The sequence below is a fragment of the Colius striatus genome, chromosome 1, assembly GCF_028858725.1.
Source record: "Colius striatus isolate bColStr4 chromosome 1, bColStr4.1.hap1, whole genome shotgun sequence".
Taxonomy (NCBI): Eukaryota; Metazoa; Chordata; class Aves; order Coliiformes; family Coliidae; genus Colius; species Colius striatus.
In genome coordinates, this window is record NC_084759.1 from 13,732,372 (window position 1) to 13,804,460 (window position 72,089).

A 72,089-nucleotide genomic window follows, 5' to 3' on the forward strand; every position below is an offset into this window, starting at 1 on the left:
GATTCTATTCAAGGGAGTCTAACAGAGATTAGAGTGAGGCTGCATTTAGTGTTTTATTTTTAATGTATCAGATGGGGAGGAGGGAAAAGCAGATATTTCTTCAGTCTCAGAAACTTGTCATATAGCTTTGTGCTCCATATCGCATTGTATGTCAGCACTGGAGCTGTGCTTTAACCCACTAGCGGCAAGCCTCAGAACTCCTTGGTATCATCATGCTTTTCAGGTCACAGCATCTGCACGTCGATGATTACACTGCCAACATTTGCAGAATATTCAACACAGCCAATTTCAAGTAAGAATTCTTGATGTGGTAGTTTAAATAATTGCATGTTAATTGCATTAGTGATCCTTAAATAACTGGGAAAGTGTTGCATGCACCCAACTAAAATTGAGGGTCTAGATGTGAATCGGTTTCCTGCTTGCAGCTCGGAGTACTGTGCAATGCACATGAACAGGGTGTGTATTTTGCAGTGAAGTATCCACACAATGTACTGTTATTTTTTTCATAAATATGTCCCCTAACAGAGATCTTTAATAAAACCAAAATATTTTTTTCATGTTAGTGAAACATGACTGATTATAAAGTTTGAAGTACATGTCAGGATTTACAGTAAAAAATAAAAGAAGTAATCGAAGTAGCTTACAGGATCTTTTACTGCCTAAATAAGGATTTTCCAAGCAGAAAGCAAAATGCCTTTGGTTGTACTCTTTTTTATGTCTAATATACTAAACCCTGCACTGCCACATCATGAGTACTCAGGCTGTAGAAACAGTGTTATCATTTACTTGCATTACTGTAGCATCATAAACTGGGTCAAATTATTTGAGTTCACCAAGCTGAGATTCACAAATTGAAAACATACTGTTGGAAAAAGAGAACAAAAGAAAGAAATGCAGTTTCATAACATCAGAGATTACATGCCCTTTAAAGACAACTTCTCATAGTCTGGAGTATCATTCCTGGAATAGATATTAAGCGTAGTTTAACCAAGCTACTTTTTATTTGGAACACTCAGACAGTTTCTCTTAATAGGCTACACTCTACATGTTCCTTTTTATTTAGTTGAAATGAGTGGGCAATAATGGATTACTGGTCCTAAATAGATGGCCACAAAACTGTTATATATGGTGGCTGGGAACCATCAGCTGTAAATATAGAACATAGACCCTGGAATCAGTTTCATGTCCTTGTAAATTATCTGTGTTTACCTAAAGTTATTTGTTTACACAGACATTTTATTCTTAAAGAGGAAATGGAACGAACCTTTGAAGACAGTAGCCATATATCACGTGGAAAACATTCTATTGTCATTGATGTATTTCAGACTTGCACCAGGCAAGCTGCCAACTAATCTCTAGCACTCTGCTTTTCTAAGCATACACCAAATTTGAAAACTGAAACACACTATATCAATACTCACATTTCAGAACAGTCAAACAATGATAAAACTATGAGATTCCCATGCTCAAAAACTTTTCTTAGAAACCTAATTCAGATCTTCTTGGCTGCTGAGCTCCATGAAAGGAAATAAAATTGTTAAGTGATATTAATTACTATCCAATTACTTGTTTTAGTGCCACAGAAGAACTGACTATGACCACAACTAGGAGATAATATGGCAAATACGAAGGAGAAATACATAACAATATCTTTTTTTGTACATGGTTTCTAATCTTAAAAAGGAATAAAAGCATTGTCCTTTTTTTTTTTCCTTAAGAACACTATATTTAAAAATCATACCTGAAAGACTGGAAAGAGTTAAAAGCTGACTAGTATTTGCAATTTAGATTTCATTCTGTTTGCAGTTTACACTGCAGATCCAGCTCTCACAACACAACAGACACAAACCACGCCTGAGGCAAAATGAATTCATATTATCTATGAGGAACTCTAATCCACAGAAAACACTGTGTCTACCTGTGACCCTGCTAGTAAAGCAGTACTTCGTGGTATCAAAGTATGTAATGAGTTCAACACAGTCTCTGCTAAGTCTTGGAAATGCTTTTATCTTGTGAATATTTTTATCTTCCAAAGAAGAGCAAATATTCAAATGTCCCTCCCTCAAATATTGAGCTCAGCACCAGATTCCCTACTTAGACTCCTCCTTTCTGCACACAGGCTTGAACCTGGTTGTTAGAGCTGAGGGCCCACTATCAAAATCTGAGGCTTTCATCAAAGCCATTAATTGGCAAATGGGCTCAAGTTGTGCCAGGGCAGGTTCAGATTGGACATTAGGAAGAACTTTTTCACCAAGACGGTTATTAAGCATTGGAATGGGCTGCCCAGAGAGGTGACAGAGTTACCATCCCTGGAGATATTCAAAAGATGTGTAGACGAGGTGCTGAGGGATATGCTTTAGTTTAGTGATGCGCTTGGTAATGTGAGGTTAGTGCTTAGACTTCATGATTTTAAAGGTCTTTTCCAACTATAATGATCCTATGACTCTAATTTACTTGAAATTTAGTCACTGACATTCTCCAGCAGGATTGTTGTAATGCAGTCTGGGGACTGTTTCTCACAGAAGAGCTCTAACGCAGTGATAACATCCAGGCTTGCAGACAGAATTAACACTCTTTAAACAATCACATTCTCCTCTAATGCTTATTAACCTTAGTGCAGAAGCTCTTGTATTTTAGTGTCTACTTTTGTAGATCTGCTGGATCTATACTGCTGTTAGAAGGGACACAATTCAATTTAAAATATACAATTAGGACTCAAATTGGTTTTGTTCATTACCACGATTGTTCATAAAGTGAATACCAATAAGAATGAAGAACATCAGGCCCATATATCCAAAAATTTAAACTCCAAAGTTTATATATAATGTCATACATTTTCCTTGAAAAAGGGTTCATTTATAGCAAATGGTGAAACAGATGAAAATCTGATTATGAAACCAGTTGACTGTGAAAATGAAATACAAAGCAGTTCTTGCATATCAGTAGCTACCATACTTGGATAAAAATCAGGCCCTGAGAGGATACAGAACCTGATATGTGGGTTGAAATAAATCAGCGTTATCTTGCCTGAGAAGGGAATATAGAAAGAGCAGCTGATTTGGGAAAATTAATCTAAGGTGAAGAAAAGGCATTTTTCCAAAATATGATGGAAATGGCAAGTATATCACTTTTTAAAAGCAAATTTGCTGAAATTTCTTGGCAATTCAGATATGCAGAGCATAGGAAAAACACATTCAAAAATCAGCATTACAATTCTTTTCATAATTTTTCCACTGGCTCTAAGATTGCATCAGAAGTAGTTGAAAAAAAGCTGACAAACACTAAGCTTCATCCGTTTTCTGAAAACCCTGTCCTTCTTACTCAAGGACCTTCTTAGGACCTTCTTACTCAAGCGGGAACACTACAGATGCTCACATTTCATAATAAAAATGAGTAACTGCAGTATGGAAATATCTAATAAAGTTTTAAGACTCAGCTGTTCAAGTGAAAAGGAAAGGTATTTATGATGCAGTTATATATTATCCCACATAGCTGCAAGTAGAGATATATTTCTGTTTTCATAGGTTAATGGAAATATGGATTATAAGCTCTCCGGATTTTCATTGAAACTGATTTAATTTGGACTGGTTTATTGTTCATTGTCCATGTGTCCCAATGAATCCCAGTTGCAAGAAATCTACCTGTGTAGCGATGAACACCATTAAGATTTGCAAGGCCACACTGGTTGAACCACCATCCAGTGTTATCACTGAAGTTACTGCAGCTCTTTACAGGCTGTTCTTTAATAGTGCATGTTGGCCTGCATCCATCATTATCAACATCAAATGTGCTGAAAGGCATTGAATTCTGATTGTCTTCTTTCCTGTAGCCTCTAAATGCATCACCTAAGTACCATAGATAAAACATAAGGATAAAAGAGTTACTTATGGAGAAACATAGTATTTCTGACTCATTGCATACTTTGCAAACTATTCCTCTGAATTTATAGAGAAATGGATTTCTTCAAGAGCAGTTCAAGAGCACCAAATAATAAGCTGGCAATGTGTTTAAGTCATAGGAAAGAAAAAGTATAAAAGAGTGAGAAGTATGGAAGAAGTTGAAATTCGATGAAACATCTTAACATTGTTGTTTCTTTTAGTGACGCACACCAGCTGTGAAAGTAAAGGCTTCTCTCCTCAAAGACAGTGGAAGAAAAGGAAAAAGAAACAGAGTTGTCAACTTCAGATTTTCCAGTGATGTGCCCAAAGCCTCAGATGAATCATGAGATAAAGTTGAATTGTTAAAACAGAAAGGTCAGTGATCACTAGTTCTGTTGTCTTACTAAGGAAATCATGTTTCTTACACCAATACATTTGGAGAATAACTATTTCATCGGTAATAAGGTTCCTGCATATCAGTAAACATGAAAAAAAATAGAAAAAATCAATAAGACATGGTGCAGTAACTAACACAAATCTTTGCACACTTGGTATGGCTATAATATTAAGGGAAGCTTGAAACTGTAAATTAAATTGTGTCTATATATCAGCAAATAACTGTCACACACTGTTGAGCTAATTTGTTCCACTCCGTTTCTTTCTCTGTCCTTTGTACACCACTGTCTGGGCGGTTCTGAACTGACCAAAGCAACAACATGAAGAAGATTTCCACTAACATCAGCAAATTTGGGATGAGATAATAAACATCTAAACAATTGGATCATTAGACAGGCATACACAAACATGCATAAAATCCCTTATCAGTGATATAAATATTCCCTGGATTGAATCCATGAAAGTTCCTTTATTTTCTTTATTAATGATCTTTATTAAAGGAGTGTTTATTCAGTTATTTCACTAAAGATCTTGAAGCAATAGAATAAAATGATTTTTTTACTATGCAAAGATAGCCATTGGCATAACCAATCTCTACGTCATTAACCATTTATATCCACTAGTGTTCAGCATGGACCAAACAGAGAAACACAGATTAGAAAGAAACATTTTTAAAGTTATCTTACTTAATTATTGCTCTTTTGAATGCATTTTTTCACATCAAGAAGGGGAGCAGTTATCTGTAAATACTTCAAAGAAGTAGATTCTTACCAGCATTTCCTGAATAACGCCCCAAATGAATCTTAAAAGAACATGCTTCATCCTCTATCCAAAATCCATCATATGATGCATAGGCATGCTTGTCATTTTCTGATTCCAAATCCACATAAAGACTGAAACTAGTGGCTTTTTGATTCACTATGTGAAAAATCTTCCTCAGTCCAAGCCAAAATTCCCCTAAACCAGAAATAAAATACAGTTAGTAACTTCTAGAAATGGACAGTGTAAGAAAAAATAGATTCTTCTAGTTTTTATGCTTTCTTTCCTGAACTAAGTGCAACAGAAGTTGTATGACAGGCTTATATTCATTTGAACGAATTCCCATATGCTCATCATCTTTTTTCTTTCTGACATTTTTAGAAAATGCCCATATGGTAACTTCCAGGTGTTCATCTTAAGAGGACCTTAGAAGGTCATCTTATACCTTAGAAGACCACAAAAACTGGTTGTGCTAAAGATCCACTTGATTAAACAGAATTCAGTAGCATTCTTAAGGGCAATAGTGAGAAATGACAAATGGTGGCATTCTGTGAAATGCAACAAAACTCAAACTCTATTCACAAGTTTTGCTGCCTCTGTAAATTACACTTTTTCCCATGAAAGATTGCCCATATAGCTGCAATTTTTTATATTGTTGAAAAATTGTGTGCTTCCATTGCAATTGTAGATAACCTCCTGAAAAAGCAACTGGCTTTAGGCTTGCTGGATGAAAGGTGCCAGTAAAAAAGCAATGGCACAGTTGTGTGTTGGTGTTAACTACTGAAATATTTCTGTTCTGGTTTTAACTTTGTGCATCCTATGGTGAAACATTACTAATTTTTCTCTGCAATAAGGAAATATTTTGCAAATGTGATTAAAACCAACTAAGGATTTTCCTTTTTTTTAATCTGAAAAACAAAGAGGAAATACTATTTATACATTATTTTGGGAAGAAAATATCAAAACATTTTAAACACCTCTTGTGAAACTGAGGATGAGTGATGGCTAAAGACTCTAGTAAGGTGACCGCCATTATTGAGATGATCACACAATAAGTTTTATGGAAAAAAATCCTAAATGTAAATAAGACTTTTAAGAAACAAGAACTTTACTCTCTACAGTACTTAAAAATCACCAAAAAAAAATAGTCTCATGTAGCAGAAACATTAGGTCTAAAGCATTTTAGAATATTTTAATTTAATACCAGAAAGATCCCCAAATCCATCCAGATATTCAGACCATGTTCTCTGAAATGGAATGATTCCATCAGTTCTTTTCTGAACCACAGTCCATCCACCTCCTTGAAAATCCATGTCACACAAAACCTAAAATAAGTATAGATATAAGTACTCTTGAAGCAGCTGTTATGAAGAAAACATTCTAAGTAGATAAAGGTGGACTATTCAGAGCTTTTCCAAGCAACATACCTTTCAAATATCATAACAAAAAGGTCAAAGATTCTGATTCCCCAGAAGTCTGTGCTGCCCTTCAGTGAGATCTCAACTGGCTTGAGAGTGGGCAGAGAGGAACCTCATGAGGTTCAACAAGGGCAAGTGCAGCATCCTGGAGCTGGAGAGCAGCTCTGCAGAAAGAGACCTGGGAGTCCTGGTTGATTATAAACTAAACATGAGCCAGCAATGTGCCCTCATGACCAAGGCGGCCATTGGTATCCTGGGATGCATCAAGAAGAGTGTAGCCAGCAGGTCAAGGGAGGTTCTTCTCCCCCTCTACTCTGCCCTGGTGAGACCTCATCTGGAGTCTTTTGTCCAGTTCTGGGCTCCTCAGCTCAAGAGGTACAGGGAACTTCTAGAGAGAGCCCAGCACAGGGTCACCAAGATGATGAGGGGACTGGAGCAACTTACTTGTGAAAAAAGACTGTGAGATCTGGGACTGTTCAGCCTGGAGGAGACTTGAGGGGGAACCTCATTAATACTTAAAAGTATTTGAAAGGTGTATGTCAAGAGATTGGGGCAGCACTTTTTCTATAGTGTCCAGTGATAGGACTAGAAATAATGAACAAAAGCTGGAACACAAAAAGTTCCACTTAAACATAAGGAAAAACTTCTTTACTGAGGGGGAGGGAGCTCCGGCACAGGCTGCCCAAGGAGGGCTGTGGAATCTCCTCTGGAGGTTTTCAAATCCTGCCTGGATGTGTTCCTGAGTGATCCGATCTAGGTGAACCTGCTTTAGCAGGGAGGTTAGACTAGATGATCACTAGAGGTTCCTTCCAACCCCTACCATTCTGTGATTCAGTGAAAATGAAAAATGAAGCTGCAGTGTTTTCTTGTGTTCTTGTTGGATTGCTTGATTTGGATATTTCCTGAAACAGTAGAAACTGTTGTGTGCAAATGTCTGCTCATAACATAAAATAAATAAGCTTTGATAAATGTTACTGTGAATCAGTAATAGCATGAGGTGGAGGCAACATGCAATATCATGTATTAATAATGCAAATGTTACAGGCACTAACAATGAATATATCTTTAATTCAGCAAAGCAACTTATATGTTCTCCCTCACCATCGTACCTTCTTCCTCAGAAATAATGTGTTTTGATGCCTGGGAAATGCAAAGCCCTTAAGAAAGGTGAGGAAATGGAAAAAGTATAGCAATAACCAAGTATGTAATAATTTATGATGGAGCAGCAAAAAACTTTACATAAGAAGAGGTCTCACTCCAGGGAAGTCCCTATGTGAACATTTAACTGCAACTGAGCAGTCCCACTGAATACATGAGATTAACTCAAATTTATGAGCCTTCGCTAGAATTTCTGCCCAATAGCAATTCAAATGGCAGTGGTCCAGCTGCCCTCTGCTCTGCTATGGAACATCACATTATGTGCCACATTTTCTCCTCAGCCCATTTAACTTTAGACACATAAATGAGTTCCCCAAGTCAGGAATCTTCTTGTCCGTGTCTCCCGATATTCCCCCTTATGCAGAGAAAGGTACATTTGTAGCATGGCTCTGGGAAACCAAGATCTAAATCACCCTCTGCAGATGTTGGTCACCTTCACTGCCTACAGCAAGGGCTCCTAGACCCTTGGCTGCTCTCAAGGGACTTCAGTTCAGTGTCTAAAGCTAAGTGGAATGTTTCCAGGTCACTAGGTATTTTTCAGATGTGTGCCCAGTGCCAGAGCTTGACAGTTCTAACAAGGTTTAGAAAGTCTGGGCATCCTAATGTACAAAGGTGCATAGTCACTGCACCACCTAAGCTGTTCTAAGGGAAATTATGCTTATAAAAAAAAGGGCTCAGTTGTAAGTGTCTCCCAATGTGACTCATTAACCTGGAATTAACCAGAATTATCCTGGAATATGCTCGTATCTATGGAGTTATTAAGCTACTTGTTCAGAAAATAATATTGGCTTTCAGTAAATCATAACAGTAAGCAGATGTGCAAGTGATGGAGTAAAGCAGGAATTTTTTCTTCATGTTAGAGGGAATGTACACAATGAAACATTTCAAAACAGAGAGGTTTATAATCTCAGCCAGTTGCTAAAAGTAAAGTCTAGGTGGAAGTCAGTTTAGCCCTCAAAAAGACTGTGGCCTTCTGAGCTCATGTTGCACCCTCAACTCCTGTACCAGCCAGATATTTTTTATGAGACCAAAGACTTGTTCTTTGGCAGGAACACATCAACACTGTATTCAAAACCTCTGTGACTTTACAACATCTCCATGAATCACAAGAAAGCAACAGGACAGAGCTGTAATGTGATCTAATACGACCTGGGCATCTTGGATCTTCAAGGAAATCAATGCCATTGGATCTTCAAGGAAACCAATGCCATTGGATGTTTTGAGCAATCCTTGCAACACAAATGCTGAATAAATCCCAGCAAAGGTCATGTGCATGAAAGAAAATTATGGGCTACAGTCCCTGGAGAATCACATGCTTATTTCAGTCACTTAAGGAGGGTGGAATTAGAATAAAAAGAGATACATAGGATTCCAAAAGGAATATTTAGAAGCAAATACCTAAAACTCATTAAAAATAATCCCATTGCCTCATCTGCTGTCTTGAGGAGATGATTGCATACTTGGCTGCTCCTCTCACTATGAGTCAGAAATACAAAGAGGAGCCCACAACATCAATATTCAGTCCAATATAAATCAGTGGGAATGGTGATAATTCTCAGAATGAGATTTTGTTCTACATAAAAGGTCATCAGCCAATTAGATATGGCTCCAAAATACACACCAGATAACTGAAAATAAGAGATAAATACATAAAAAGCAGTAATTGCCAGGTTGTTTCTTATTTCCTTATATGCTGGAAATGATGCAGTTTGCTTTCTTAAAGCCTCATAATAGTTAATCCTCTTTATAGCTTGTTCTATATCTCACATAATGCAAGGTATGAGGGGTATGACTGCCGCGTACAATTTAAATCAAATAAGTAGAAGGATCCTTCTACTATTTCTTCCTTTTCTGTCTTTAGTGTGCATAAGAAGTGCATCTCAAAAGACTGTTTAGTCTATTTGACCCATCTTAGAAATTTAAATGATCTAAATTTACTTATTGAAAAACATATCAAAGTTATCATGATTTAGTTTTCCAGAGGTGAAATGCGTTTTAATTGCTTCATGTTTGAATGCTCAGACAAAAGCCCATTTGGAACTAATTTCGCAGATGATGAGAACCTGCCACTACCCCTGAAACTGGATATTCTTAAAGATCCTGGAATTCAGGTTTCTATTAGGCCAAATTAAGCAACAAAATCTATACTCACTTTTGAAAACATGAGGTTTCAAACATTATGTGAGAACAGGATCAAGTTGTCTAAATAGCCTTCTTCATTTATCTGGTATCTTTACGCAAATGTTTCTAAAGACATTTTAGTTTAACTTCAGTAACATTTAAAGGGCAGCTTATTGCTGAAAAGGTCATCACTGAATCATTGTTTCATGCTGGCTTTGTTTTCTGGTTTTTAATTTCTTACCAAGGTTTTTTGCCTCTGTATTTTTCTTATTCTCCTAGCCTGCAGAACTTCCAGAACTCTCGTCTTCTTAAAATGCATTACAACTTCTTGTTGATGTTTTAATGTCTTGGTATTTTTGTTCATCTATCATTTCTTTTATACCTTTTTTATGCTTCAACACATGGAAGAATTTGCATTAAAGAGTTTTCCTCAAAATAACATTCTTTATGGAACAAACATATTTTAGATATTTTTCTCTGAGAACTTCCTGGCACTCTTTGTAACATCTACCAGACAAGAAATGAGACACTTATTTCATGAATGCAGACATTTCTTCTCATTATTTATTGTTGCCTTGTGCTTTTAATCAAATTATTATGATTTGTCTTTTTTACTCTTGTTCTCCTTAAGGAACCTTTCCACTCATATAAATGGTTCTTAGATTCTGGCAGTAACTTTAAATGTGCGACAGTGTCAAAAGCACTTTTGAAGTGTGATTTTTTTATTATTTCAGATTTATTTGCCAAAAGCTGTAGGTGAAGTTAGAAATCACTCTTCTCACATAGATTAGTCATACTAATCTATGTAATCTGCATCAGTAATTTGGGTGAAGTATGAATGTGTCCGCAATAGAATCCCTCTCATTCCAGAAGAAGTTCTGAAACAGCTGCATTTTCTGCTATGGTTCATCCTGGGGTGAGACAGACAGCATTTTTTTCATCCTATAAATTATGGTTGTCCTGTGGACATTTCTACCTGTCTTTGCCTTTCTTTTACCTGGAAGGAACTTGAGGGTGAGTTATAGACCTTTTCCCTGAGCTTCCTGCACTGTGTAAAGACAATGACACATTCTTCTACCAGGAGTCTGCAAAATCAAGTTCATTTCTTCTTCTAAGATCCCAGCATTTCTGAAGCCTTTTCATAATCAGTTTGAGCTCTTTTTGGTTTTGCAGCATTTGTAGGGATCCAGTTGGCTTGAGATAAAGGGATTCATTCTTCCTTTGTTATATATGAAGGACGACTATAAAGTTTGACATTAAATTTTGTTGTTTATTAGCTGGCTTAAACTCCACATTTTTTCTCCAAAAACTAATGACCCCAGCATGGATTGCAAAATTAAATGTTTGAAAGTGCCATATCTGTTTTTCCACTACACATAAAGACTTCTCTAAGCAGAACAGCATGAAATGGAAATAAACAGATAAAACAGAGCATTTCTTGTGTTTGCATGGATCTGAATGTCCTGAGCCTGCAGAAATTAACTCAAAATTCTCTTCTCCTAGGTAAACACTGTAACTCCAAGCAATTACAGAAAATGCAAGTGGTGACAGGAAGCATGACTGCTGTTGTTTATGCTGAAATTCATCCTTTTTTCTTTGTTTTAAGAATGCATATTCTTCAAATGGGACATGAAAACTGAAAGTTTAGTCCCTTTCTGCCTTAAGACTGAGTTATGATGATGCTCAGACAAGAGCTAAACACCTACTCCTCAAACTAATGTACATCTACACTTATATTTAGATGCCTGTACAATATAGTGGGCCAAGCTATAGGTACCACTGAAGTTACTTCTCAAGAGAAGGCAACACTATAAATAAAGTCATCCAGGAGAATAATTCAAAAAGTCAAAGGTCTCATTTTAGAAGCCATATGGATCAGTCATTTGGCTTTTTCACCAGAAGGCTGTGCTGCCACTCAGCAAAATCTCAACCAGCTTGAGAGTTGGGCAGAGAGGAACCTCATGAGGTTCAACAAGGACAAGTGCAGAGTCCTGCACTTGGGGAGGAACAACCCCATGCTGGCTCCCCGGCTCAAGAGGGACAGGGAACTTCTAGAGAGTCCATCACAGGGCCACCAAGATGACCAGGGGGCTGGAGCATCTTTCTTATGAAGAAAAGCTGCAAGATCTGGGACTTTTTGGCCTGGAGAAGAGGGGATTGAGTGGAGACCTCATTAATAATTACACGTATTTAAAAGGTGTATTTCAAGGGGATAGGGCAACACTTTTTTCTGCAGTGTCCAGTGATAGGACTAGGTAATGGACAAAAGCTGGAACACAATAAGTTCCACTTAAAGAAAATGTTCTTTACTGCAAGGATGAGGGAGCCCTGACACACGCTGCCCAGGGAAGTTGTGGTCTCCTCCTCTGGAGGTTTACAAAACCTGCCTGGACATGTTCCATTGTGACCAGATCTAGGCAGACCTGCTCGAGCAGGGTGTTGTACTAGATTGTCTTTAGAGGTCCCTTCCAATCCCTACCATTCTGAGATTCTGTGATTCCTCAGTTTCCCATCTCTAAAACAGATAAGGTCAGCTCTTTTTAATGCCCAAAAGGGGTATTAGAAAATATCTTGGGTTTTCCTTTTTGACACATTTTTCATTGGAAGTGAAAATTGATGATGGAATCTTATGACAGAGATTAAATTTCACTGTAGAAAATGAGAAACTCAGCAAAATCATACTAATGGCAGACACATGGATGATTTAATACATTTCTTACTCATCTGTTGAGAAATTCTCAAGGAAAACACCTTAAGTCTACTAAATCTATTTTCTACATGCATATTCTCAAGCAAATTGTGATCAACCTGAGAGATAAATTTATTACCTCAAAAGGATAATTTGATCCTTCTGGATGAATAATGTACAGACCAGTCGGAGTTTTTGAAACTGAACCAATGGTATCTTTAATATCAGTGCAATCCAAGCCTAGAGAAGAAAGCATTTGATATAGTTCATTTTCCTGCAGATATTTGTATTTATACTTGTAAAAGCCTTTACATCATTATGTAGATATAAAAAACCCTTTGTCTTTAACAGTTAAGCCACATATGTGTTAAACATACTCAAATCAGTGGTTTCTATGGCCAGCAGGCTGCTTAGAGGTGATGTTTCCTTTAGTCAGGATGGAGACTAACTGTTCAGCATATAAGTGACTTCCATCCCATTTGAAGAAGGATTTTTTAAAAGTAGAGCACACTTTATTTCATTGGAAAGTGCCATTTAGCAACATCAGATTGTTTATGAACTCATGATTATACTTGGTATTTTGCACAAAAATCAACAAGATGCTAAGCAGGATGCCCAGACTTACCAATTGCAAATGATTTAAAGCAGTCTTTATGACAACATTCTTGAACAGTTCATAATTTTTCCAGATTTTGTATGTTACTAACTCAGAATAAATGCTGAAAATGTTATAATTGCTTTAAGGGAAGACATCCAGACTAAATGCAAAAATACTTACCATGAGATTGAACTGCTTTGTAAGGAAGTGTATCCAAATGCTTTCTCAAAACCTCTGCATTCAAAAGCACAAGTTTGTTCATGAGTTCATTTACCTGCAATTTCAAACAAAAGATATTTAATTAGATTTCAATAAGGAATTCTACATTCTAAATTGGGTTTTTTCCTACTAGTAAATATAATCTGAAGTTCATTTTTATGATATACTAGTGATTTGTACCTTCATTAAGTGAATTATTCTGATTTTTTTTTACTTTTTTCATCCAAAATCACTTTTAGGCACAATTCCCATTAATTCCCAAAAGTCCTTCAGTCTGAGTAAGGCTTTTTATCTGTACTGAGTGATGCACAATGTTTGGAAATTACTGTCAGAGTTAACAATAATACAACACTTCATCTGCACAAATATGACAGGACTAAAGATAGCAACCTGTGTGGAGGAAGAATCCTATACTTACCCTACTGCCACATATGCCACTAAGCTGTGGACAAGGTGATGCTTACACTCCTCACAGAAATGGAACTCGCTACCCAAGGTACAGAAGGTGGTGACAGAAACTACAATTCTACTGTTTTAATGGCAATATAAATGCTAAATTTACCTCAGTTAGATAATACCTGTAGTGATAAATAAAAATCTTTATGTTAAAGAACAAAGTACCTGATTAGAAAGGTAATCCAAAGAAGACTGTTGATCATCCATCATGTTTCTTACCATTTTTTTGGTACTTCTTGCATATTCAACAAGAGAGTTCTGCAAATTCCCTTTAAAAGAAATATATTCATGCACTTTGTTATCATAGATTTAGAAACATTCTTGACTAAGTGATGGCACACTTATTTATAATACCTAAGTGAATAATGAAGGTGCTTAACCTTAGGGTACCTAAAAGGAAAACCAAAGTCATAGAGCACAGATTAAAGACAAAGATGCTAAATTCTCAGCCTTGTTGGCTGCAGTGAAGACATCTTAAGAAGTGACAGCTCTTCTTAAGATTTGAAGAACTTCATTTTATCCTAAGGCAGCTTGGATGACCAGTTAATGGCTATCACAGAACTACAAATGCAAATGATGAAAGACAGCTATATAAGGTTTCCTGTCATCCTACATTTACTCATTCACTCTGCTACTCCTGTTTTTTTTTGCCCTGAGGCTAAAAACAAAACCCAAAAGTGAGTCTATCAGGTAATTATTAATACATATTTTTTAAAAAATATAAGAATTTTGGCTTTTTTTTTCTTGAGACTGATTACATCATTTGCTGTGTAGTTTATCACTAGTGTATAGAAAATGTCCTGTATATCTATAAAAGGCAAGCTGAAGTATCTTTCCACTTTAATTAACTAACTAACCAACTAATTAACTCCCACTTAACGCCCCCACTCCTAACTATGATGTTTAAATGAGAGACACACACCTTACTCTTCCTTTCTAATGGAGAGAAGTACTGGCATTCTGAGGGTAACAGGGACCTAGATGGGCTGAGCTGCTGCCTGTATGTATCCATCTTCACCAGTCATGGTGAGTCATGAGTGTGATTATAGTTTAATTTTGTCACACCAGCTGCACCCCAAAATCACAACACCTCAAATCTTCTGAACACTCAGCCTGGACAGCAGGGTCAAAAGCTGTCCCATGTGCTCAAGAAGATTAAACAACAAATTAGCACAGCATAGCGTAGCAGAGCAGAGGATTGCATAGCATGGCATTACGTAGCTTGTACAATGCTGACAGTGTTCCTTATAAATACATACTGCACATGTAATGTTTTTCCCCTCGTAAAATTTTAGCTTGAACATCACAAGGTACAAGGCATTGTTCTTTTTGTTTTGAAATATCTGCAGATTTATTTTTCTCTTCTGCCTTGAGTGCTTCTTCCACAGGTCCAACACTCCTTGTGCCCTGTTGTACCAGACAATGGAGGGGGAAATAAATTGATCATAAAGCACATAGAAAATAGCTTAGTTTGCCAAAATGAACTAGATCACTCCACAGGTCTTCCTTCAAAACATTTTTTAAATTTATTAAGCCATAATTGACAGAGCTAAGACCAAATCCTGCTTAGCAACATTTCACAAGAGAAAGAGTGTCAGAGGTAAAGAATAACCTCTATAAATCTAAAAAATACCACCAACATTTCTGGTAAAACATTCTACTTGTGAGCACTGTGAAGTGGAGACAAGAACTTGCAAATCTGGAATTTAAGTAGTTAACATTTTAGGAATCACAACACCCAACAGACACCTCAAATGGTAACTGAGTTATTTTAACTGAAAAGGAGCAAGATTTTGGATTTACCATATATTAAGAAAATACTTTAACTCTTGAAAGTCCTTGATTTAACTACTTAGACTCTGATCATAGAAATACTTGCACAAGTTATTAATCTATGGACACAAGCAGTCCCAAGCAGATTTGCAGACAAACTCATCATTAAAAAGATATTTTAATTGTTCTTAGAGAATACAGAATAAAGGGACAGAGGCTGACAATTATCTGAAATAGTAACAATAAAAGTAATGGTAAAAGTAGTTACATATATTAATGTTCTTTTAAAATAATATTTTCATACTTAATTTTCTTTTCTTCCATGGTGCATGTGACATAAAAGAAGGAAAGGCCTCTGACTCATCACTTAGAAATGCTAAAAGTAATTCCTGAAATGTGTGTCATTATCAAAACACCAAGAAACATATTTACATTTGAGTTTTTGTTTGTTGATTCCATAATCTCAGCAAAGCATTTAGTATGTTCACATACTGAATTTTCAAATGTAAGCAGGCTACTTAGAAACTTAGATATTTTAATGAAAAAGAAATCTTATTTAGATGTGAATATGTCTTTGACATAATTGCTCTTTCCTGCTTCAGGTTTCTTTTTTTCTGGTATTGGCAAAAACTTTTTTCTTATCCAGGCAAAGCACTCAACAGGTTTTTCCCAATTTCTGCTTTTAAAATGTGAAAGGAAAAAATATATGAAACTGTTATTAAGGAGATTTTACCAAAACAAACAAAAAAAAAGGTTACTGAATTACTAATGAAACTGCTTCTTGTGTCTGGAGATAAATACTAGAAAACTGAAAAAAAAGAATATGTTTCTTTAATTTTGAAGTAAACACAATATAAAGGAAGTAAAATTCTGCAAGAGTTTAAAATAGACTACTTGAAACTACTGTTTGTTCCAGGGTCTATCACAGCTACTCGCCAAAGGTTCAATAAATACCGTCAAGCAAATTTTTTAATCAGCATTCATTTTTAACAAAAGCCAAGATGAAACAGGTAATTAAATCTGACCTCACCACTTCAAGAAAAAACTGTGACTCTGCCAAAACCAATAGTTACTCTGCATTTACAGTCACACAGATGACAGTAAAAAATATGGCCTAAGAACTGAGCTGTCATGAGGAACACTAAGACACAAATGTTCTAATATATTGAATTCCTACTGTTTCAATGATGGTTTTTTCTCTCTCTGAAAATACCTGGTTCTCCTATACTTTTGTATCTATCCTGAACAAAGTAATCTACATTTTAAAACATCTGTCATTTTTCTGAGAAATAATTTGCTTACATTCATTATCTCATCTAAGCAAATAATTGAAATTGAATCTTACCTTAGATGAACAAGGCTTGGCATTACTTATGACAGTCTCTCCTAAACTGAACAAAACAATATTAAGACAAATCAGTGAAGTTACCCTAAAGCAGTTCATCTTTTACTTGAAGAAATGCAAACGGGTTTCAAGTTTCCGTGGAAAGGACTGTACGCTATGAAGTCCTGAGCTAACTACTTGGGAATGCCTAGAGCACAAAGAGCAGCCAGCACATCGCTCCTTTAATGCCTGCATTTAATAAACCACATCTCAAATGGCACAGTAGATTTTGTACACTACTGCTCATATCCTGAGAGCAATTGCTGCTTATCACCTCTACATGACATCTCAAACAAATATATATTTTAAATGTGATGAAACTGTGACAGATATTCTTATATGCTATTTTTGATCAGTGATACATATTTGCTATTAAGTAATCTGGGCTACTTTAGAGAAAAACTAGCATTAATCAATGTTTTCACCTTTTTAGAAAGGATTTTATCATTAAAATGAAAGTGTTTGTATTGGTGTGGTGCCAGGCTACAAGAGCAGGCTGTGGAAGCAATTTCAGAATATATCCTAAAAGCAAATTCAAAATAGAAACCTGAAAAACATTACTTTAAATATAGTTTAAATCCTTTGTATTACATAGAAAATTGTTAACCAGGAAGACAGTAAGTCTCTTGGTCTCACTGGTAGCCCTTCTGTAGGTACACAGATATTGAAAATGAAATATATTCAAATACAATGATTTTTATCCTTGAAGAATGTCAAAATACAAGAGAATGTCCTGAAAAAGAAGAAAATTAAATGTAGTCCACAAAAACTTGGTTAAAGTTCTGAGGCACTTACAGTTTTAACACACTCAATTTCACTATTTTTGCGTTTTGAAAACTGGATCTGATGTGTTAATCAAAAAGTAAATTATGTGGAAAGATTGTAAAGGTCCAACAGATTTTCAGCTCCTCATGCACATCAGAGAATTTAAATTGTGATCTGGCTGAATAAATGAAACCTTGGTTTCTAATGTACCACTGGGAGATACATTGTCTAGAGATAGTAATACACTGTAGAGCATTACTTTACACAGGCTGGTATAGACAGACAATGTTCCAAATGTGTCTTGATATTGGGGTTCATCTCTATCCCTCTCTGAAGTCGGAATATAGCTGGAAATAGCTTTTGCTACAAAGAGATTTGAAAGCAACTCGGAGAGGGGGATTAACACAATATCAAGTACATATTTTAATCAATTTTTTAATCCAATGTTTTCTTTCAAAATTGGTAGCTAAAAGGAGCTAAGCACCTGTACCTGGCCTCTCCCTGAGAAGAGCACCTGCCTAAGGAATTTTTAATAACTTTGCTTCTTCAGTTTCTCTCAAAGTTAAATTTTTAATTTATTCTAAAGTACTGCATGGCACATCATAGTTTCCTGATGTAAGAATTACTAGAATTTAACTAGTACATCAGTTGATGCTTTCTCAAGAAGATGCAGGTTGTGGTTCATCATTCAGTCTCAGGAAGGTGAAAAGATTTTCTTGGCTACTCATTTCTGACTGTCAAGGGGAAATTAACAGTTTTTATATCTCTTTCTATGCCCAGAAATAAGAAGATGCAACAAATTGCAGGAAGGAATGATTAAAATTGTCAGAACTGTTGACTGAACTTGCTCTCCCATCAAGTCACTTACGTAGTTAAACTGAAGCTTAGAGGAAAGATAAAGGGCAATAGCACATTAATCCCCCACTGGAACAAGAAAGAAAAATGTGTTTCTGCAGCAGCATAGCTATGCTCCAGCCTAAGAATAGGATTTGTAATAAATTCAGGATCTATCCCACAAATACTTAAGAGCTGATCTTTATCCTTCCCTGGAATATCAGTCTCTAGTCCACAGTAAAATTTGTGAAACTTCTTTCAAACCAGCTGCTAGAGTGGGAACTTCCATTTTGAAATCATGGGAGGTCAGGCTGCTGGCCATCCCACAGTAATCACACCATTCGGAAATGAAAGGTCCTCAGCTAGTCACCTTCTCATCCCACAGCCTGAAATATGTGAGGTTATTTGCTAGGAGGAATTACAACCATAAAGGAGGGCTATAAAGAAGAAAAAGGAGAAGGTGAAAAAAGACAAAAATATACATAAACACTATTCTTAATTCTAAATTTCAGAAGGTATCTAAGGTGAAGAAGCTCAAATTCTGTCAGTGTCAGTTAATCATGAACCTCAGCTTTCCTAGGTGTGACATGGGCTCAAATTCTGCAGCTGCTTCCCAGCTCTGCTTCAGTCTTCTTTGAGCAACCCAGTTCTCCATCCTGATAAAGCCTCCTACTGGATCTTAAATGATACACTGTATTTTATTAGGCAAACTGGGTTTTAAAAAGTGTATGTGGGTTGAAAAGCACATAGCTGTAAACTGATAGCCAGTCTTCCACCTGCAAAACAGAAGAGTTCCAACTGGGTAAGGAGGTGATGTATTTGGGGCTGGTATTCTGAACTAGAGGTGAAAGATTTCCATTCTAGGGTAATCTTCTCAACTGTGGTAACTTGGATATTATAACTATTAAATACACTTGGCAACCTGAGCATCAGTGACCTGGACTGTAAAAAGGTCAGAGGAACACCTACTTCACTAGCTGTGCTACAAATATGGGGCTGGGTCTGTGGAGAAAAGTATTTTATGAATGCCGAGTACTATTTTTATCCTCCTAGTCAAAGACATTGAACAGCTGCATACTGAAAAAGAGAAGAATTGGTTTAAGCTCAAATACAACAGCCAAGAAATGTCTCGCCAGGAAATCACCAAGGCATTTAGCCTTTTGCTGACAACTCATCCAAGGCATGGCAATATCCCAAGACAACACACCCTGTTTTGCCTGCAAAGAAAAAAACCCAAAGCTTTACAGTCTTAAGAACATTTTTTTTTAACTTTCTGTAACTTATTTTGAAAGATGCTTTTTTAATATTTCTCTATAAAATGATACATTGTTTATTTTATTGCATTGTGATTTCTCCACCCCCTGGTGAAAAGTTTATGCTGTTAACTCCAAGTCTTTACCGTCAACAGATTTAACAGATACCCACAGGGCTCTGCAAACCCACAAGCCGCAAACGGGCTCAGGGAGGTGTTTCGTTTGCTCTGCAAAACTAATGAGAAACGTATTTGTTCGGATACCGGTTGAGAGGGGGAAGGGATGGTGTGAGGAGGCCGGCAGCAGTGTGCGGACATGGAAGGTGCCCGGCGGCGGAGCGAGGTGCCCACTCCTGCCTTCCACCCTGGCCCTGGGCTCTCCGCGGCCAGGCCCGCCGCCCGCCGAGAACACTCCCCAACAACCCCGTGCTGTCCCTCGTGCCTGGTTTGAAATTCAGTACAGGCAGCGACACATGGAGCTCCTCCGCCCCTTCAGCCGCGCCCCGCCCTCCCCTCAGCCTCTCCCCTCAGCCGCGGCCCCGCCCCGTTGCGAAGGAAGCGGCGTCCCGGTTGCTACGACGGCGGCGGCGCGGGCCGAGCCGCGCTGCGCTGAGGGTCGGGCCGGCTCCCGACAGCGGCGGGGACACGCTCCGGCTGGGGGCGGCGGGCCCGGGGTACCGAATGGCGCCCAGTGGGAACAGCAGCGGGGCGACACGGGGGCAAAACCTCCCCGGCGGCCCCCAGAAGTGCTCGGGTGGGCGACGGGACGCTGCTGTGTATCCTTCCGCTTATCCTTCCGCGGGCTCTGCCAGCGGTGAGGCTGTGGGTCGGGTGTTCGGGGCGGGCACGGGCTCCCCGCCCTGGGCGTGGGCTTCCCACCTCGGCGCAGGGCCCGCGGGCGGCGGAGGCCCTTCTGCGCCCTGCGAAGGGGCGAAAGGAGCCTCTGGGCTGCGTGGGGCGGTGGCGGCGGGGTGGAGGCGGTGGTGCACAGGCCCCGCCCTGCCCCGCTTGAGGACTCGCCTCAGGGGCGGCTTGGGATGGAACTTGTGCCTTGGGGTTTTTCAACTGCTGTAAAAAAATTCACTTCGCAGGCAATTTTATTCTCCCTCTTCTAAGAGATACTGCCATCGGGAATAATATTTTCCATCGTAACTTGGGGATCCTTATTTTGTTGAATTTAAGTAATAAGAAATACAAGTTCTATGCTCTGCCAGTACAGTGCTACTTAAATATTGCTGATGTGAGGCAAGAGTTTTTATCCAGTGTTTTTACTATTGAAACATGTTGCCTGTGATACAGATATCCATATCTTACAGATTTACGTAACATCAGAAAGATGTCTTCAAATAAACATAACAAATGTGAGATTGTTCGTCTGCTGATACCATGAAAGATGAGTGCAAAGCCTCTGTTACAAACACTGTAAACAGTAAAATGCCATTTTTTTCTTTATGATTATATAATTATGACTATAACATACAATGATGGGATCAGCTGTTGTTGATGAAAAGGCATGTCAGCATTTTGTATCTCATGGATAGTGTTTGCCCTTTCCCCGCCAAATTATGTAACATTAATCAAACAGGCTATTATATCTCTTAATGAGCTGATTGATATAGTTTCCATTGTCCTTGACACAATACTAGAGACAGAGCTTTAATATTTCATTTTGAACGGGATTTAGAAGAAGAACGTCGGGCATTGAAAGAAAATCAACAAATATGTCGGAGTAGGGCACACAAATATTTGATAGAGACAAACAGAAGAAGAAAGTAAGTAACTAGGATTCCTTTGGTAGGACATTGTTAAAAAAAAAAGTCAAAACCTTCAGACCGCTCAACATATTTCTACTGTTTGCATGTTCACTTTGTTAAATAGCCTCACTGCTTCATTTTAGAGGAATCTAGGCTGAAAAGTTGCACCAATCCAGTTTCTTGGTATGGACAAAAGAAATATAAGAACATGTTTTAATCTACTCAGTAATTTACTCATTGTAGTCTCCTCTTATTGTATATTGGTAAGAAGCGCTTTCATCTTGTGTCTCAGAGCTTCATATCTAATATTCTGGGTTTTGTCCTCTTCAATGGATGTGTGAAAAATGTATTCAGATGTACAGTAGGAGTGAGCAGGCGGGCAGTTGTCGTTGCTTTCTGCTTTTCCTCCTGCATAGCACAACAGCTGCATGGCTACCCCTATACGATGGGGCTTTGTGCTCACACTTCCCAAGAACACAATGCAAAGTCTTTCTAGTACAGCATTGTATTTATAACAACATTCTGTATTAATATTTTAAACAGAGCTCTGAATATTCTGTCTTTCTGCATACATGAGAGTGCAAAGTCATGAAATATTCCGTGGCAAATGGATTAGGTAAATTGTACACTGAGATGTGAAGTGCTTAAGTAGTTTAAAAGGCAGAGGAGGCTTTTCCCTCACATCGAGTTCATGCTTATACATACAGGAGACTTGGCTGTGCATCCTGTAGAGGCAGATGAGTTTCTCTTTACAGGCTCCCAGCCTTGGACCATGTTAGTCTGCCCAGTGTTGACTTGTTAATGCTCATCCCCCATAGTTGCCATATCAGATGATTTCTGTCTTACAATGTTACTTACTGAAATATGCTGATAACTCATACGAGAGGCAGTAGATGTTTATACTGCCATTTTAGCTTGACAGTATGTGCTGATATGTTTTGAAATATAAAGAAAAATGGAAGAGGAAATATAACCACCTGGGAGTTATTAAAGACAGTGTAAAACTCACGACCTTTGCGGATAATAAACTGAGTCTCGGTTGAAAGATTAAAGATCTTTATTTTTCTGGAACAGTAATACTGTAACACTACACATCTCAGATGAACACTGTTTATTGTATTACTGGTCTTGAAATATTATACTCTGGTGTAAAAGCAAATACCAGACAGCCTGCATATTTTTGACAGACTGGTGTAGTTAAACTAATGCCAATTGATGCATAAATACATTACCATATGTATTACATTGCAGCCTTAAGAAACACAATATAAATCCAAGTTACTCAGCTGAGCCAGCTAGGTATGTTATTCATAAAATGAAATTGTTTCCATTGATGATAATTGAGAATGGCATAACTATAAGCATAATAAGCAGTTCAAATGGAACAAGAGAGTGGTGACAAGCCTTCCCCTAATAACTGAAAAATAGTTGTCTAATGTTAGAAAGGTAGCAAGAGCATACAGTATTACTAAACTGATAAATATAATTCAGAATTAACGATCATATGGAGGAAAGTAGTTTGGAAATAAAAAGTGTATTGGAACTGAATGGGGTTTTTTTTCTGACAGTTATGCCAGTAGGAAGTGATTGGTCAACCATCAGGTTATGTCTCCAATCTGTGTATGAGCCAAGGCCCATTAGCTTTGTAACACATGTAAAGGTTTTAGCTACAGTGGTGGTTTCTCAAGGGTAATTTGATTTCCCTGTGCTCTACATTCTCACCTGGCAGAACGCTAAATTCCCCCTGACAGGGCTTACAGGTGTATCTTAGAATTTATTCTTGGCACTGGTTTATAATTTCAAAACTGAAACTATTTCTTTAATTATTTTTTTATTTCAATGTATGGTGAGTAGACATGAGCACACTGTGAAATATTGTCAGTTCCTTTTCTACTTTGTAACCTTCACACAGGAGAGTTGAGGTGGGAAGGGACCTGTTGAAGTCATCTCGTCCAACCACCCTAGCAGAGCCACCTAGAGCCAGTTGCTCAGGACCAGCTTTTGAACATCTCCAAGACAGAAACTCCACACCCTCTCTCAGCAACCTGTGCCAGTTTTTCTGTCATCCTCATGATAAAAAACCCAAATGTTTCCTGATGCTCAGAGGGAACTTCCTGTGTTTAGGTTTGTGCACATTGCCTCTGGTCCTGATACTAGACGCTGCTGGAAGGAGCCTGGCTCTGTCTTTTTCACACCCTCCCTTCAGTTATCTGTAGACATGGACAAATCCTCACCAAGCCTTCTCTTCCCCAGGCTGAACAGTCACAAGTCTCCTGTGTTCCTGATAAGTGAGATGCTCCAGTCCCTTCATCATCTTCCTGGTCATCTGTTGGATTCTCTCTCTAGTCTTTCCATATCTTTCTTGTACTGGGCAGCCCAGCACTAGACTCAGTTCTTCAGCTGTGGCCTCATCAGTGCTGAGAGGAAGCATCACCTCCCTCTACCTGCTGATGGCTGTGAGTACCATTGGCCTTCTTTGCAGCAAGGGCTCATTGCTGCCTCAGGTTCAACTTAGTGTCCACCAGGACCCCCAGATCCTTTTCTGCAAATCTGCTTTCCAGCTGGGTGGTTCCCAACACATCTTGATGCCTATGATTGTTCCTGTCTAGGTGCAAGACTTTACACTTTCTCTTCTTCAACTTCATGAGGTTCCTCTCAGACCATTTTTCCAGACTGTTGAGGTCTTTCTGGATGCCATCACAAGTCTCTGGTGTATCATCAAGGCCAATATTATTCTGGCTTGTATCAGAAATAGTGTGGCCTACAGGAACAGGGAAATGATTGTCTCCCTCAGACTCCTCCAGGCTGAGCAGCCCCAAATCCCACAGCATTTCCTCATAAGGAAGATATTCCAGTCCCCTGATCCTCTTGGTGGCCCTGCATTGGACTCTCCAGAAATTCCCTGTCCTCCTTGAGCTAGGGAGCCCAAAACTGGACACAGGACTCCAGATGAGGCCTCACTAGGACAGACTAGAGGAAGAGGAGAACCTCCCTCAACTTGTTCTTGATCCACCTCACCATTTGCTCATCCAGCCCACACTGCCTGAGCTTTTCTATGAAGATGTAATGGGAGACAGTGTCCTCAGTCTTCTATCATTTAAGTTCATTTTCTTTGTGTTGCATTGTTTCTGTGGGTTTGTTTTCATGTTAAGAACCATCACTAGCCTACAAGGTTATATCAAGGCTGAGTCCAAGTCTGATAGCCCCTAGTGTCCAACACTTTTCAAGCTAATAAGAACTGCATATGCAGAGAGCTTGCAGACTGAGGTCTTCTGTTTTCAACTTTTTCTAAGTATACTTGTAGTGAAATTTTCCCTGACAGTGTTGTCTTGATCTGTTGTCAATACCTCTAAAATGCAGCAGCTTCAGCATTGTAAATACTACCCTTCTGACAAGATGTACTCAGTTAATGAATTTACTAGTAAAAGACAAAAACGTTACTTGCACAGAAAAGGGTAAGTATAGCTTTAGAAAGCAAAGTCTCACTGACTTAAGACAGATCTTTTTCTAAGTAAATACTTAGAGAAAGCCATACTCTTATCTGATGCCATCAGTTTCATTGCATCGCTTGTGCTGACCAAGCTCCTTGGGTTTGTGTTAACAGCAGTACTTCAATGCTGCAAAAAAACAGCCTACTAATTATCTTTAAACAAGTTGCCAGAGTATCAAGAAAGTAATGCCTTTATTGTATCACTGATCTGTGAAGTTCTATTTCAAGATCAGCTTAAGGATTTAATATGCTCTGGGGCAATCGCTGACAGATATTTTAACATTATTCTGTAAATAGGAGCTACTGACTAAGCACCCACTTGATGCAAATGAATAGGATATCACATTTTGTGTTTAGATACCACATTACTTTCTAAATACCAGCTGCCAACTTGCTGGGAACTGTAGCCTTCCTGCTGTTACAGCTCGATGCATAACGTGTATCCCCTTTTACTGCGGTGTTACTGGCTGCAGGTAATTGGTTCATCTTGGAAACACAATTGTCTATGTGCAAATAAACCTTAAGTCATCTATCTTGGTTCAGCATTTTGAATTACTTTGAAATCTGAATAGCTAACCCATCTGTTGTAACTGGGAAAGGAAATGCTATCCCAGTTTATATCAGTTTCCAATCTATTCCCATTACTATTGTCTTTTCAAAAACAATTAATTTTGAACAAATGCATAAGCTTTGTGCTCCATCTACTGGCTGCTAATCATTGATTATTTAATAAAAGCTCTTGAAAGTATTCATCATTGGCAATGCCAGAAATAGAAGAAAAATGTTAGTACCTGGTAAACAGCGAGCTCAGAGTGTAATCTTGGATTACTTTCTACATCAGAATGAAACTGTGAAAAGTAGTGGTCACTGCAACTGTGTAGACATGAAATGCAGTATTGCCATTTCTGGTAACAGGCTACAGGGTTGTGCTGAATTTCCAAGGCCTCAGGACAGATGCTGCCAAGCTTGCTCTCTCTGAACTTTTCTTGACCTACCTGCAGCTTTGTTTTTCTTGGTTCATCTGTAACAGCAATTTCTCTAATTGACCAGGTGTATAGATAGCAGTAACAAGCAGTTATTCTATCTAGAGAATGAGATATTTGTGACTCTTAACATGATGTAGTGTATGGAAATACAGTAGCATCATATGGCAAGAGAAGCCTTCAGAATGGGATGTGCAGGATGCAGCGTAGAGGAGTACAGGCACAGCTGAATAGGAGATGGTGCACTGGAGACCCCACAGCTATAAACAACTCACTGGTAGTCAGTAAAGAAATGCAGACCTGGATCTGACCAAACTGACTTTAGAAGTAACAAAGAGAACAAAAGAATAGTATGTGATATGTGTAAGAGGCATTGTGTATGGAATATTGGGAGGTACTGTGGAGCTGCAGATTCGTGAAGAAAGAGCAAAGGTGTAAAAGCATGTTAGTGAATATTAAAATGTCTCCAAGTTGATCCTGAGGTGAGGAAAAAGAAAGTATTAATATGAACAACATGTTGTTCCTAGTGAAGGGAATCCAGATGCTGACAGCTCTTCATAACATCCCAGCACCACCGGAATGAAACTACCAGCCTTGGGATGCAGGAGAGCGATGGAAACACGATCATCAGGAAAAGGGGCAGAAACTCAATGTGGGAATAACAGTTCAAACCATTATTGAGGCTTTCTCTGTATAGAAGTATTTTAACTACACTAGTATTTTTCGGTAACCATTGTATCTGGATTAATAATGATAAGACTCTTAAGATTTTAATTATGGCAAAAAAATATCTTGTTTCTGTATACAATGTGCTTACTTTTTGCCTATAAAGAAGATGTGGAGTGTAAGAACAAGTGGGCAGTCCACCTGTGAACCTTTGGGGCATTTTGGAGGACAGCCATCTGTGAGTCCTTACGGCATTGTAGGAGTCAATCCTTCTGAAGCCTTTAAAGCAATTTTGAGTTCTCCTTTCGTATTCAGCATAAGATAATAAAAAAAGATGAGGGAATAGAGTTAATATGTGTTCCTAGGATCCTGGTAAATATCTCACTTAAAGGGAAAAATCAGTTTATGGGCAATGTCCACAGATTTTTTAAGGATACAAGATGTGTTTCTTGTTTGCCCCTGAAGGAGATTTTAAATGTGACACCCCATTCTAGCCTTTTCTTGATCTTGCTGTAGTCTTTAAGTATAGAAATACCATCCTATCCCAATTTTAAAATTACTATGCACTATTTTGCAAATGTGATATGACAATGGATGAATAATATCAACTCAGTATCAAAAGGTTCATTTCATAACATTCTGTATTCACTGTATATATTCCTATTTTTGTTTATGTCCAAGGCAGTAGTAAACATTTAGTCCACTCAGGAATGTACCATCTGTCACTTCACTGTGAAGATAATTTAATAAAATTAACCAGGAAATAGTTCTACCATCTAGTCATACCATTTTTAACGTTAAAATACCTTCCACATAATATCTGTGCATGTGAAACTGCTAAATATTTTAAGTTTCATATTGTAAATTCACTATAAACAATTTGGCAGCCATTTAAAAAATTGCTGAACTGCTGTGTTGTTTATAGTAGACAGAAAAACTGGGTTAAAAAAACAGCAGTCAGGAAATTCTTCTGCTAACTCTCTATCTTAAAGCCATATTCTTTTGCCAGTGTTACATCTGTGATATGAACCTAAGCTGTTGGCTGAAGGAGAGTGGATGAACAAACATTTACTTTAACCGTTTTTCTGCAAGATGTCAATGGGCATTTGTAAAATTATTTATTTTACATAATGCACCTGGGTGGCACAATTTACACTCTGTGAGGTCAAGAAGTCAGTGATACAGGCTTCACTGGATCTCTTTAATGCACTTCCTTATATTGAAAATAAGACCCTTTTTCTCCCTCATGTCTTAATCCAAACCAAAGAGTGTTCATAATGAGCTGTGGTTGCATCAGCAGTTGGACTTGACCATTTGCTGCTATATGGAACAGCAGTCTTTCTTTTTATGTCAGTTAATAGGAATGTAGAAGAGTGCAGCTAAGTCTTATTCCAAAATTGTTGGGTTTTTTTTTTAACTAAAGACTCTGTCAGAATTTACTCTTTCCTTTTTGGACTTAGATGTTGGAATTAGTCCAGGTGCAAAGTTGTAGAATTTCCCACATGTCTGAATTTAACAACTGCAGTTCAGCTAGAGGCCTTCTTGAGCAGCTTCTAAAAGTATTAGGGGGATCAAGAAATATATGTTTAAACTACTTACTAGGATAAGTAAGTGTTTCCTCTGCTGTGATTTTCCTATTTCTTTAGTCAGGACAAAGATGTAAAATATTACAGATTTCTGTGTCAGATTTTCATGTGAGTGAAATACAGGAATACTGAAAGTTGACAATGAACTCTAGTTCTATTTTTTTAGTTCTAACTTTTGGGTTATATGAACAACTAAAGTTCCTGTGAAATGTTAACCAAATCGCTGTAAGACGTTTTATGTGGATGGGGTTCTCTGCAGATTATTTTCTGGTTTTGGATAACTACTTGTCTGTCTTCACCTCATGTCTCAAGTGAAGCCATTCCTGCTTGCTTACAAACTGAAGTTGGGAAATGAAACTTACAGTGTTTGGATCACATTTTAATGTCGTCGTTTCTTTTTGCATAAGTCAATCTCTGTCTTATTTGAAGCTGTAGAGTTTTATAACTTCATCTCTAGAAGAATTACCTTGAATTGTAGAAATTCACCTGGATTTTTGAAGGCGTAACTATTAAGTGTTATTTGCAATAAACAAGTGATTAAAATAAACCACAACCTACTGTCTGTATACATTACAGGATGTAGTCTCAGCAGTTCTTGTACTCCAAGAGAATTGTGCTACTTCTGGGAGATTTGGAGCTTTCTGAGAGGAATGTACTTCCAAAGTAGAAGCAGTTATTGCTTATGTTGTTCACTGGCATTTTGATTTCTGACCTTGGAGAACATTAATCCAGAGTGCTACATATATTAGCAAAATCCATGGATCCTTTTCTACATTTTGTCATTGGTTTTGACATTAATATACTTCACCACTGTCTTTCTGTACTGGATATGTAGTATTGAAGAAAGAAAGTTCAGATGTTACACAGCTTCCAGTTTCCCCTTGTGACATGGAGAGGAGTTATAAGGTGCACTCATCATGATAGCAGGAATGCCATTACCTGGTCTTCGTGATTTAAGGTTTGAATATCTGTATGGAATCTGTTTACAGTGTATTTCCACTTAAAAAAAAAAAAAAGAGTCTGTATTTTTTCTTTAGTTTCTATTAATGAAACGTACTAATTTGTCAAAACAATTGGGAAAGCTTAGTCATTAGTTCAAATATGTTCTCACAAGCATGCATGTATGAATTTTCAAAATAGTGAGATTCTTATGTCTCTCCCTGCTACACTTTGCCTTCCAAGTGGATTAAAGTGGATATTCCTGTAAAAATGTGTACTTGGGAATTAGTTGGCAGTTTTCCTGCTTTTTATTATTGTGCAACTCCAACCTTTAGACTTTCTAAAATTAAAAGCACCTATTTCATATTATCATTTGTTTTCACAACTGATCAGTCAGCATTTTGAAGGGAAATTAGGGAGGTTCAGGTTGAATACTTTTCAGGTTGATTATTTTTTTTCCCTGAAAAGCAAAGGGAATAATAACTAAAATAGCTTAAGTTAAGGAGTAGTCCTGTTAAGTAGCAGCTTTGCTCCACTGACCAGGATCTATGAAGCAATTGCATTTAAAGTTGTGCAAAGGTACCTTACCGGGATTAGAGAAACAAGAATGTATGGCTAAACATTACTAACCTTTCTTTCCACTAATGCTGGCTAGGAGTGGGACCCTACTTAGAGTACTCATGACCTGTGAAATAAAATTTCTAACACACAGAGAACTTTAAAGATGGGAAGCTCCCAGTTGTAGTGATCCTTGCATGGCAGTCTTTAGATGTTTAACTTGAAGTGTATTACTTTTACAGTATTACTATATTTAGAATAGAATGTTTCCAGGGCTGGGGCATCTACTGCCTCTCTGGGCAAACTGTTTCAGTGTTTCACCAGCCTCAGAGTAAAAAAATTCTTCCTCTTGGCTACTCTAAATCTACCCTGGTTTAGTATAAACCCATTATTTAAATATGACTTGATTACATAGACAGTGGGGCCAATAAATGTACTGGATGTATTTCACTCAAGGAACTAGTTGAAGTTTGTCAATAAAAATAAATTATTTTATCATCAGGAATAAAAATTTCACATAGCTTCATAAACTTGTGCCTACTAAAGGAAAGCTTTATGATTATGGTTGTTTTTGATTAGAGTGTGATTTGCTTTCCAGCCAGTAGGATACATTTAACATAATTGATATTAGCAACCGATTCTGTCAATCATAGTTTCACATTACTGTTTTATCTTTTTTGTGCTGTTAGTCTGATTGTCTTTCAAGAAGCTTCTCAACAACTATATGTTGATACTCTTATATATTTATAGATAAAAGCTGTAGTTCCTTTGTGTTGTTTCTGGATAAAACTTTTGAAAGGCACACACACAGAGTATTTGCAGTTCACCTTCCTTTTGGTCTGCCCACTGTCATACACTTACACCATAATGTGTGAAGTCCCATTAGTGACAAGAACTGGTTGATTCTGCATGTCAATTCACACATAAGAAAGAATCAAATATCTGGTTGAGGCTGAAAAATAAAAATGTTATGGGGTGTCTCTTCTTCATCACCCACTGTCCCATTTACTTTCAAGCAAACTGTAGCAATCCAGCTGCGCTGAAGTTTATAGCATTTATTTTATGGACAAGCAAGCTTTTGTACTGAAATTGCAAATTGATAAGCAAATAAATTGCTAATATTTTGGTAAATGTAATTAGAAAACATAGAGACCATCTACTTTTGCTTCTTAAATACAGAGCCTTTGAAGAAAGACAGAAGCAAGCAGAAGAAAAAGAACGAAGATTTAGAGAACGAGTTCTGCAGCAGAGGAAAATGAAACTCCAGGAAGCCACTGATAAGTTCCAGCGTGCTCATCTGCCTTTTTCTCAGCACAAGCAAATAGGTTTGTAAATTAAAATTTAACTATTACTCACAGTGAAGGTGTTTTGCTATTAATAAAATATAATCAAGGCAAACAGAACAGTTCACTCAATTTAATTCATATAAGCAAAGCAACAAGAAGCTTAGATCTGATACATGTAACAAAATTGTGCAGAGTTAATTGAGAAAAAAACAACATTTTTTAACCTTAAAATTGCATTGTGAAGTATTTCATTATATTCTGGTCACAGTAAGTAGTTTGCCACCTTGGGATATTGAGACTTCCTGTTTTTTCCCCACTTTTTTCACTGCAATATGCTTATTGCTTATTACAATACTGTGCTTTCACAGGTGGGTGTGAGGTGTTACAAGGCCACTGAAAGTTACTAGAATAGTGTAATGATCCACTATTTAAACCCTTCAATATGAATATTCAAGAATGTGCAATTTGTTTATCATTAAGTAAACGCAGTCCTAACATATATTAATATTACATAACTTCTGCTGAACTAGTCAACTTTTAAAGCTGTTCTCTCGCTGCTGGGAAGTAACAATCAGTCCAACTCAGTTCCTGCTTTCTTGGAATTGCTGCAGATTGGCAGAAGTTTTTAACCACATCAGCCAAGCCTGATTTCCAGTCAACTTTCCAATGTTGAAACTCTTAAGATATGGTATATTACTTAGGTATTCTTTAACGGATTTACTCTCCCAACTGCAAGTGGGCCAACTGTGAGGTAATGTCTCTGACTTCAAGATCAAATGTCAGATTGAAATAACAAAACAGAACAGTACTGATTTAGGGCTTCTTCGTAGCTCTACCAACAGCCCAGACTGTGTAGCAATATAATGAATCACTTTTTTTTTTCTTGCTTTTCCATTAGAGCAATTCTGCCTCTGCCACTTTCTACCCTACTTTTACTTAAAACAGGCAAAATGTACCTTTCTGGACTCTTTCTTTCTCCACTGATTCAATTAGGAAGTTACAATCTGTCTTCTATAAAATATTTGCAAGCCATAACTTTGGCTTAGTACATGAGCAAAATTATCATTATATAAAAACAAGGTTAGTGATGGATTTTTTTAAGCTTCTGCTTGGTCAACAATGCAGTCTGAAACAAATAACAAGACCCCTAATACATGTGTTACTGTAAACACTTAAATAGACTGGGATATTGTTTCAGAGGAACTAGAGATGCTCCAGCATGTCTAATGATGCTAAACCACTCAGTTTATTGTAACAGTCTGGGTTTAGGCTCCCAAACTTCAGAAATTTAACCAAACCTTTTTTGGTAAAATATTCCAATTTAATTTTTTTTCCCCATTATATTTCTCACTCTAATCCCTGTAGTTCAGACAAAAGCAGCTTTTCACTTAGAAGAAGCTCTTGAACAAATTAAAGGATCAGTTTTAACACCAGAACTGGGCTTGCCCGGCAGAAACAAAAACAACTTCAGGTAAGCATTTTCTCTGATGATCAAAGGAAGTAAATGGCTTAGTATAGTCAATAAACAGCACACAATTACTCTTTAAGAAATTGTAGGCCATTTCTCTTATGACAAAGAAAGCATTTCTGTGAACTGTTGTAATTAAACATTATGAAACATCCTTGTTTGTAATCTTTTGGTAAAACAGCAGAGAGGATGGCACAAACCTTTTCCCTTCAGCAGAATTCTGGGCTAACCTGGTCTCCATTCAGTTAGAGCCTGACTCAGTTTGCCATGGTTATCAAACCATCTGCTGTTCTATGGATTATAAAGTATTTTGTCTAGATGATTTCTTATTCTCATCCTGATTTTTTCCTTTTAACACTCATGGATAGTTTAGTTTATGTATTCATCCCATTACTTTAGCTTCTCTCCAGATGTAATTCCTTTACACTTCTCATCCTCTATACATATCTTGATCATCCTGATAATTTCACCTGCAATTTCATTTTATGTCACATACAATTTGAATTGTGTATTTTTCACTCTACTCAAGCACTTTTTCTAAGATATCTTGACCTATTGCACAAAGTTTCTTCATGCGTAGTTTAGCTATCTGCTGTATTTGATACACCTTCCTGTTTGTCCCCTTCCTATTCTCTCATTTCTTTAATGTTTCAGTTCAGGGTTTTATTTTACTTGTTGCTGCTTTTGTTATTACTGTTATAATTATTTTCTTCATGCTGTAAATTCTGCACATGTTCAGAACAGAGATAAATTCTGTTTAAAAGGGTTCTTCCTATTTTTGAGCTTCATTGTGATGTTAGTATTCATCTTTAGATCTATTTCTGATTAATATATGTTTGCAGATGATAAACTGAGGAATTGAGAAAATATTTTGTATCTCTTAAGAGCTAAATATTCATGCTATCTTCTGGCAACACTTGTGTAGTTCTGCAGCTACTACACTGGATTGACATAATGAAGCAGTATTGCAGCTGTAGAAGCGAACAGATACAAAAATCTACCTGCTAAATAGAAGTTGAAAGTATGGAAAAAGAATGTAGATTCTCCTGAACCCTGTCTCAAAATTTCTGATCATTTGCTTCATTTCACTCATAGGCTTGATTAAGGACAGCAGCTCAATGCCTCTTCTCCCTCATTTCTTATTTTATTTTTTATTTTTCTTCAAACTGCTCCTTGTGCCTCAGGGCCTCATGTTTTTCTCTTAAGACCTCTTCAAACCAATTCTTACAGTATAACATTGCTGTCACTATGTATTATATTTGTATATTTAAAAAATTCACTATCCTGTAATAAGGAGAGTTTGTTCTTGTCCTGATTTTCATTTTTACACCTGATTTCCTAAGGAAATTAAACTTCTTTATCCATATTCTTTTGCATTTTGCATTTTGCAAATGCAGTTTGCATTTCCCTAGTAGCCAAATTTGAGAGAAAACTAAGAGTGCCAAAAATCAGTATATTTTTACAAATCTGAAATTGGCAATTGGGCAAGGAAGAAGTGTCTGTACGTACATAAGATACATGGTAGCTATCTCCAGCTAGGAACAATACATGTTTGCTAATATTGGATCTCTGCTGGAAAGGCAATGCAGGAGGATGAGATCTGTGTATGTATTATGTAACTGTACTGTTAAAATTTGCTCAGTAGGAGTGCTAGCTTTCAAGGAAGATAGCTTTACATGGCATGAAAGAGTCATACCTTCTTATAAGCTCCTGTACTGAATATTGCCCATATATGAAAGGAACAATCGCCTTGGACTTGATGATCTTAAAGATCTTTTCCACCTGTAATGATTCTATGATCTTTGCCACCACTGTTCAGTGAAAATGAGGATGAGTAATGTGTGTGGTAGGTCAGCTTGTTAGGCCAGATTTTGCTTTTAAAAAAATGACAGATATATGTGGAAGTATGATTTTCATAGTTGCATACAGACTAGAAGTTCACTTTTTACACAAATTTAGCTAAACATCTTCACCCAGTTAAGCAATATTGAAGGGACTATGTTGATGCTACTAAGGAGCTATATATGAGAAAAACATCCTGGGATTTTCAGAAAGCATCTGCATATTGAATGGCCAATAAGGTTTGGTTTGTAACTTTGAGGAACATTTGGGTAACAAGCCAGTGACTGCTGAGACAAAGTATCATTTCAAATATTGGACCTGATCAATCTGGTACAATACAAAAGCTGGACATTCCCTTCTTGGTAAGCGTATACCCATTTAACAAACTACTTCACTGGAAATCTGTGCTAATAATCTGTCTATTCTTCATCTGCCTCCGTTTGTAATCATTGTGGAGTACCCCAAATACTTGATTCTAAAACAGTGAGATATAAGCTTGGCTTTCTAATCAATTTTAAGGGTTATGACTCTGCCAAACAGATGTGAGAACTCAAATCATTGATCTGGTGACAGATTTCTCTGAGTGACACTTCATATATGACAGACTAAGGCCATTCAGGATCCTTGAACCAGGTTGGAGCCAAAAGACAGGATGATTGTTCTTAGTAAACTTCCACCTGGGCAGTCAAGCATAGCTGGCAGCCTATTAATAGTTATACTTCCACAAGACTAAAGCTTGATCTACTTATGAGCTGGTGAGTTTTGGCATGTGTCTTGCTTTTGCTTTTTTTTAAGGCCTACATTTCTTATGGTTACATTACTTGTTTCTTCTTTTTGTTTGTTTGATTTTGTCTTCCTTGATATCTACCTTGTTCTTGTTTTCCAAAGCTTGATTTTTATTCCTAGTGATCTTAGCCAGCCGTGTTCCAATTCTATCTGCTTTTTATTCTTGAATATATCTTGTTACACACTCCCTTCCTTCTTTCTCTAGTTGAACATTTTCCCTGTCATTTCCTTGTCATTCACAGACTTCTTGGCTTCTTTGATTCCTGGGTGTCAACCAGCCCCAAGGGTTTTGATAATTCTCCTGTTGTTAATTTGGGCTGTGGCCACAGCAACACTAGTTACTCCAAAGATTTTTTTTTTCAGGTAGCAAACACAAATTCTTTCATTTACCCCATTACTGACATTACGTGTGATCAGTAGAGTTGGGCTCCCTAGATACTACAAAGCCTTCTTGCTGTTTGAAGTAAGGGAACATCTGACAGCATCAGGATATAGTTATACTCTATATAAGCCAACCTGGTGGAAAAATAATGGCCATTTTGCCTATTTTTAAAAGAAAAACCCCTTCGTGTTCCATTTCTGTAAATGACCACACTGTTGGCTGACATTTTCCAGATTCATTTAGCCTGAGGCAGTCACCCAACAACCCAATCAGAAAAGTCTATTTATAAGTAACAGAACAGAAGGTTTAAAATGGGAAGCATTGGGCAGTTTTAGATAGTACTAACAGCACCACCTGTAGTTACATATCGTACAGCTCTCCTTCACTTGCCAGGCATTTATGATGATCTATACCTTTTGAAAAGAACGTGTTTAAAAGTGTACAGCTAACGCATAGAAATAAACCAAAGTAATAAGTTATTTGCTTGCATCAAGAACCACAGATGACACTTCATCCTCATCAGCATCTAGAAATGGGTCTTTCCATCAGAAGCAGATTTCAGCAATGGTTGGCTGGGATAAAACAATACAAGAGAGCAATAGAACAAACATGGATAGTAATCAACTTCTCTTCCAGAAAAATCTGAAAGAAATGCAACAGCTCCTTGAAAAACAACATCTGAGGAACTCAGAGGTATGATATTGCCATGTGATTCATTACATGATGCTTCTTAATGTAATAGAAAGTGATGGAAATGAAAGGTCTGTTAAGCACACTTTAGCAAGTAGACAACACTTGAGAGCACACTGTACTTTGCCTTACCAATAGGTTATTTATAGAAAAATTATACATATTTTTCAGTAAGAAAATGTCTGTAAGAAAATTTTCACAAGTTATCCAAGGATATCTGTCTTGTTGTCTTTCTTTCTGTGAATGTCAGATTTGTGTGTCAGACTTCCTGTCTCTGAAGTAGGTAGCCATTAATCTATCATAGGAGTCTTGTGCCAGCTCTAGCCTTAAATTAGAGGCTTGCAGTTCACACTTAAGTTTCTGCTTTGCTAATTGCTTCAGCTCAGCACAAAATGCTATGGCAGTATAATTATGGTAGGTCAAATTTTGGAGGTTTGGTTTTGTTCTTGGAATTTTTTTCAAATGTGTAGTGATTTCCTAGGTATTGACTTCAAGTCTCTTGAGATCCTTTTTTTCCATCTTTCAGGTAGATGCAGGTGTTCAAGTAATTAGTCCATTAGCTTTCTGCCTAAACTTATTTTGGGGCCCAAAATCAATTTCAAAAGTCACCTTAGAAACCCAGTGAAAATCAAGAAGAACTGAAATATATATTTTGAAAATATTGTCTTCAATATTGATTTTTTTTTAAACAAGACAAAATTTTGGACTAATTCTTCTATTTCTATAATGTTATCTACTGGTATCTGTATTCGTGGTGTCTGAAATTACCTTGATTCTATGAAGCACTATCCCATTGTATTGGTGATGGCTAGAGGCATGGGATCATTGGTGACAAAAAAGCGAGGCCTTTTTCTTTTACTAGATGTGTAGAGAAAACTTTTGAAAGACTATATACAGTTCAGATACAGTTTGAGTTGTTTGGTATTGATGCTTTCAGGTATATTTATCTCTGTACCTACTCTGTTCTGGTGGATATTCATGAGAATCTTAAGCAGGTGATGGCTATCACAGAAAATCTCACTCAACTGGAGTAAATTTCAAAAACATTGAGAAGTACAGTTTGTACCAGCAAGTTTGTTGGTTAGTGTTTCTTCTTATTTCAAAGCATAAAAGAAGGAAGAGGAAATGGCAATGTATAGAAGAGAGTTAATAAAACTAAATTCTAGATAACCACTTTCAAATGAGATACATGCATTTCCTTGCCATAGTGTTTGCAAATCCCTCCGTAACCAGTGATGATGAATTTGGCAGTAGCTGAGTTTGGACATCTTAGAATTAGGAAAAAAAAATCTGTTTGAGGAAAATGTATAAACTGATTCTTCTTCATTTATTGTAGGACAACTATACTGTAGCGGATTTTATAAACACAGTTATCACATTCTAGTGGAATTCTAGGGCAAAACTGCCATGAGTCATGCATGATTTTGTACTTATAGATTTTTTTTCTAACTGTTACCATCAGCTTTGGTCACTTTGTGTACTATAGGAATTTGTGTTTACAAATTAACCTGTTTTGGAAGATGCTTTGGTCTTGTAAAAAATTTTGTACTTTTCCAGAATGTATTTTTCTGCTACCACTAGGGGTTGCTCATCTTCTTCCCTCTCATAAATAGCTTCAAAATGTAAATATTTATACTCAAACATTTGAACTTTCTTTCCTGAAATGTCACGATTCTGGCTCTGATTAGAAAAAATAGTCAAGAAAGCTACTGTCATTGTTTGAAGGCACGGGATTTAGAAGTTTAATGCTTGGATTGTGCTGATGTGCATGCCTGTTGTGACTTCCTGTGTTGTCAAATAGTATTTATAATACTCTTAGTAATACAATTTATCATTTATAATACTCTTACTGACATGAATAGTCTTCAGTAGTCCTCAATAGTCTTGTTACTATCTGTTGTCCAAATTCACTTCAACATTCCCTGACTTTCTGAAACTAATGTCGAAGTATTTCACTGTGCACATGCTTTGCAGCCTAACCATTCATTGAGATCCTTTGACCTCTCTTTGTTTCTGTTTTTACAAGCCCATCAGGATTATAAAGATTCCTAAAATTCTTTTCTTTCCTGCAGGGCAATAAAGTTCTATGTAGACCCTTACCAGTAGATTTGATGTGTTCCTTGCTTCCCATCCCTAAAAATTTGTATCGCTTCATCAGTATGCCAAGGTTTTCTGTGACCCTTCCACAATTCTCTGAAGTTACGTTCCTTAAAATATGAGTACAGTAGACTTTATTTTGTGCAACTGTTAAGTATCAGCCACTATATCGAATTATTATTTGGTTTATGTCCTTAAGTATGTTCCATTTTGAAGAAAATTATATTTTTAATTTAACTCACAATAAAAGGTTCCATTGCACAGTCCTTTTCTGGTTTTGTTGCAGACATAAATAAAATCTTTCAGCTGGAAATGGTAGCGTGGTCTTTATCTAAAGGTGCTTTTTCTATTTCTGGCACCTGCCTGGAACTGAATAGGTTTAGAAATTTCTATTAAAATGGCTCAGCTGTGACAAGAAGTAGTGTTATTCAGGTATCTTTTGCCATTTTCTTTTCATAAACTCTTTAATTTGGTAGGCAAACAAGATTTTTTTGGTCAGTACAATATTTTTATGCTCTTCCAGAAGTGCACATTATATTTGAATGAAACATTGTTTAACAATATGTGTTAATTATGTTTCATGTTTAAACAAATAGTTGGAAGTAGGTGCTCATTCACATACAAAATGGGTATCAATTACAACACAGAGACTGTATTATCCTCTTCCCTTCTCTGTCTGACCATAATTATGTTATTCAAGTGATATCTGTGAAATCAAAATTCAAATCCCTTTCTGATTGATTTGAAGCGGGAATTTTACCTTTTTTTTCCAAGCATGTTGTGCAGCCATCGAAGAACTTGGTATCAGTCTTTCTATGGGTATTGTCCCCTTGGCATAAAATACTTTATTTACAATATTTATTGAAATAGGGACTGGAACACAGGTACCATTTCTCAGAAATTGCAACCAAACCATGAGGTCAGAGATTTATTCTTATATTATCTCTAATACAATAAAATTTTGTATCCTGTTATACTGTGTGTGTATTTTTATACACTACCTAGAGAATTAAATAAGTCTCTGAGAAATAGTGAAGAATATTTTCTATAGTAGTGTTCTACTGAATAAAAGCAGCAGATGCTGCAAACACATAGGCATAGATATGGCCTTACTTGCATGAGTGAGCTGACCTGTGTGACTGTTAGCTGTTTATGTTACTCCACTTCTGAGGCTGGATTGTATCTATGAAATAGAGATGTTTCAGATAACCGATGGAAAAACTGAGTTAGTTTTCAACTACATTTGTAGTATGACTGGAATGAGTTAAAGAAGGGTTCCTTCTGCAAGGTTATTGTATCAGTCTCACTCTTCAGAAGCACAGACAAGACCAGCATGGAAAAAAAGGAGTGCCTATGTACAGAGCCTTCCTCGAGTGTGAAGAACTTGTAGAATGCACAGGGCTACTTAGTGGAAAAACTGACTCTTAAGGGGAGGGTTAGGATAAAATGATATTGGAACTGAAGTCAGACTTGATCTTGAAGGGACCATTCAAAGACTTGAAATAGATTTTTATAGGGTTTTTTAAAATCTAGAAACATTGGTGGTTTTTCACTTACAACTGTGAATGTTAACATATTTGATGTTGATCACTTTAATTATATGACAAACCAGTGATTTCCCTACTCATTTTCCTTTTGGCAAAATCAGAGGGTACGTTTTTTATCGGCTTTCAGCCAATATTGCTGCATGCCACTATCTTCACATTTACTATAAAGACAAGATGAAATGTATCTTCAGACTAAATTATTTTATTCAAATACTTGAACTTGTTTTGATTATATATTCCTCAAGAGTAGGATTCTTTTTTACATAAAACGGTGGTGTATTCCAAGCCTCTGCTACATAAAATCACATTACCGATGTTCAGTCATTTGAAGAGTGTTTTGCCTCAATTCAAAGCCATACTTGAACAGGTGAAAATGTAGAAATGAAGCTAAAACAGCATTTTCTGTACGAGAGTTTGTTTCAAAAGTAGATTAGTACATGAGTAAGACTGCTTGTGGATGTTAGAGTTGCCATGTATACAACATAACTCATAAACCACAGAAACAGGGAAATCAAGAACTGCTCCACCTTTACAGTAATTTACTTTTTTCATAAGAATTGCCATATATGTTAGCATGACCCCATTTTTGGATTTAATATCCATATGAACACATTTTCACCTATGAAGTATTTATATATACAAATGAAATCTTTATATATAGCTGTGGACTAAATGATTTCTACCATATTTCCAGTATTTTGAAGTGATTAGCTTTACTGCAGCAGAGCAAAATGTTCATAAATGTAGCTAAAGGAGAAGAAAAGAGTCAAAAGTAGTGATCTTTATTTTACTGCAGTTGTGGTAATACAATGTTTACTTGCAGGAAGGGAGCGAAAGATATAGAACGTTTGTGCATACTGGTCTGCCAGGATGCTATATTTTATTATGATAACTTGGTATTGTCAGAGATAGTATATACTAATGTCTCAAGGAGGTGTTGGAAAATCTATTTCTTAATTTCAAGATTCAGTATCATGAGAGTCTAGAGTAATTCTGTCTCAAGTAATTCTACCCCTTTGAAGATGGCCAAGCTGTGGTTTGGGTTTTTTTTCAAGAGATAAATCCTTTGTTGGGTGGAAAGCAAAATACCTACTTCTTTTTTTCCAGTATTCTGCTTCTGTCCTAGTAGGCTCATGGTGTCTTGGGTACACAAAACTTCATAATTTTTTAAATTTTTTTGTTAATATAATTTTAAACCCACAGTAGCACTTCTGTGATATTTAGTAGCTTGAGTTTTTCTGTGCAGTTTATGTCTGATATCGGCATATCTACATAAGGAAATATGGCTCACTAGTTGGGAAATAAAGCATCAAACCAAATACCCGTAATTCTGAAGACAAGAATAAGCAAAGAGTAACTGGGACCCAGTTACAATGGAACAGGCTGCCCAGATGGGTTGTTGAATCTCCTTCTCTGGAGACATTCAAAACCCACCTGGACGAGTTCCTGTGTGACCTACCCTAGGTGATCTTGCTCTGGCAGAGAGATTGGACCAGATGATCTTTCAAGGTCCCTTCCAACCCTTAAGATTCTGTGATTCTTTGATCTGATAACAAACAACTTAAAGAATCCTGCTGTTTCAAGCAGCAGCAAGAACAGAACATATGTGTCAGCCTTAAAATTCAGTAGACTGGTTAAGGGAAGGGAGATGCTGGACTCTTGTACATGTTCTTATAAATCATGTCTGTAAACTTCTTGTGAAGAAGATGTCTTGAAAAATATCTGACTGACATAATAGAGTTTGTAAAACAGGTAACATGTAACAGTCACTACATTGTTTTTTAAAAATAAGTCATCATATTAATGAAGTATGGCGTGAATGCTGGAAACTCTAAACTTAGTTTTAATAAGATATATAAATATATAATATTACAAAGTGTTCTTAGATATATGTTTTAACTTTTAGGTTGTCCTATGTGGAGTCAGGCTCTGGACTCAGTGATCCTTGTGGGTCTCTTCCAACTCAGGATATTCTGTGATTCTGAAAGTATTTCTGTATGTGACCTATAGGATTTCCTAATAGAAATCCACTTTCTGCCTTGGTTGCTGCTGCACAGTGTACAAGGTGTGCTGGACATATGTTAAAGACTGTTCCATCTTTGAGATGTTTTTACATTGCTGAAAGAACAAGTCATGCTTTTATTGATCGCAAAAACATCCACTAATTTTTTTAGCAAGTCGGAGAGATCTGGTAGGATCTCTCAACTGTACTAGGGTTATTTTAAAAATTCTCTTCATGCACTGTATGGTTGTGGGTCTTTCCGGAGGTGTGAACTAATCAAAGAGCTTTGGGGTTTTTTTTCCTGGGGCTCTAGTTCATTCAAATCTGTCAACCCTAATGTTTTGCTTCATTTGTGTATATATGAGTAAGAATAAGCAGGAAGACAGATTCTGAATTTTCTAGAAGACAAAAAAAACACTTTTCTATGTCAGTTATTCTTCACTTCTTTCCCCATAAATCAGACTTTGATGGAAAGCTTTTCTGAAAAGGATAATTTCAGGGTTTTGAGTCTCACCATTAAGACCTTCACCATCAATGAAAGAGAGGATTGTTTCTTTCCTTTAAAGTAGAAAAAAAAATCTCTGAGAATTTTTTCCTTCCATTTCTATCTCTAATTTATTGTCTAGAGATAGCTTCATCTATGAAATATTATTTAAAATGTCATTTCTCCTACAACCTACAAAGTCCAAAGAAGTGAAAATGGAAAACATTTAAGTGATCTCCACTCTTCTTTTTTGGGATCACGAAAATGACATCGAATAAAACATGGATTCTATATAACTATGAATCTGTTCATTAAGTTATATCATTCTATTATATATAATATTAAAATTATTATTAGCTAAGCAGTTAAGAACTTCTATAACTAGTCCTGCACATTCACAATGCATTTTTTCTCCATGTCTATTGGCCTTTTGACAGTTTTCAATTATGCAGTCCCATACTATTTTTACATGATCCCATCTCTTATATGATGTCTGCTCAAAATAAATTTATTAATGAGTTAGAAACAAACGAGAGTCTAATGCATTGTGGTGCTCTGTGCCTCAATCATTTAATCATTTTAATGGGATTTAAAAACTAGCATTATGAACTCCACTTCTAGAGCTAAATGGCTAGGTTAGTCTGTAAGGTTTAGGCATCTGGAACAGGGATGTGAGAAAAAGCACTCTGTGTATTGAGATGCTAAATTAATTAATGAAAAGCAACACAGAGACATTATTAGCTGAAAACCTGTTTCCTACACAGTTATGTACATTTACCTTGGGGCCTCATTACAACTGGAAGTCAGAACTTGAAATGCTGACATTCGGTGTTCAGATCACTTTTTAAAAATGCTTTGCTACAGTGGCTTACTGAAGAGCCTCAGTGCCTACGAAATTGGAAACCTGAGTTCTTTTTATCCAAAGAAGTTTGAACCCATATTTCTGGCATCATATGATGATTATTCAAACAGGCAAATCAAGTTCTTATAAATACTCGGGTACACAGATAGCTAGTTTCTGTATCCTAGATAGCTTAGGGGCAAATTAGGAACTGAGGAATTAGCCTAGGAAAGATAGGGGTGTTGATGGAAAGCTTTTCTCTGGTCATCCTACACCTCCATCACTTCTTTGGTAGGTTTGGCACACTATAATGGATCTCTTGTGTAACCTAAGCACCAAAATCCTTTCTCAGTGACATTTGCTTTCTGGGGTCTGCCCAAATTTCTGTGAAATCAGCATTGTGCAGTGTCATGTACATTATGTTTTCCAAACTTGCATAGAAAAGAGATTATCCATTTTCTAATGGGCTTTCCATAGTTGGTAAACTCAAAACCAGTAAAAATGTTTCTGAATGACTATTGATGTCTTTTAATGCACAATGAATATGAAGTATAACATTATATATGCACACATATAACACACAAATAACTCCTGTGAATAAAGCAGTCAAAATTATCAAAAATATCACAAAGTGTGAGAGATGAGACAGGTTTCCAGAGCAGGTAGCATTTTTCCAGCACTTATCTTCAGAAGAGTGTTCTCATGAGTGTTCTCATTCATATTTTAGAATTGTGAACAGTCAGCACTTCTTTTGCAGAAAATGTCAAATATTCATACAGCAGCTCTTTAATGTAATAGGGTTCTGACAGAGTCCTTTGGCAGAAAGTTCATTTGTCAAGTTCCCTTAAAATTTTACTTGTTGCGATGTTATTCTTTCATTGGCCTCATGAAAGATTTCTTAGGCTCATGTTTTCTCTTTGCTTTACTGCTCTACTGAAATTAAATTGCTTGTCACAGCTGTTCTAAGTCTTAAAAGACATACAGGTGACCTCTCTAACTCCTCTTAAGTGTTCCCTTTCATAGAATACCAAGTACGTGGACAGGCTGAGTTTAGATTTCATGCGTTAGGACATAAGATAATGAAGGCAACAGGCAACACATTGTACAATAAATTGCAGTTGCATAATAGAAACAATATGCAAATCCAGAAAATAAAAAACTAGTAAGGTCTATGACCATTTTTCTGTCCCTATCATCCTATAATGTTCTCACAGATGAAATAAAATGAAATCATTGAGATTTCAAGGTTTATTTCCCTATAGCTACTGAGCAACGTAAAAGAATAACAGTTAAATGCTATTTTAGGTCCACAGAAGTAATTCCAGTTATACATTTTTACAAGAAAAAGTGACATTTATTTTCATTACAGAGTAGGCTAGAAGGGAAGATAAAATATATAAATATTTTCATGAGATGATAAGCATTTTTAATGTGTGAAATTATTAAACTGTATGATGCAACAAAGTAAATGTTTAATAAGTAAATTTGTGGGAACTAAGTAAAAGTGAGTATGTGTTTAAATGAGGAATCTTATCTTTGTATATTCTTTAGTTCCAAATTTATTTCTGGTGGTTGCTTCAACTAAGATTTTGTGTTTCCATGAGATTTTGTTTTACAAGGAGTGTAAAATTATAGGTATTGCAGGATCAAGTCTATTTTCAACCTCTGGAGGTAGAACTGGGTGGATTTTTTTTACTCTCAGTTTTTAAAAAGTTGCAACTTTCCTTGCACCCTCCAAATTTATCACTTTAAGCTAACCTGCTATCAAAACAGGTGTTTTTAAATCAATCCGCACAACATTTTTCTTCTGTTTAACTTACTCATTTTAGAAACACGTCTAGCTATACAGGCGCATTTTCCAAATTAGACAAGAATCAAGCTTGACATCTATAATTTCTTTTTACTGTTTTTTCCCATCTGAAAATTTCAAAGTTAGTTGTTAAATTTAGCCTGGTACAGAAAACTCTGAGCATATGCCTTTTCCTTTTTTTGGTGAGGTTCAAGCAGAGTTTAACAATAAAATTTAACCAAATATAAAGGTTAATAAATAACTATCAAAGCAGTTTTTATTACTTTCTATGAGAAGGACACTGATTCTTATAACTTTAGTTTGAAAATGTTCCCTAAAGGGATTTTTCCTTACACTTGGTTCTTTGTTCTTCTATTTAGTTTTTTTATCTCAGATCATAACTATAATGGAAGATTGCACCAACTTCTGAGCATCTACTACAAGATAAGATTTAATTCAATCATAAAGTCTTTCAGGACTAACTAAGCTTTTTATTCTGCAATTTAAAATATTTGTACAGCTACAAACTATGCAATATTACGATATAATAATTTTATTAGAATAAAAAAAAGACATTTACTACAAAAATATGTTCTTCCCTAATGAATTTTATGTATTCTTTGGTAAGTTTTCAAAATGTTAGTTCTGTTGTCTTGCCAGAGGATACATGATTGCTTGTGTAGGTTACAAGATTTTGCTAATTGAAACATTTTCTGTTTAAAGTCACAAATGTAAAGAAAAAGCACAATATTGCCTATCTAATATAGCTTCTCTTAGTTTTTCACACCATTTTTTTTCAACGTATAGTTTAAAATCACTTAGCTGCTGAGCTCTGTGGAAGTGAACTTCCACAAGAGAGAGTGTGCGAGCCTGTGAGAATAGTAAATATGCTTGGTTTCCTGTATGTTTATGTGTACTTTGCAATCTTGCACTTAAAAAAGTATGTGTTTTCAGCCATGGCAGGCATCTCAGTGTTTGGGTGGAGAAGTAATAGTGAAGAAAATACATATATAAAGTTGTCCCAATGGTGCTGGCAGTTGCTTGTATTCATCACTACACTAAAGCTTGATGGAGAAGTTGGGGGAGTGGATGGGACTCCCACATGCTTTTTAGACCTGATCTGTCCTTGTAGGTCAGATGACATTTTCTTCTTTCTGAAAGATGAGAAGAGCAGGTTTCACTGGAGGGAGAAGGTAATCGCTGTGATTATGATAGCTGAGAAGGGGTTTTTTTGTCATGACAAGGCTTAAATTCTCATCACTTACAGGACTTTGTAGTAAAAGAAACATATTCAGTCCAGTATTATGGAAAAATTCCAGTTTAGGGAAGATCCACTAACAAATCTGCATTTTCATGGATTCACTTTCATTTTGTAATCTCACACATTGCAGTATATATAGTATATATGTTGTGTTATAGGGCAATCCAGAAATAGTAGTGCTTAGAAAAATCTTGTTCCTTTTTTGATATTGTAGAATTTATATAAAGTTTAGGATTAAATTTGCTAAACTGTGCAGCTCATCCCTCTGAATTTTATAGCCAAATTACATCATTTTCTTTTGCAACTGAACACTGTGACACCAAGTCAGAAAACCACCAGGCTCAACATTGATTAAGTTTTAATCTAAATTTTGAGTAAGGGAAAATTAGTATGAGGAAAAAAAAAATATGGTAACAGTCTGGTTTTGTGCCTCTGTTTCAGAATTTTCATCAAGAAGTCAAGAAAACATATGATTCAGAAAGCCTGTCAAGCCTTGACAGTCTTGAAGTTGGAGAACAAAATGGAAATTACACAACAGTGAGTGAATCATCTTTGACTACGCAGTGTGACTGTGCCCTGTACAATCCAGAAAAGTCACAGAGTGGGAATAATAGTTTGCTTTATACAGCTCTAAGTACTTCTAAAAATACGCATCTAAATAATTGTCTGAGAAATGTAGGATCGCAATACCACCACAACTTACCTATTCACGATCTTTTAGCTAAACATAACGTTCTGACTCCTGCTGAACATGTAAACAGTTCAGAAGAGGAATCATCTGCTTCTTATAGATCTGGAATAAAACCTACAGAGTTCTTGACCTCTGGTAAGGAAGAAAGCTCTCTAAGTAATGCATTTAGTTTTCTGCAAAATATAAACGAAGAAAGAAGCAAGGCATCTTCTGGAGCGGCTAGCACAAAAGCCACGGGTCATCCTGTTTTCAATCCTAGCAAAGCCTGGGCCAGCCCTGATTCTATTCCAGGAGAAAGAGTTCAGGATCTGATGCAAGATCAGAGTTTTAAAATGATCCCACAAAAAAGAACTATATCTGTACAAAACTCCAGTCAACCTATTGCAACATCTGTAATCTTATTTCCTAATCAGAGATGTTCCTCTGGCATTCCCAGCACAGCTGATACATTACCAAAGGACAAAAACATCAGCATGAACTTTTTGAAAAGCACCTCAGGAAAAATGACTGAAACAAAAGGTGAAAATATTAAATGTATTGATGGTGTTAATCCAGGATCCTCTTTATTTCAGGATGTACCAAATGCCTCAGTTCTGTGTCATGTTAAGCAACAGAATAACAAAGAGGAAGAAAACTCTGTATCTGATACAGAGTTCAATTCTGGCAGTCCTGCACAGCACAAAAGCATGAAAACCAGTATTCTTGAAAGAAAAAGAGTCAGGTTGTTCAGAAGTATCTTAAAGAAGGATTCTGATTACAAACCAGGTCATTTCAAATCTATGGTTATGAACCATGGGGTCAGTTTTGGAACCCGACCCTTGTCTTCTATCAGAGACAGTTTAGAGCTGGCAAAAATAAAACAGAAAAGTGCAGAAAATGAAAAATACAATAGGAAGCTAAGATGGTGTGATCAAATTAACCAGATAATAATAGAAAATAATGGAAAATGCTTTGAAAAAAACATCAGTGAATTATCTTCCACACAGCTGCAATGTGTTCAAACTACAAATAACACTCCCAAGAATAATTTAAGTATCATTGCTCAACCTTCAAACCCCACGTTCATAAAAAATCATCAGGAAAACTCTCATGTACCAAAACAAAATGTTAATACTGAAGAATCAAATAAAGAATGCACATCTCTGAATATGTTTATGTCTAGTGGATCCTTTTCTGCTAAAAATAGTTGGATGGCATCAAAAGATGAAGAGAGTAAGTCCGCAGTACATAGCAATAATTCTAAAATTAATGGAGGTAATCAACTCAAAAATAAGGCCTGGTCAAGTTTTGTGTCCAAGAAGAGAACAGGCATTAAAATCCAACCGCAGTCGGCCTCTGAGGCCAACAGAGCTCAAAGAGCTCCAGGGAAATTGCCAGCACCTCACCCACCATCCACACCTCTGGCAGGAAACAGAAGTGGCCAAAATGCAGCGAGCCCTGGGTGTCAGCCACTGCTGCCTTCAAGTCTTCAAGCTACTGCTACAAGCAGGAATGATTTAAAGGAAAGGCATGTCGTGTTGGCAGATGGGGTTTTAAATAGAAGCACTACAGAAGACAGTGAGAGTATTACTTGTCGTTCTGACTTGGCCACTGCGATACCTACACCTGGCTGCAGCACGGCCAAGCATGAACCTTGGGCAAAAAATACTTGTTCTGTAAACAGTGTTCAGACAAGCGCCTGTTGGGATCAGTCAGTAACCTGCACTGAAAGAAGACCTGTTAATGCACAAAGTGCGTTATATCTCCCTCGTACCCCAGCAGCTGGAAAAACAAGTACCTTCTGGCAAGGCGTGCGTACTGCCCCAGCTCCTAAAGGCTCTGCTACTGGTAAGAGTCATGTTTCTGGATTTGAGGTCGGGGGATGTTCACATGAAAGTCTTTTTCAATTACATCACAAGTTTGTTCTCAGTTAAAACATCCATCCTTTCATCCATTCACACACCGTACAGCCGGTTTGAACAAGTTTTCACCATTTGTCATTGTCATTTCTATTCTAGTGGTGCCCAGAGGCCTCTCAAACGTCAATCCTCATTTTTAATAGCTCTCTTCAATATTAAATGCAAAGGAAGTATTTTCCCTGAGATTATATTCCTGACTAATGAGCAGATGTGACAGGTGGTCTAAATAATGGTATAGGAGGAAGTGACTAAGTTTGTACGAACAAGTTTTACAAGGTAACTGAGAGTCGTAGCTTCTTGTCCAACAGTCACTGCCACCTGAGAGTGAAAGAAACTTACATCTACCATGTTTTTAAAATGCTGGCATTGTAAATGCCTAAAATTATTGTAATTTGTATGTTGTATGTGGATCTGCTTCCTATTGAAAGCTGCAGCTGGAGGCAGAGCTCCTAAAGCTGTAGATGCTGCTTCTAAAGCAGCACTCCAAAACACTTCTCTTACCGGGATCACTCTGAGGATCAGCTTTACATCTCAAAGATACTTTTTAAGAAAATAAGTAATTCCATAATTAAAAAAAAACCCCTAAATTTCTAGTTTTATCTGCAGTAATACAGAGTTTTAACTGTGGAGTGACTCAGAACAGCTCTGTTGTGTAAGAGCAGAGACCGGTGAATATTCTTGGCCTAAAGCAGGGGTGGGAAATGAGAAATGTTATCTTCATGTCCATTCCAGTTCAAAGTCAAACAGATGAGCTTAAGATATGTGTGGCTTAAGTTAACCTGTTTGATTTTACACTGGAAATGAATGAAGTCTTGCATTACCATTCCTTGCCTTCAGCAGAGATACTTGCTTCTTGATGTCCTTGTTTGCACATTAGAATCAGGAAATGTACTGGGTGGGAGCTGTGTGCACTAAGACTGTTTCACTGCAACTTTAGATGCTATCTCCTTTAGAGAAAGGGCTGAGTAACCTCTTTTCAAAATGTGGGTGGGTATCTGCCTAGATTTTGTGGGTTTAAAGTCCTGTTCTTTTTTTTTAAATACTGTAGATATCTCTTAATGACTTGCTATTATTTGTTCTATTGCCTGCAAATGCACACAGTTCTTCACAGTCGTTGTCCTAAAGTGATTGCTATAAGGACTGAATACTGCATTGTTCTTGAGTAAAATATCAGCTGTGGCACCTATTGCAGAGTTGGTGAGGTCTGTGAGGACACTGTAGAAGAGGTGATCTATTGCAATGCTCAGCCAAATGTATAGAAAGAGTGAGAACACAATAAATAAATAAAATTGTTGTCCATGAGGATCTTCCTTTAATTTGGCTTCCAGGTTTCAAGTGATATATCTTCTGGCTGACTTATATTATACTGTAGCTGGATATTAGAATTATTTTAAGTCCTTTGGTGTTCAGGCAGTAAAATGCTTTTAACATGTGTTTAACATTTAGCCTATGCAAATACGGAACTAATTCACATGATCTAGTGAAACAGGGGAGACAGCTCCAGTATCTCATGCCCTTAAAGATACTATTGCTTATTATGTTTTTGTCTGATATTTCTCCAAGGAGTCTTTCCTCAGTATGGATCTAGCACGTCTCTTAAACTAAGTCAGTGTTGATGCATATCAATAGAGCAACTTTGGATTTTATTTTTTCAGGAGACTATTATGTGGTTACTGATGCAACAAGGGTTTTCTTCTTTGCTTCTTTTTACATTTTCCCCATATTCAATATAACATGATCACACTTCCTTTTCTTTTCAGGTGCTATTCAGCACCATATTTCACATTCTGATAACTCATAACTAAATGGCAATATTTTAAAACTAATGTAACCCATGTTACTACTGAAGGCAGAAACCAGTTGACTGGTTTCAAATCTGCTTCTAGGATCAGTTACTTGATATATATGTGGGAAGATAAATTGCTTGTTTATTTACATAATAAATATTTACATTGTAACTGTATTTATAAATGAAGTCACAGTGTTTATGAATGAGAATATAATATCTCTTTGGATACCTAGATTCCCAGATTGCACATGAAAATGCTGATTTGCATCTCCAGGTTATATGCATGAAAGTTTCATTAAGAGCTTCATTTTAATTTTGAAACTTGATATTTTAATTTTGAAAATGTATTATTACATCATGTAAAGCTGTGATAAATTTGAGGTATGGTGTCTAGGTTAGGCCTCTCTAACCAAGGGAAAATACTGTACATCAGTACTGTCGTTAAAAAGCAGTACTGTCATTAAAATTAGTATACAGACATATAAGTTAGTAAGATTAACTATCAAATCCCAGGCTGTAGAACTCAGGCTTTAAATCACACCTGTGAGACCACACTTGGAGGATTGTGTTCAGTTCTGGACTGAGTACAAGACAGACATAGGCAGACTGGAAATAGTCAAATGAAGGGCCATGAAGATGATGAAGGGACTGAAGCATCTCTTCTAGGAGGAAAGGCTGAGAGAGCTGGGACTGTTCAGCCTGGAGAAGAGAAGGCCACGGGGAATCTTAACATCATCTGTAAGTTCCTGGAAAAAAGGCGCAAAACAGTCAGAGGCAGGCTTCTTTCTGTGGTGCACACTGAAAGGACTGGAGGCAGTACACACTAATTGAAACACCAGACTTTCCCTCTGAACATCAGGAAACACTTGATTTTTACTGTGAGGGTGATGGACCACTGGCACAAGTTGCTCAGAGACTTTGTAGAGTCTCCGTCCTTGAAGATACTCAGAAGCCATCAGGACACGGTCCTGGGCATGCAGCTGTAGGTAGCCCAGTTTGATCTGGGTGATTGGACTAGATGACCTTGAGAGGTCACTTCCCACCTCTACCATTCTGTGAATCTGTGAAACATTACATGTTTTCTGAACAGGGATATGTAATGTGAACAAATGATGAATGATTTTAGGTTTATCATCTAAATCCAACTTACTTTCTGAAACATTATTTTTTGGCCCAGTATTTGTTGTTTGTTGTATCATGATTCTCTCTCTCTCTTCATTCTCTTGCTTGGTAAGACCACCTCATAACTTTATACAGACTATCTTTATTGTCTGGGATTTAAAGTGGGGCTTCACTTAATCTGTTTATAAATGTCCACATACAATCCTCATTTGTATCTTATAGTCCTACGCTAACATGAAATTAAATGATGCCTTAGAAGTGCCTGTTTCTTTGCACTGGAAGAAAATACATTTAGTGAGATCATACACAATGTAAATATCTACATTTGGACAGGAACATTTGCTCAGCATTATTAGCTTTGGTACTACTGTCTTCATGGTTTTTACACATTTTTTGTTTATTTTTGTATGCATGTCAATTCAGATGTTGCTCCTGCTACAAGGAAGAAGCAAGTTTTTGACAACCATGAAATAAGACACAGAGGTTTTTCAGATTCCAGAAGACAAAGTGTGGCTTCTAAAAGATGGAAGCCTACTCATCATGCACAGGTAAACCTTAAATACTATAGAAAAATAAGCCTAGTTATCTTCAAAATGGGAAGAGTTTTGGGAATATCAAAGATTTTTTCAGTGTCACACAATTTTGAATCAATGTGCTTAGTCAGCTTGCAGTCACTGCTAATGAATAACATCAACTAGAATACATCTCTGTATTAATATGCGCTAATCTGTTTGCACCTGAATACATTTGCTAATATGAAATAAGAAAATTGTTCAGAAAGTAGTACAGTTACCTCAAATTACACTTAGAATATTATCATTTTTTATAGAATTTTTTGTGTACTGCCCAGCTGAGTCCTGTTCAATCTGTGTTCGATCCAGTACAAAGTACGAATAACACCTCTAAGTCTGTCGAAGGTATGGCAACACATCTCACTTCAGTTCTTTGTTACACATCAAGCAGTAACCTAACATTTCTACTGTGTAACAGCACCTGTGTCCTTTGGCATCAGCAATTCCAAGTGAGAAAGGGTAGCTTGTTGTCATGGAAATGTAAGGTATCACTTGTCATGATGCTGACGGGTTTATAAATGCGTTACAACACATACTCCTTGAATTCCATTCCTGTCTGTATCTAACTGTATGACAGCTGTATGTGTCATACATAACTTCATGGTATGGGCAGGTACTGCTTGCTGTCACTACATATTTCCCAAGTCAGTAGATCTTACTCTGCTGCCAATTGTAAGTTGTATTAATGATTTTAATTATGTCATTTTCTAACATAACATCCTTCTTGACTTTGACACCTTTTTGATCTTTTAAGTGAATTTTATGTGTTTCATAGACCTATATTCATGGAAGCAAGCAGTATATATACCTTGAGCTCTTCTCATTTGAAGTTACCCCTGTAACTCTTCAGTTTCAGAAAGCACTGTTCAGTTTCTTATGGCAGAAAATCTATCAAGTACAGCCCTTGCAGAGGATGACATCCTGGCAGCTATGGAAAGCCTGCAGCCAGCCAGACAATCCTTACTGCCCAACAGGGCACTGTGTCCAGGACTGAGTGCACTGTCAGTAGAAGAACAGAATATTTTCAAGTCTCTTGATTATCTCAATCAAAGGCTACAGAGTAAGTCTGATAATAAATAGGATCCTATATCAAGTGATTAAGTGACTTTGTGTTTTGTTGTCATGGGTTAGTTTGGATTAAAACCATGAATCCTATGATAGAAGTATTTTTCTTCTCTTATTATTCTTTGCTAAATGTAGCAAGCAGTAGATCCTATATTATCCAGTAGATCCTAGATATTATAGATCCTATATTTTTGCAAATGGAACCCTTTACAATGAATGGTCTTTCATTTTCTTTCTTCTTGTCTTTTAGAATATTCTTCTTCTACATGAACTCTTAAAATCACAAATACTGAGTTCTGAGATTGCTGCATCCAAATCTGAATGCATAAGTAAATATAATTTCTGCAGCTATTTTTAAAATGCCAAACTTATCTAAGTGTTCTCTAACCTGTCCTCTATGTCAGGCTGAGTTCTTACCTGCTTTTTGCTGGTTCTTTTTACATGAGTTGTCCAATCACAGCTTCCATTTTGCTGAAGAATGTGAGGGGAAGGTCTGTTCTTGTTCTTGATATTTTTTCCTCTCCAGTAATTAGACAGCTAACATTTTCATTCAGCATCCTATTATAACTCACATACTCCCAGAATAATCTCACTTCCTGGATCTCTTGCTACTATACATGGTCAGTATTTGCTTTGACCTACACGAACACACAGGTTTTTCATAAAAATTCTCATTAGTTTTCCATAGTTTCTGTATTTTATCTGTTCCATCCTGTGTCTGAAATCAGAGGGGACCTTGTGGCTTGGACCATGTGGTCTCTTCACTGGACAGCTTGGTTTTCCATATCATTGGAATACCTTCTGCTTGCCATTTTTGCTGCTTGTGGAACTGCCAACCCTCCTGAATTTTATGTTTTCCTTGGACTTTTTTCATATGAAATTTTACATGTCAATTATTTGCATTTATAAGAGTCTGCTTTCTTGAAGTCCATTGATTTTATTTTACTATTCCATTACTTTTCCTTCTGGACTGCACCATTTAATGGTGAGTTTACCCAAGTTTACCACCATATTGGCTGGAATCAAACTAAACTGGGGCTTATTAAGCTTCTGCACAGTATCTGTACATTTCTGCATCAAATGGTGGATGACTTGACTTTGAAGAAAAGTCAACAAAAGTCAACTGCAACAGCAAAATAAAAGATCTCTGCAAGCACTTAGAAACTTGCTGGAGCTGAATCTTACCATTCCTCCCATCAAACAGTGGTTCAGGCTTTCATTAGATCTGACCTCATGGTTATTGCTTCCAGGCAAACAAAAGTGAAGATTTCTGTCTTTTGTCAGAGAGGAAGTTTAGTATGACGTGCTTGGGTTAAGAAAGTAGATATGAAAAGAGTAATGCAAGAAAATAGAAAATTAATTGGTGTATAAAGAAGAGTAATTACAAAGAAACAGAGGCGAAGGTAAACACAGCAAAAGAACTGGGAGCAGGAAAGCTGAAGTTTGCAAAGTGTGAAAACTATAAGAAAAGTACAGAAAGAAACAATTTCAGAATCATAGCAGTTAACTGTTTGCAAAAGAAGTAACTGAAAATTAATGCAATTCATAAATATGTGTATCTTAGACATTTAATTAGCTTGCCTAATTATTTGGGGATTAAAATTGGTAGTAAGAAGCTGGGAAATTTTATAGGTAGGTTTATAGTACATGTAAGTACATGTAAATAAGTTCCTGAAAGTAAGTAAGTAAAGAGTTGTAAAGACTTACATGTCCTGTAAATACATTGCTTTTTTAAACTGTGACCTTTTTGAATCCCCTTTTTCAGCCTCGTTTTCACCTGTTTCCAAATTAAGTGGCTTAAACTGACAACCTTCACAGTGGTCTTTTCATGAATGAAGTTAGTCACTCAGGAATCTTAGTCTGGAACTTTTGTTGCCTAGCTGGCATTGTTTTTTCTATTTCTTTACTGACACTCAGTTTTTTGTTCAGATAATAATATCTAGCTGCAAATTTAAAAAATAAATACAGCTATGGCAAATACTTCAGCAGCTGTTGGTAGGGGAAAAGAGAAAGTGCTATTAAACTACACTTCCACAATCTTCAACAAGTTTTGTATTGAGTGTTTGACTTTTAATCATATTTCTGTTGTAATATTTGGTTTTTGTAACGTTTATGATACATTTTTATGCTGTTTTTAGATGTTCAAGAAGCCATTACCAGAAACCCATCTGCTTCAAATGTTTTGCAGCTAATGACCCCTTTAGTAAGTATCTACTTCAAGTATGTTCAGCTTTAATTCCCACAAAGTGATCTAGTTTATTTTATAGGAAAAATATAATTGACAATATTGACATGAATCCATTTAGCTGGCTTGCCAGATGTTCATACTTCTATTTGTATTTAAAAACCCAACAAAACCACATATGAAATTTATAGTACTGTAAACAAGCTTTAACAGTTTATATCAGACTGCCTCATCCTCTGGCTTCAGTTTGGAATCTGAAAACATTTGCAAAGTCCAGGAAGTTCCAAGAATTTTTAAGGAATAGTAATTTAGCAGGGTCCATATAATGCAATGGTAATACAAGGAATTCTTACTTTCACCTGCAGATGTGCCATGTTCTGTGACACGTATTGCCTTGCTTCAGTAAGCGTTGATATTTTGTTTCATATATTCTAGATTTCATCACTTTGAAACAAAATGATCACAATACTTGGAATATAAAGAAATGAATAGGTAGATGAGTGTCCAAAATAAAACCAAAACCACATTACGTTTCAAATGTTGAGTTTATAATGCAGGAGTTAGTATGTATCATTCTGTATTATGTCTCCTCCTTTATTATATATTTGTAATGAGGAAAAAACTTACTGAGTTTGAGACTGAAAAGCCCCAGAAAGTATCCAGGCTCTTAAATTCAAAATGATTGCCTCGTTTTGAAGCAGGACTGTAAAAAGCACACAGAGCACATCATTACAGCTCTTCCTGTGAATCCTAGAACTAAGCGTGACTTGGAACCCCATCTTCCTGTCTTCTGCCGCCTGCCTTACAAATTTAATTCTTTATGGCTAAACAAGATGTAAATTTTGTATTTTTCAGCAGTTAATGTAGCACAGCTGCCTTCATTGAATCTAACTGTAGTTTACTGATTTGCTAATTTACCAATGCATTTTGAGCTTGTATGTTCTTTGAGAATTTCTTCATAGCCTGTCCTACTTAAAAAAAATCTGTTTCTCACACCAATGCATTTTCATGGCTTTCAGTTGTCAGACTTCTTGACTGGCTGGTCTGTTACAGGGCTTTCTCCCACTAATTCTCCTCACCTTCAGGATTTTTGTTTCATAAATAAGACACAAACACTAGATGTCACTCAGGCTGTCCAGTCCCTGGAACTGTAAGTTCTCTGATGGAAATTAAGACCCTTCTTTCCCTACAAATACACACTTAAGCATTTAAGCAGGTGTCCAGATGTAGGTATACAGTCAGATCTCAAGCACTCCTTGGAATTATTCTTGATTATAAGAATTAAACAGCTGTCATAAAAGTTCCCAGCAGCAGAAAAAAGTATAAATGACCGACATTTCATCAAATTTTCTGCCACAAGAAGTGATGGGATTTTAAATTTTTGCTTCACTGAGAGAACAACCTCTGATTTTAGAGCTTCCACGTACATTCACGTGAACAACATTGTACCATGTAATGCCAGCCTCTAAATCCAAATGAAAGTGCACAGTTGTTTAATTCATGGAAAACAGATCGCATGACATCTTCAAATTATGTTTCTTGGATATTATACATATACTCACATTTATGTTTATATACAGTTATATCTCATTATTCTCCCTTTTATTATAGAGTACTCAGCAATGTGTACCCTTCCCTTTGGTAAGCACTGCAAAGGCTTCCCAGCAGTACCGAAATGCCTCAGCTAGCAACCGATTGCAATTGTGCAGGAGATGCTGACATCATCTGCACCAGGACACTGCAGCTCTCTGTACTTTATGTGTAATGTGTGCACTATGTGAAACTGTAAAATTAGCAACAAAATAAAGATGAAAGCAATAACTCACATAATGAGTGTCAATTGACTGGTAAGCATTTTTAGGATAATTAAGTCTATTTTATTTTGCACTAAAATAATAAAAACACTTGACATTTTTAGTGTTTGCATCGTTTTTGTAAAGTTCCTGCACTCAAAGTGAAAGGAAAACAAATACTTTGCTACTTAGATTGAGAGTAAACTACTTTCCTAAATTCTTAAGTTTTTAAATATTCACTAACAGATTCTATTACAATTGTAATATATACATTGTTAAAGTGGTTTGATTATCAAAAAGTATCATTCACCATTTTCTCCTTATATTGGTGGCTATATTGCAAATTACTGCAGACTATGTGTTGCTTTTATTCAGAAGCTACATCTGATGGCTCTAAAACTTGACCGTGCTCTCAACATCACGCTTCCCCTGGCATATGCTCCTGCAAGTCTTGTTGAATTTGTTGGAGATTCCTATTCTGCAGGTTTTCCCAACAATGCTTATTAACACTTAGAGAGGAATTCTTCCTCAGCTCCTCATGTAAAGAACCCCAGGCTGAAACTGTCAGGCAACCAGAAAGAAAGGTGCTTGGGAAGGAAACATGCAACCAATGGTATGTAGATGCACTTTCCCTGAAGCACATAGGGAAAGCTCTCTACATCCATGTCAGATTTGGTTTAAACCAACTATTCTAGAAACACAAAACCGTAAGCACCCAGCTAGCTCATCAGCAAAAGCTGGCTGGGGGTTTCCTGACTGGCTTTACCTTTGTAATCCATATGACAAAATCTCTACATAGAAGACGCAAAGTGAGAGCAACAGGCCTGGAGATGAGGACTCCATTCCTGTGTTTAAGTTACCCAGAAGGAGACAAATATTAGTATTTTCTGCATATTCCATAGTCTATAGATTATAGAATAACATGTCTGAGTGTCTTCCTGCAGAGACAGATGCACTGGCAGTGCAGGGACAGATTTGTTTTGGCAATTATACATTATAGATTGATATACACATTGATCTCTCAATTTTAAATTCATCTGTGCTGTGATGATTAACACATCAACAGATTTGACATATTTGGTGATAGACCTGCCTGAATTGTTCTATCAGTTGTCAATCAAAGGGCTTTTGTTAGCTACCTAGCATGATACCTTAGTCCATGAACTTAGTTGCCAAGGGGTGGTAGCTGTTTAACTTCCTCTCTTTGCTCTTCCCCTGCTCTTTCAGTACAAAGTAGACAAAAAGCTAAACAAGCTATAGAAGGTATATATAAAGCACAGAATGAGTCGGCAAATCTTGGCTGGTAATTGCAAAAGCAACAAAAGCAATTTACTAAATCTCTAGATTTCTAACTCTTATATGCCTGTTCTTCTGTTCATATCTGTACAGCAAGAACTGTAGGGGTTGCCTGGGGACGCACTGCTGTGATGTGCCTGAACCCCACACAGTTATTGCTGATCTTTGCTGAAGGGGGTGGAAGCTGAGAGCTGTGCCTCAGGAGGGGGTCAGTGTGGCACCAATGCAGCCTCATCAACACACACCCTGAGGAACACTGGCATTTCTCCAAATGGAATGTGTCTTCCCAAATGAAGCAATCACATGATTTGTCGTTCCCTATCATACCATGATCATCATACCATTGTCTTTAATAAATGCTGTCATTGCTTAGGAGGGAACCAGCCTGTGAAAAGAGAAGAGGAAAACATGTGCCCACTGAGACAATGGGCATTTTATCAGGGGGTCAGAGCTACCTGTTGCTGTGTGGTGTCAGCCAAGAATAAGGCTGGCTACAGGTAGCAAACAGCAGCTGAAACCTTACAAAGAGTGTTTCAGGAAAGACTGATTTATCAAACCAACATTTTGGAGCCTGGAATAGTCTTTCTCCCCTAGCTAGGAATTGCAACACCTTTGAAGGAAAAATCTGATAGGCTTAAAAGGGCTGACTCCAGCCTCTGAAGATAAACTGTATTTAAACATCAAAACTGCAGAATCTTGGTGTCTCATGATTGCTGTGGCTGCCTGTGCTGACACTGCTGCCAGAAAAGGGAAACTATAGCTGCAGTCCCCATGCTTAAAGAACTCTGGTGTGTGTTGGTACTTATTGGGTCTTTGGTGCTCAGATACATGTCAAATTCCCAGCAAAAGACATGCATGTATCCTCAGAGCAGATAAACAAAGGCCTTCTGAGTCAGAACTCGAAATTGATTTGCACTGAGAATACTGAGCCCTCACAGCTCTGTGTGCAGTACACTGCGACATTCCAGCATGGCAAGGGTTTCATATTTAAACAGTGAGGGAAAGCTTCCCCACAGAGATTAAGAGACGGGAAAGCAAATAATCCAAATACCAGAGACCATGGATCAAATACAACCCTGCTAGTCTGAAAGCCAGAGCACCAGCTTAACCAGGTTTCTGCTCCTGTTAATTGGTTTAGGTGGCAAAAGCAAAGCCCATGAGTCAGCTTCCTCAATTACACGGACAGGGTTTTCTCAAAACCGGGAGTCTGCATTTACGTTTCTAGGAAAATATTTTCAAGTGAGTCATTTGATTTAGGGTTACAGGCTTCAGCTCCAAGTTAATACCTTGTTTCCTAGATCAGTTTGGTTCTTTCGACAATACTGAAGTATCCTTTTTGTTTAGGTGTCTGAACAGTGTGACTCACAGGCATCAGGAATGTGCACTGCCAGAGTGACCCCCCGAGGCAGCTGCTAAGTTCTGAGCACTTGTGAAGAGCCAACGAGGTCTTTTGTTCCCATTAGAGGATGGTTACTCTTCAGACTCCAGGCTTTTCTGTTCATCACACAGATTTTTTTTTAAATAAAAAAATTAAAGGACTCAATCTTATTTCATAAGTGTGAAGAAAAGTGGCTATGTTAAATCAACAGGCCTGCTTTAGATTTGAACGTACTAAAATTTCTGTGCCTTAGATTTCTTCCACCAACTCTTCACACTGCCTACTACTCTGGCTGCTGTTTAAAGAAATTGGTACATATTATTTCTGCAACAAAATTTCAGTATGAAAACCAGGTTAAAGTTACAGGCTCCAGTAAAAGCCTAAATATGAAACACCCATGAAGCTTCTTTAAACGTGCACCTGTGTGCCTGACCCCAACTTGATTGTCTAGAGGGATGGCTTCAGAAGCAAGCTCAGTGTTTTTACAGAGAATGCCACATAAATGCTGCCAAAAAAATAACCACATACCCTCCATACCTCTCCTTTGCCATGTGTTGAAAGATACTTCAAGCAAAAGGGGTAAAGACCAAGAGTTTGTATGAAGTTGTACAAGGGAGCTGGAGCACAACACTCATTTTTCATTGACGAGATTAAATTTTCACATTTCACAGAAAGCAAATGTCATCTTCTTCTTAGAAAGAAATTTGCTGCTTTACACTTGGCTTCCCTCTTAGTTCAATTTGCTCCTTGAGCCACAGCACTGATTAAATTGACCCATCCATAAATCATGGATTTATAAGGGAAACTTACCTGTGCCATGTTACTTATTCTACTGCAATGCCCAGGAAAGCTTCATTATGATGAACACTGTACAGATCTGAGGTCAAGCAAGCAGTAAGGCTCAAGGGTCAAATGAAGGCAAGATTTCAGCAGGAGATGGCAGCTCCACAGCTCTTCTGTGGCAGTATGGGGTACGTGATGATAAACCCATACCAGCATACTCAGAAGTTACACAAGTGGTGCAGAACCGGCACTGTCTCCAGCTAATACCAGGCAGCAGCCAGGGAGAATATCCCAGATAGGTTGTAAAGGAGCAGAGCCAGGAAGGGTGTCACTGACAAGCAGCCTTGCAAGCACAGACAGCCAGGAGAAGGCCAAGGTTAGAAGCAAGGAGCTAATGTTAACCATCATGGCTGTTTGCAGGACCCCTGCCATAGCCCACCTTCATCTCCTGTGCAGCAGCCTCCAATGCCAAGAGCATTACCTGCCTCAGGGAGGGCACCTCAGGCTGATAGCTACCACCCACTCCAGTTCCTGCAGGCAGGTTTTAGAATGGCAAGAGGCCATGGCCCTGAGGCCTGAGGCGGGTGAGATGGGTGCCCCCCCCCCTTCTGAGCTCTCTGCCAGCCAGGGGCATACGGTAGCAGGGTCCCAGCCTGTGCTGCTTGATAAGTTCTTGGTGGTGGCAAGAACTGCAGTGACAATGAGAAAACAGAAGGGGAATGAGAGAGGCCAGAGATCCTCCTCCTCCAGTTGGTGTTCCTGGACAATTTGTTTTCATGGGGAAAAAGTATTTTCTGTAGCTACCAGATTCACAGGATAACAGAACTGCAGCCTTGTGAAGGGATGAAGGCCTTTGCAGAGCTGCTATTGACAGCTGTACTCCAGGTTTCAGTCATTTTAAACACTATATTTTGCAGCCAAAAGGAGCACAAATATACCTTTACTTCATTACAGTGTTTGGGAACAACCAACTTTTGTGTAAAACTGCAGCAGTGAACACTGCCATTCCCTACAAACACAGGCTGTAAGAGCTGAGGGTACCTCAAAGCATTTAAGACTAAAAAGCATTCCTCATTATGCACTCCCCTGTATTGGGCCAGTATTGAGTAACTATGTCTTGTGTGGCAGAGCCACGGTGAAGCTGCTGCTGGGGAGGAGAACCTGACAGATGCTGTCCAATTCTGCAGACAAAACGGGAATGCACATTAGAAAACAAATGGTCACCATGTGGTCAGCGTGAATGCAAGGAGTGCCATCCATAACATGGCTGTAGGTGTGGGGAATAATCCTAAATACACCGAAACATTGAAATCTGTTCAATCAAGTATGCAGGAGCTTCCATATCCTTTATTGTCCTCATTGTTATATTCATAATAGTCTGACTCATAATGATTCCTGCTCCAACATCACTGCTTTTGTAAGAGAGAATTCACCCACAGTGAATTTGACCCCATAATAACTAGAGATGACTCCACAATATTTGAGGGATTGTATTTCAAATCATAGCCACAGGATTCCTTCAATATTGAATAGAAATCCCAAGCCAGCAACAACGGTGGCAATGATCCAGGTGACAGAAGTGGCTGTGGGTGACACAAATCTACATAAGCAGTCTCTATTATTGTATATATTAATTTAGTGCTTGTTTTGAGAAGGAAGGAATTGTTTAATGTTTTATTTAACTCGTACCAAATAGTTCATGCTCTTTCAGCATGGTAGAAAAAGAAAGAAAATGGGAAGGGAAGGGAAGGGAAGGGAAGGGAAGGGAAGGGAAGGGAAGGGGAAAGGGAAGGAAAAATTTAGTTTCAGGTCCATTTAAATACTTTGGCAACTTCTTGCCAATGGAAATTATTTCCCCTTCTGATTCTTCAGTTTGGCCAAAAGCAAAAGACATTTGCACAGCTTGTTCAAGAGGTCTCAACTCTGCTCTCAGCTCTCAGCTCTGCTCTCAGTACCAAAGGCTTTGGCATTGGAGAACATGGCCTACAGAGATCATATGGTGGGTTTGTTGGAGTTACCGTCTCTGAGTTTCCGACGTTGGAACACTGATGTCTGTGTTTCCTGGCTGGCCCATGCCCACAGTCTCCCTTTGGAGAGCAGAGCTGTTTGGCCCTGCTTTGCATAGCTGCTGAAGCACTACCAATGCAGATATTCTCAGGACTGAGAACAGCACAGAGAGCTTTCATGTAGCAGAGATATAGGGGGAAGGATGAGTGCTTCCACGTACCTTTCATGATACTGCCCTTTACAGACACAACCAGGGAGACAGACCCAGGCTGCTATGGGTGGACCTCTCTTTCTTCCTGGGGGAAGACTTGAGGCCTACAACAGGTGACTTGACTGACCAGGAAGCTTAGTTGTATACTTAGGTTAAGTGAATAATGGCCTACATTTTGCAGAGCTGAAGAATGAACATGGGATTACCTAGACAGTTCCTAAATCAGTAACAAATATAGTAAATCTGTCCCATTCTTCTTGGATTATCAGAAAGATGGATGAAAAGGTGAAAGCAATTATGACTTCCAGACCTCTTGAAATTACCGCGTTGTCCTGACCCTGAGCTTACATCCCCCTCTGGCTGTCTGAGATGGTCAGGAGGGCTCTGCTCTCTGAAGCAGCCTGTGCTGTAAGGTCTGGTGGGACAGCAGAGGCTTTGCACACACAATAGGCCTGTGTAGACACAACTAAACCTTCCAATTCATTCATCACATTACACATCTGCATGCTGTTTTCTGGAGGGCTGAAGCTATACAAAGCATATGTAAGCAAATTCTTAATCCTTAGTAATTAGCATTGTTTCTGAGAGGGATAGGCATGATAACTTTTTCCTTTTGTTTTTAGATGTCAGGATGTGGCACAATACAATGCATGCTTCTGTGTTGTTGCTACAAAAATACCCTGCTGCAAGGGAGGGGAGTGTGTGTCTTCATTTGAGGGGGGATTGTAGGCCAAATATGGGCCAAGCCTGTTTGATAGTTCTCTTGTAAATGAAATGATGACAATCCTCTTGTGACTAGGAAACATTCCAGAGCTGGGGTGTTGGGTTACACAATGGTACAGTGTCTTGCCCCTGATTTATAATTTGAGAAGCAGATTGTATTCAGACAGAATGTGAGTTGAACAATGAGGTTTCTAGTCCTGGTCTCATTAACAGAGATTTATACCAAGAGGCTATTGTATCTTGTTCTTCTGGTTTGCCATGCCAGCAAACATTCATAAAGTTATTTAAAAAAGAAAGCTTCTGTCACACACATAGGTCAGAAAGTTCTCAGGAAAATAGCTAGTCAAATATAGAGTGGTCTCAGTCTGCACTTAGTATGGCGTACGTTTCTGGCCTTAGTAAGTCTTATAATGATTAGTGGATCAAACATCACACTCAAACTTATTACATGTAAAGATTTGTGGAGACATGGCTTAAAACACCTTTTCTCATATTTATGTTTGTTCACAGTTGAGTCACTCTAAGATAGTTTATTATTTGCAAATCATACATAATCACCAAAAGAATGCTCTTCCAGTGCAGGAGAACCATTAGTAGGTGGAATAATAATGATATCCAAAGAGCTACTTTCCCTCTCGCCACCCCCAGAGTCGCTGTGCTAAATGAAAGATCATAAAGGTGTGGCCTGGAACCTGCTCTTCACTGTCAGTTGAGTAGTCCTTGTGCACACAGAAGAGGATGCACAGCACATGAATTAATTATTTTTTCAACAATGCTGCCAGGCAATTTGGCCTGGCCACCAGCAAAAAGAAAATGGAGGTCCTTTTCCAGTCTCATTGGACTAGAAAACAGGCTGTCCCAGCTGCCTGTGTCGACACCGCAGCTCTGAAGCCTGCAGACCAATTCTGCTGCCTCAGCGGGAGGCTGTCTCCCAAGTGTCACAGCAAGAAGTCACACAGAGCGCAGCAAAATCCAGCATGGCTCTTAAGAGATTAAAGGACAGTGTATCTGGAATACAGGAGGCATCTGGCTTCAAAGTAACGAAGCGCCACCCAGCTGTCACCACCACTTTTCCATACTCCTGTGAAACATGGACCATCAAGGCACGTGACTTCCCAATTCCACCTGCACTGATTTTTGTGCTGTTGCTGGTATAAACAAGCACATAGTGCAATGAGCTTGTTATTCATGATCCTGTGGAATAGGCAGTGCTGTAGCAAGAGTCCTGTTAGCCATGTTCTCCCAGACAGCTGGTGGACATATCAGATGACAGGCCGCTCAACCCCAAATTCAATGGCCAGTTCACACAAACAGCTGAGAGCAGGTGAGGAGACAAGGCAACAGAAACAAATCAGACAAATCTTCAGAGGGCAGGCAGCTCCACATCATGGAAAACTGCTGCTGAATACCATCTACTGTCACAAATATCACGGATCAGCCACATCATAGAAAGAGAGTAATGGCATGCAGTGCAGGGGCCGGGTGAAGTGGATGTTGTGAAGATCGACAGTAACATCCTACAAAGACGTGAAGATGAACAGATACATCCAGTTTGTACTGTGAAAACAGGACACGTTTCTCCCCAGCAAAGGTACAACAGCTGAGTCTTCGTATGTTTTATTAGTGACAGATATCACCCTTACATCCTTCTGTGAGATGGTAGCTAGACCTGTCTTTTGGCCTCCTAAGCCTCTAGTCCTAGGAGAGATTAAAAGAAATAATGCAACACTCTCAGTGAGCTCCTGGCCTCAATGTTCTAGGCAAGTTGCACAGTGGTTTTAACCTTCCTTTTCCAACCAGATTTTTAAATGGATTGGGTTATCGCAGCTTCACATCATGTACCTTTTGCTCTCTGGTGAGCCTGGGGAAATAAGAACATGTTGCTCACTTTTTCTGTGCTATTCAGTGTTTTGCAAGAGTTTTTTCCAGAAGAGTTCAGACTGTTCTGCAACAGCAGCTTTTCTGCTTTGGTAAGGACTTGCTGCTGAAAGCCAGACAGATCAAACATGGAATAATTAGGATAGTAATGATGCTGTTTTCTAGGCAATATGTGAATGATAAGTTTTAACAAACTTTGTCAGTCTTCTGTGTAATCCACACCTTTTTTTCCTTTGTCTCAAGGTTTGGTGTTAAGTGACAGAAAAAATGTGAACTTTTCCTTCTTTTTTTTCCCTAAATGTATTAACTATTCTTTATCTACCACAATAGCCATACTTCCCATAAATCTTATTTTCCACCAAGGAAGTTCTCCTTTACAAGTCTGTTATCCAAGTGCAATTGATTTTTAGCATTTTATGTTTCCTTTATTATCAAGAGCTGGAAGAGACAAACCAGAGCATCTTGTTCTACGTCAGCTACAAAAGCTCTGTCCAAGCACAATGATCTGACAAGGCAATGCTTAAAAAATGAACCCTATCTTAAACTTTTGCAACCAAAAACCATTTTCAGTTGTCTTTTGTGTTTCTCATCTTGGAAAACTCTCAGCACCACTCACACCTTCCTACTGCAGCACTTAACAGCAGGATCTTCCCCTCTGAAAACTCCTCTTGCCATGTTTCTGAGGATCTAGCCCCAGAGAGGGAAAAGCAAGGCTGTGTTTATGCAGGAGGACACCACGCAAAATATTCCAGCATCAGCTTTGGAATCAAGCTCCACAATGTATTTTCTGAAATTGTATTTTGTATTCACACACGCAACCAAAATTATTGGAGTCATATTACTGAATTCACACACTTTGATTCTGAAGAAGACAAACTTGACAAAATGGTTCTTATTGGTAAGAAGAAATCATTATGGCAAAACCACCACCTGAGGGACTGCTCTGACCATCCAGCCCCTACACAAAAGGCAACCAGGGCCATCTCTTCCACTCTTACCTTGCTCTGATGTGTGCTCCATGTTACCTGCCTCTCTTAGGTGTACTTCAAGGGTACATTGCACATATACTCAGGGACATGTAGATTTGGGGCCTCAGACATCTTAGATCTAGGACTTTTCTCTGTTACTGTCTTTAAATCTACTGCCAGATCAATGCCTAAGGAGAATGGTTGCAGGATCAAAGGCAGAGGCTTCTGGATACAAACTTCAACAGACAGAGTAGTAGATGAAAGCAGGAGGAGCTGCTATTAAGCTAACTATGGGCAGCACCATTCTCATGAGACTCCACAACAAGGTGTAGAGCTTGATGAAAGTCATTCAAGCACATGTGCAATTTCAACAATCAGGTCTAAAGAACTGTCTCCAGCACAGCTGTGGTCTAAATGTATTCCTGTATTCACCGTGCAGGGTCCAAAGCAACTGTTCTTCATGCAGACTAGTCGTAGAGAGCACACTGCACCTAGCTTTGTGCTGCAGACTCAGTCACATCTCCTCTTTCACCTGGAGTTTCCTTCTCTGGAGACATTCAAAACCCACCTGGATGAGTTCCTATGAGACCTAGTCTAGGTGGTCCTACTCTGGCAGGGATGTTGGGCTAGATGACCTTTTGAGGTCCCTTCCAATCCTTAAGATTTTGTGATTCTGTGATTCTGTTATTCTGTACAACTATAATGGCATGCTTTGCATTATGGCAATGTAAATGATGAGAACATCATCAAGGCAAACTTTACCTGAACAATGTACAGAAAACTATGCTGAAATTGCTTTCAGAGTGGCTCATCTCCATTCTTTAGCAAAAACACAAAAATAAACTTTGAGACCAGTTCTGAGTTGTTCTGCTTCTGCCATTAATGGAGGAAGAGAGGCTCTAGAGAGAGGAAAACTCCATACTTTGAACTCAGCATTAGAACAGCAAGAAGGAAAGCCAGTACCATTGCTGCAGAATGCCTCGGGGGTCTGTTTTCTGAGGTCCCACCATCTGCACTCAGTTATTCCAACATGAGCAGCACATACTGAGATTCTTTCATCTCTCTTTGCCAGTGACCTTTTTTGGCTCATAGCATTTACACAAACAGCTTGCTCCAGAAAAACACTTTTCAAGTTCCCGATTGGTCACAGGAAAGATTTTTAAATGAAACTATATGGAGGACAAAATGTCTTGCTTAGAAGTTTAGAGAAGATTATCTGGAAACACTAAGTCCAAATGGTCATTTATTAAGTGGGATTGTGCTCTATAACAAATCAGGTGTCACAGATCAGATGCCATCTGGGTAGTCAGATACCCCTAATAACTCAGCACACTGCCAGCTCAGAATCTGTCACTCACAGCTTTTCAAAATGTTGGGGATCTACACCACAGGAAGGGAGGGCATTAGAAAAGCTAGTTTGCAATATCCTTATATCATTATATAAAAACATATGCAATAAGTATTATGGTATATATGCTATACAGTATACCTATATTACTATATGTTGCTAATAATGCCATTATATACTTATCTTTATATTGGTGTCTTCTACAAAATGAGAAGTCAAGAGAAAGCTTGAGTTTTGGGGCTTGCTGCACGGAGCTAGGAAAACAAAAAATATAGGAGGAGAGTACTTATGTTTTGAATGTAACAGTCAGATAACTGAAGCAGAGAGCCACTAGTGTCTGCAGAATTGGCTTTGTGTTATTGGTAAAAATTGAAATTCTAGTAAAATATGTTGCCATGAAATCACCAAACAAAATGTGCTTTTTTTTTCCATTTTGGAAGGAGAGGAGGTGAGATAAAGGATTCAGCATACTGAAATGATTTTTTTTTTCATAGAATGTTATAATAGTCCAAGGCAGCTTCTGAAGCCTTTAGTGAGATCTGAAGGGACAGGATTTAAAGTTCCCATTAATTTTTAATGGGAATTGAACGTCCACATTTCTTGAAAGACTTTTAAATCTCAGATACAATTTATAAACCAAGTACAAACACAGCATTTGAACAGCACCTAAAAAGAGCAATAAATGTACAGTTGCAGCAAATTGAGGTGAATCCAATGGAAATGCCTAGTTCAGTTCATGAATACTAAAGTGTAAATCCTTTTCAGAAGTCATGTAGAAAAGACTTTAAAAAATAATATAATTCTTAAAATCTCACAGATTTTCCCTGTCTTCCTGGATCAAAATTCTTTTTCAGTGGTACATAGCTGCCAGCCACATTACCCTCCCCATGAGAGCCAGCTACAAACCCATGCAAACCCATAACTCTGCAGCACAGCACTTACAGCCCTGAACAGTCCTATCAATTTAGCTTGGCACTGCATACAACATCTGGCCCAATAATACAGCATTTTAAGATCCTTCTGGTACTATTAAATGGCAGATATATTAAACCAAATGAGTCTAAAAGTTTGGTGGTTGTTTTTTTTTTCTGGAGAAGAACAAACTCTGAGGGGTTAAGGAAGATCATAGAATGATGGAATCATTCACATATTTGAAAAGGCAGGAGTACTATATTTCATATCTTTGCCTGTTCCTCAGATCTCTTTTGCTCTTAACAAGACAGCGCTCACACACGAGAGTGTGGGGGATCAGATGGCCCTTTTGTGCTTATTCATTTCCTATAAAGGACGTAACTACTGTGGCCGCTCATGTTTCCTTTGGCAGCTGAGTGGCCCGAGGTTTCACATGCTGTAAATCTGCAGCTGTAGCAGAGCCCAAGGCCCACAGACTCACGGCCGCTGCCTTTGCTGTGTGCTGCGGAGGGTCCCCAAGCTGTCCCCAGGGCCACTGTGTGTCACCTACATCCCACAGAGCTCTGCACTCCTGCCCCTCACTGCCTGGCTGCCATGTGGGACTGGACAGAAGTTTTCCTTAAGTGGAGCTTTTGTGTTCCAGCTTTTGTCCCCTTGTCCTATCATTGGACACTACAGAAAAAAGTGTTGCCCCATCCCCTTGACATATGTCTTTTAAATACTTGTAAGGATTAACGAAGCTGAAAGCTACCCCTGTGGTAGTCTACTGCTCTTGTGTATGGATTTATTCAGAAAGTTTGAAGAAAATGTTAAAAATAAATGTACAGTACCACTGCAGATTGAGGAGTTAGAAGTTTTGTACATGCCCATGATATGTGTAGAAATCATGTGTGAGATAATAGCCACACATTTCCTTCATAACAACTGTAGAGAAAAGGACTACTTTAAGGTACAATTCATCTGTCCCTATATAACTAAAATAGGTCAGACTAATCAGTCCCTGAAAGTACCTTTTTGTCTCTGATATCTTGAAAGAGAGCTTAGAGACTAGCTCAGATGTAAGCACTATGTAGAAGAGAGATGATATGCACACCACTATAGGCAGACAGACTGAGGACTACTGACTCCTTTTCTTCACTGTTTCTCTTGGCACACCATTTGCAGTTTTTAAAACTAGATTTCAAGCGGAGATTACCGAAGTTCACTACAAAAGTATGTATAACATGAGAACTTGACGATCATAAATGCATACGCACCTGTGGCATATCCTGGCCAAACTGATCACGTGTCTATAGGTAGAACTTTGTTGACTTGCAATCGGCTGTCCTTTATCCAAGTAACTGAAGTGTTGGGATTCCAAATGTAAATGAGAAAAATGTGTTTCCAAACCTAAACGAAGGAAATCTCTGCATCCTAATTCCTAATATCCCCAGTGCAAGCAGTATATTGGGTATACAGAAACTAGGCTGACTGCATAGGTCACTTTGGTTTTGTCTCTATCAGTAAATTAGATGGCCCAGAGCCAATTGTCTAGCTTTAAAACCTAGAGCAAGTGGCTTTCTTCATATTGTTCATATCTTTAGAGTACCTTCCAACCCAAACCATTCTATGATTCTGTTGCATTTGGGAAGAGTGCCAGGACAGTGCCAGGCCCTGGGCTGGGCTGGGACACTGTCTGGGAAAGCACTAGCTGGCACAGGCCATACTATGCCAGGTGCTGTCCTGCCAGTTCAGCCATTACCAGGTCAGGGCTTAAATCCCTCCCTTGCTTTACTAGATGTTTCCAGTGTAGCTACAGAGGTGGTTAAGAGCCTAGTAAAATATATTGGCTCAGACATGTTGCTACATGAACGTGGGCTATGATTTCCACCAGGCAGGCAGATGGTACGTCCCTGTGTCCAACACACAATTTAACTTCAACAAAGATAATCCACCCATCTTTTGATGGACAATTGGCTGTATTTTCAACATCGTATCATGTTGTGAGCATATCAAGGGAAAACCATATATTGCAGTATATGCATGTTCAATATTAAACTGGAGTGGAGTTTTTATATTGTACCTTCCTAGTTGTTGTGGTTTGACCCCAGACAGCAACTAAGCGCCACACAGCTTCTCACTCACTCCTCCCCGACACCACACCCCTGGTGGGATGGGGAGGAGAACTGGGAATAAAACCCAAACTCGTGGGCTAAGTGCAGTGTAATAACTAAAATTAAATGTAATACAAGAACAATGGTTAAAATATATTAATCATAATCATAGAATCATAGAATGGTAGGGGTTGGAAGGGACCTTTAGAGATCATCTAGTCCAATCCCCTTGCAGAAGCAAGTTCACCTAGATCAGGTCGCATAGGAACACGTCCAGGTCTTGAAGACCTCCAAGGAAAGAGACTCCATAACCTCTCTGGGAAGCCTGTTCCACTGCTCCGTCAAATAAATATAACAAAAAGAGAGAAACAAATCCCAAGAAAACATAAGTGATACATAATGCAATTGCTCACCACCCACTGACCAGTCTCCAGAACCCCTTCAAGCAGTGATCCATCCCTCCTCCCCATTTTCCCCACTTTGTACACTGGGCATGATGTTCTATGGCATGAAATATCTCTTGGGCTAGTTTAGGTCAGCTGTCCTGGCCATGTTCCCTCCCAGCTTCTTGTGCACCTCCTGGCTGAAACTGATAAGTCCTTTGCTTAAAATGAGCATTGCTTAGCAACAACTCAGTCATCACTGGAACAGGCTGCTCAGATAAGTTGTTGTGTCTCCTTCTCTGGAGACATTCAAAATCCACCTGGATGAGTTCCTGTGTGACCTACTCTAGGTGGTCCTGCTCTGGCAGGGGGGTTGGACTAGATGATATTTTGAGGTCCCTTCCAACCCTTAGGATTCTGTGAGTCTGTGTTATCAACATTATTCTCAAACTAAATCCAAAGCACAGCCCTGCACCAGCTACTGGGAGGCAAATTAGCTCCATCCCAGGCAAAACCAGGGCCCTAATCTCTAGTCTCAATTTTTCAAAGCAGACTTTTCACAGAATCACAGAATCTTAAGGGTTGGAAGGGGTCTTGAAAGATTGATAATTTTCTCAGTTCAACCTGACCAACTCTGCTATAAAAGGTTTGAGTTACTCTAGATGGAAGATGTAATGCATAGGAAAAACGCTATTTTAAACCTGGAAAACAAAAAGTACGTCTATACTGTCTTCTTGGTGTCTGTTAGAGTTATGTGCCCAAATCTCTTATCTCCTGAATGTCCATGCTGCCTAAATTCACCCTCAAGCTCTGTCCTGGAGCAAGCTCAGTTGTTCCTGCTCT

General features: G+C 37.9%; 2 protein-coding genes across 2 annotated transcripts; one reads left to right on the forward strand and one right to left on the reverse strand.

Moving 5' to 3' along the window:
• Positions 1-1,716: 1,716 nt before the first annotated feature.
• On the reverse strand, positions 1,717-16,909 carry ANGPTL5 (angiopoietin like 5). Its single transcript, XM_010197901.2, has 8 exons — positions 16,811-16,909; positions 14,952-15,099; positions 13,858-13,961; positions 13,198-13,291; positions 12,559-12,659; positions 6,238-6,358; positions 5,046-5,231; positions 1,717-3,845 (listed from the first exon to the last, which is right to left on the reverse strand). The coding sequence occupies exons 1-8, from the start codon at positions 16,907-16,909 to the stop codon at positions 3,526-3,528; spliced, it is 1,173 nt and encodes a 390-aa protein (XP_010196203.2). The 3' UTR covers positions 1,717-3,525.
• A 3,464-nt stretch (positions 16,910-20,373) lies between these two features.
• On the forward strand, positions 20,374-57,264 carry CEP126 (centrosomal protein 126). Its single transcript, XM_062020388.1, has 11 exons — positions 20,374-20,476; positions 21,347-21,472; positions 30,856-31,001; positions 32,313-32,433; positions 35,935-36,133; positions 46,593-48,669; positions 52,075-52,199; positions 52,481-52,568; positions 53,074-53,283; positions 55,427-55,491; positions 57,085-57,264. The coding sequence occupies exons 1-11, from the start codon at positions 20,382-20,384 to the stop codon at positions 57,190-57,192; spliced, it is 3,360 nt and encodes a 1,119-aa protein (XP_061876372.1). The 5' UTR covers positions 20,374-20,381; the 3' UTR covers positions 57,193-57,264.
• Positions 57,265-72,089: the final 14,825 nt, after the last annotated feature.

Coding starts and splice junctions, on each gene's coding strand:
- CEP126 (XM_062020388.1), top strand. CDS start 20,382: ATGGCGCCCAGTGGGAACAGCAGCGGGGCGACACGGGGGCAAAACCTC. Junction 20,477..21,346: donor GGGCGACGGGACGCTGCTGT/GTATCCTTCCGC, acceptor ACACAATACTAG/AGACAGAGCTTTAATATTTC. Junction 48,670..52,074: donor TCCTAAAGGCTCTGCTACTG/GTAAGAGTCATG, acceptor ATGTCAATTCAG/ATGTTGCTCCTGCTACAAGG.
- ANGPTL5 (XM_010197901.2), bottom strand. CDS start 16,909: ATGAACTGCTTTAGGGTAACTTCACTGATTTGTCTTAATATTGTTTTG. Junction 12,660..13,197: donor CAAAGCAGTTCAATCTCATG/GTAAGTATTTTT, acceptor TTTCTTCTCTAG/GCTTGGATTGCACTGATATT. Junction 5,232..6,237: donor TGGATTTGGGGATCTTTCTG/GTATTAAATTAA, acceptor TTTCTGGTTTAG/GGGAATTTTGGCTTGGACTG.